We start from the raw sequence: 69,673 nt of genomic DNA on the forward strand, positions 1-69,673 counted from the left end.
CTTTTATCTTCTTCTTTTTTATAGTTTTGAAGTTTTCATCATTCTTTTTTTTAATTCCTTTTCAACAGATCGTCGTAAGGTCCTTGGACGTCGTGATACGCAGGAGTCGGGCAGCGTCATCAAGAATGTCGCACTCAGCCGTGGAGATTTAGAACAAAATGTTAAACAAATCAAAAACAAAAACAAAAAGTTTTGTTCGACCTTTTGAATGTACAACAATGAATTAGGATTAAAATCTATCAGATCTAGACAGAATACATAAAAAAGTGGAGAAATTTATAAAGAATCGTGAAAATAGGTGAGAGAGGCGGAGATTAGGGTTTCTGGTCGACAGTGACCAAGAAAGAAAACGAGGTTATTTTCGTAATTTTCCATCATTAATGAAAAAAAAATCAAAATAAAAAATTCGTGTGTACATTACTTTCAAACTGTACATGTGTACACCTAATTTTATGTTATACATCAAAGGGATTGTGTACACAATTTTCTCTTTTTGTAGGTTTTCTATCTCAATAACTAAGCATCTACGACTTCATGAACTCACGATAACGTTAACACAATGTACATGTGAATTTTTTTCCTTCTTCCTATGTACACGCAGAGTCAGACATCTTTGAAATCTGACTAAACCCAAATATCATCCTTCACATTTTGTTTAAGAGCTTCTGATTAGTCTGTGTGTTTTCTGGTTGATTAATTTATGGTTGCTTTACATATTTAGCGTACACATGTAAATCTCTTTATTTAAAAGATGTCTGACCCTGCGTGTACAAATCTGACTGAACCCAAATATTTTGGTATAGAGGTGCTTGTATGGTTATGGTACACACCCTATTGTACATGTGGATATGTAAAGCGATGTACACATATATAGCACCAACCAAATTAAAATGAATAACATCTCATCTATATAAGATTTGAGTAATATATGACATGATTCAAAATGTGTACCGTTGTTTGGCTTAAAGAGGTAAAAATTATTTTTTTTGAAGTGTAATTGTAGCCATATGTATACACTCTTACGCTTCTTATCGTTTCATTCACCCAACTCCATTCTCAACAGCTACCACGGCAGATTCATGTCGACGAAGAAGCTTCACAGCAGAGAATGAACAGTTGAGAATTAAGCTTGGTTGTGGCTGTGAATCGAAAGAAGGAGGGGACACAAAAGAGATACAAAAACAAAATATTTGCTTGATCTAGATTGCATATTTAAAAGTCTCGGGGAAATTCGTGAAGAAACTTGAACATATTAGAAGTTTGAGACAAATTGAACAGGTGATTTTATGTACACTTTGTGACGAGTACACGTGTACATAAAAAATGAACCAATATATGTGAACAAGTTGTACACATATAGGTGGATTGGTGGTTGCTTACTAAAACAATACCAAAATACATAATAAATAGATCAAGTCAAACTTAAAATGGTGTACATGACAATAGGTGCACATATGATTTTGTGTTTTACTCATATTAACTTTGATTTTAGTTCATTTAATTTATTTTCCAATGCATTTAAGAATTAAAACATGAGTTTAAGATTTTAAAGAGAATACACAATTTTACAATACATTGCTTTAGTAATATACAATGTACACATGTTGTCTTTGTACACATGTAATCATGTACACATGTAAAGATGTACACACGTTATCTTTATACACATGTAATCATGTACACATGTAAAGATGTACACGTGTTGTAAACATGTACACATGTACATATAAAATCATGTTGTACTTTTTTTCAATTTTATTTAAGCAGTGGCATTTTAGTAAATATATCTTTGTATTTCCCAGATTTTTAGGGTTTCCTGTAGCAATTATTGCGGCCGCCATTGATTTCTTTCATTTATTTTTCATTCTTTTGCGTTTTAAGTGTAGATTACACTTCAAGATTGCTGCTTTATCACTTCTAAACTGATTTCAAACTTTAGATTTTGGAATTTTTGTGAGATTTGGCCATTGTTGCTCGAGCTTCATCATGTAACTGAAGCGACGACCACCGCAGCTGAGTCCGAGCATCACAACCACCACGCGCTACTGTCAGAGTGCAGCGGAGATGAATTGCATAGAGAACGACGTGGAGGAGGAAGGATGATTTCGCGGCGAAGGAGAAAACAAACCGCGACGGCTTGCGCTCGAATTCGTCGGCGATGACGGAGGAGGACCAAGAAGTACAGTGAAGAGGAACTGCAACATAGATGATATGATGCACCAAGGATTGAGATACCAAAGATTAAAATGGGAAGAAGAAGCTTTTTAGTTTTAAATTTCTGCTTGTCAGTTCCAAAGAAAAAAAAGAAAAAAAATAATTAACTTAAGAACATAGTAGGACCACTTTAGTTAGATAAATGACTTTAGTTATAATGGTTTGGTTTCCAGTCACAATTAACTGGTCCAATAGCTAAAACTGCCTTATTGTGTAAATAAAACTTGGAAACTATCCTGCAGTGTAAATGACTCAAAAAAAATCATGTGGTGTCTGTCTGGTCTCCTTGGGATTAAAAAGATTAAATCTTTGTGGCCTCATTCTTCAATGCTTGCATGGACCTGTGAGAAACTCCAATGACTTTGTGCATTTATTTTGATTGTTAAATAAACAAATATCCCTAACCAGTTTTCATTAACATGATGTGTTTGCATTATACACTTTCATCTTGACTGCAAGCAAAGATTTACCCAAACAGTGATGATGTCTGCCAAGCTGTCTTGCAGGCCATTGATGCGCCTCTGATGGGCCGGCTTGAGATTTTGGGGGCCTTGTACGATTTAATAAAAATTTCAATAAATTGAGAGCCTAAAATTTTTTTTTTACAAATTTGGAGATCTATGTCTATATAAATTTTTTTCAAAATTTTTAGTGACCCAAAGCAAATGTTTCGTTAGGCTTGGCTGTTGGCTCAGGATCGGCCCTTGCATCATGTTCATGTTCTTCTTAATCCCTATTTATTTATGTGTATAGTTTATGGCAGTTGTACATATGATTGTGGTGAAATTAATGACAGTGCGAAATGGCCACGAGAAAATGAATGGATGACTGATCCAATAGCAATTGGTGACATAGATGGACCAGAGGTACAAACAGCTCTCTCACTCGGCTCACTGACTAAAAGAAATCTCTTTGTTTTTGCTTTAAACCTCTGTTTAAGTTTCTTTTCTACAGGGTCTGGACTTTGTGGTGGATGGTGTACGAGTGGCTGAACTATCTACCATTGTAGATATGACAGGATCATATGATTCATATCCCAAGGTCATACGTGAAGGGAAGGTAAAATAGATATCAAACATTCAGTCCATGCTGTTTCATAGCTTAACGTCTATCTGGTTTTTACAGGGATCCACATAGTGCCATGGATGGTGGTTGATGACGATTCTCGCCTGCACCAAGACCTTGTGGCTTCAGGAACTTGACAAAGAAGCAAACTAAATACAGGGACTCTTTGTTTTGTATATATACCAATGTGAATCCAAAATTTTATTGTGGAAGTGTTAATTATACGCTTTGTATCTATGTGAACAAAACGAAAACAAATGATTCTAAAATTTGAAACAGTACTGAAAAACTTTTAGGAAGTAGAGATGTGTGAAATGATGTTTTCCATAAAATCCAGCAAAATCTTTCAAGGATAACAAAAACAGAGTCTGATACACAAAAATTAAGATCAAAACGAGAAAGGCAAGATAAAGAGTTTCTTCTACCAAAGAAGAAGGATCTCCTCACTTCTTCTCTTCTTTCTCAGCATCAGCAGCTCTCTTGGCTCTAGCACCTGCATGTCTCTTGTTTGTGCGCTCTAGACGGATCTTGTCATAAGCATTGACCGATTTCATCTCAGTTGTCAGCTTCACAAGCTCCGTAGCATGCTTCTCACGGACAATAGGCATGTAGTCACCCTGGACTTGAGTGGCATTGGCCAACTCTTCTGGAGTAGAGTCACCAGCCTGAAACGAAAAAGAAAAAAACATTTAGCACAGAACTAAAATACAATCTGAGATGCCTCATAACTGGAAGAAGATTGTTGTTTAGAAATAGTACCTTGACCTTCCTGGCACGACGTGGGAAGATGACCAACTTAGCCTTGTAGGTTTTAAGCCTCTGGACATTGGACTGAAGACCCTCGAGAGATCTGTTCTTGCGACGATGGTCAACAGAGATACCGATGGTGGGTGCCAACTTCTTGGGGATTCCAGCAGCCTGATTCAGTCAAAGACATAGAGCTAAACAATCTGACCAAAAGAAATAAAACGTGAACAAAGAAAGGCAAGTAGAGATTTACAAACCTTGAGCTCCTCAAGAGTGAATCCTTTACCGGTTCTGAGCTTCATGTTGTACTTGAGAGTCTGACCGTGCACAACAGGGCGGAGAGGTCCAGAGGTGGGACGGGGGAAGATCTTCACAGCCTTCTTTTGCCTCGCTGATTAAACACAAAGTCCAAATTAAATACAGAAACTATAGTATAGATCAAAATGAAACATATAAACCGTTACTAACCAGCTCTTCTTCTGGTTTTCCTGGCAGGCTGGTTGAACCAAGTCTTGACATAGTTCTGCCAGTGCTTCTTGAAGTGACCATTCGGGATAACATTGTTGTGCTTCATTTCCTTACCTCAGCTGCAAAATAATAGTAATCTTAACCATGAGAATATAATAACCTTCAAAACTACGAATAGCTAACTACGCAGTCACGTATATAAAAGCTAACATCGAACAAGCGAAACTGAAAAGAGACTAGTAACATCTCCAGGATCTATACCACACTTGTTAAAACCTGTCAAAATTCGATTTACAGTCATACTACATTAGGGCGTTTTCAACATCAAACAAGCGAACGGCCTCAACAGTGAAACTGTAGTCATCATAAGCCATTCAAAGGTCAACACTTTCATTAATATCTAACGCAAAACACTCAGCAAATCAACAAACTCACGATACAAGCTTTAATCGATGATATAGGCTGCGTAATAATATCGATAGGTCTTGAACAACAAGAGCATCAGATGGATACAGAGAAGAGAGGTAGAGGTCTTACAAGGCACAGTAACGCTTCCTTCCTTTCTCCTGCGGCTAGACGGGAGAAATGTCTTCTTGCTTTCTTTGATGAAATAGGTTAAAAAGCTTATAAATATACTAAAACCCTAATAGCTGCCTGTTGACGCTTTGTTCAATTGGGCCTTTCTTTAAATGGGCTGGAGTGAGTTGAAAAAAGCCCAGTAGAAAAAGAGAGACATTTTTTGGGGAAAGACGATGGATTCGGTTCAAATTTAAAACCAGAGAACCGATATGTCGACTTTGATTTCACATAAAGCTCCATTTCTATAGACTTTGAGTTTGTCTGTTGGAGGTAATCTTGGTGCTTCGGATCTTAGAAGTAACATGGATTATAATGCCATGTGCTTAAGTTACTACTGGAGTCTGGAGTTACCCCCCTCGGGCCTAATGTTGGCTTATTCAAATTTCTGAGTGAATTGTGTAGCTGCATATAATACACTTGAGATCTTGAGACTAGAGTACAACTCACTTCTTTTAGACTTTCCTTATCGGTCTGTTCCAGGTCCCTTACAAAGTTGCACCTCTATCATGTGGTAGTCGCATGCGATGATGCGAATAATCTTTAGGCAACATTTTATGTGGATGGCCTAGTCTGGAAGATTTAGACACGTGCCTACTTTACAGTGGCTAAACTGATAGAAGATGGTAACCAGTACTGTCGGCCTTGAAAATATATATACCGGAAGCAAGTAAGAAAATTAAGGCTCATTCATAAGTACAAATATTAATTAATCCATTTCTAGAAACAGAACCGGTCCTAGAAATTACATGACCAGAAACAGAAAATAAGGTTGCTTTCTAAAACAAATATGGTTTTGAAGATCCGAACCCGTTTCTTCCATTGAAATACCATGTACACAAGATTACACCACTAGACCGAGGAGAAAAATGGCCATTAAAACCTTGAACTTTTAAATTAAAACCAAAAAAACCTTCAACTCGTGTTTGAACAAAAAAAATTCTCAACTTTCGAGTAAATGGAGATCTCGCAGGCTACTTCCAAAGTTTGAGGGGCTTGAGGCAGGGGTGCTCTCTCTCCCCTTATTTGTTTGTTCTGTGCATGAATGTTTTGTCCCTTCAGCTCGATAAAGCTCGGAGAGAAAAGAAATTTGCCCTCCATCCTCGATGTCAATCTATTGTTCTCACACATTTGTGCTTCGCGGACGACTTGATGGTGTTTGTGGAAGGATCAAAAGACTCGATAGAAGGAGTGCTTTCAGTGTTTGATGAGTTTGCAGTCTGGTCAGGACTCTCTATCAGTTTAGAGAAGTCTACATACAAGGCGGGTATAGCAGAAGTATAGAGGAACATCATACTGACCAATTTCCCTTTCGCAGAGGGAAGCCTTCTTGTTTGATACTTGGGATTACCCCTAATGACACAAGCTATGAAAACCCAGGATTATCTGCCTCTGATTGAAGGGATTAGAGGCCGCATCAGTACATGGACCAGCCGTTATCTATCGTATGCAGGAAGGATGCTCCTAATCAAATCAGTGCTGTTGAGTGTTGTTAACTTCTGGGCAGCGGCCTTCAGACTACCGAGTCAGTGCATCAAAGAGATTGATCAACTTTGCTCTGCATTCCTCTGGTCAGGGCCGGACCTAAAGACTTTTGGTGCTAAAGTAGCTTGGAAGGAAGTATGTAAGCCAACAAACGAAGGAGAGTTAGGGATATGCACACTTAAAGAAGTAAATAAGGTCTACGGTCTCAAACTAATCTGGAGACTGTTTGATGGAGACTTGCTTTGGGGCAAATGGATCAAAGCAAACTTGCTAAAAAGCAAAAGCTTCTGGGAGGTGAGTGAGAAAACTCAAGTTGGTTCTTGGATGTGGAGGAAGATGCTTAAGCTGAGGGATGTAGCAAAGTCTTTTCACATGAAAGAAGTGGGTAATGGTCGACACACGACCTTTTGGTACGATAAATGGTGTGATATGGGAGTTATGTATGAGTTGCTTGGGAATAGAGGAATTATTGATATGGGCATCGGGAGAGAAGTCACGGTTGAGGAGGTGTTACTGAGTTACCGTAGGAGAAAGAGACACAGAAGAGCTATATTGAATGACATTGAAAGGGAGCTGGATGTGCTTAGAGATAAGCACAATACTGCAGTAAGGGATCTTGATCTGTGGTGTGTTACTTCGGGGTTCAAGCTCAAGTTTTCAACTCACATACATGGCAGCTGACTAGAGAGACTGGGTTGTCATGTACTTGGGGCACAGGTGTATGGTTTCCTCAAGCTACCCCAAAGTTCGCATTCATGGTCTGGTTGGCGACTAGAAACAGACTTGTTACTATGGACAGAGTGGCTAGTTGGAGTCAAGGGGTAGATACTTCATGTGTCTTATGCAAAAACGCTCCGGAAACTAGAAACCATCTCTTCTTTGAGTGCTCAGTTTCATCTCAGATATGGAAGCAACTCACCCAAGGTATATTGCAGAGCTCGTTTGTCAATACTTGGGATGCTCTCTCAAGCTTGATCATTGGCTCATCTATGGGAAAGCAGAAGAGGTTCTGCCTCAGATTTGCGTTTCAAACCACTATTTACACCTTGTGGAGAGAACGAAACAACAGGCGGCATGGAGAAGCACCAGCGCCTCCGGAGGTTCTGCTCAAGCTGATAGATAAGGCCGTTCGGAACAAGCTTAGCCTTATGCAGTCCAAGCGAGTAAAAAGCTTTGATGGAGTGTTACCATACTGGTTCAGTACTAGGTTGTAAATAAGTTTTGCAGTTTGATAAGATGAGGTCTGTTAGGAGCTAGCAGTTTCTAAAAAGATTCATGGCTGTAAAGGAGAAGAAGTTGGAGTAGATTATAGTTCCAAATAAGGACTCACTTGATGTAAAAAGGTTTTTTTGTTGAATAAATTTAGCATTTATTCAAAAAAAAAATCCGAATAGTCAACTATTAAAATCGATTAAAAATAAACATTTGTTAACTCTCTAACCGACATCATTTTAAAAATTTATTAAAACATTGATCAAACAACATTTGTTTGCTTATGTAAGCACTTAAAGCATCTCTTTTGCGAAACCAGAGTGAAAAATATGAAGTTGATTTGGGGCTCTGGTTTCGCGAAAGAGATGCTTTAAGTGTTTACATAAGCAAAAAAATGTCGTTTGATCAATGTTTTAATAAATTTTTAAAATGATATCGTTTAGATAGTTAATGGACGTTTATTTTTTAATCAATTTTAAAGTTGATTATTCAAGTTTTTTAAATGGCCGAATCAACAAAATATAAGAGTTAAAACGGCCAATATTTGAAAATTGAGAATTTTTTTAGCTTAAACACGAATTAAAAATTTTTTTTGGCTTTAATTTAAAAGTTCTTGTCATTTTCTCTTAGACTAAGGTAATTATTTAGAAAAATGTGGCCAAATTGTATTAATAAATGTGTCGGCTGGAAGCTAGTGCTTTATTTGTCTGGCTAAGGGCCTGCTCTCTGGCTAGGAAGTGATATATATTAAAATGTATATGTACGAAGAAAATGGTAGTGTAATACATCGAATTCGTCACCTTTCGTTCCAAAATAATTACATTTACCACTAGCAAAGAATCTTTATTTTTTGTAGTTTGTTTTGTTTTATTCGTTGACTTTTGGTTTATTAAATAGTTAACAATGTTATTATTTCAAAAATCATAAAATTAAATATTTTTTAATCTATATATAAAATACCAAACGTTAATTAAAAGAAACGAAAGGAGAATCATATAAATTGCATTGGTCTCAGCTGTGTTAGTTTTCTGATCTTGCGGTTTGTTGTTCCATCCCGAAACATTTGTGTGGGTTGAGTACGAATGTGAACAAGAAGATGAGAATGAGGTGGCCACCTACATGTGTTGCTCCACCAATTGACTAGTGTTGTCCGTGTTCAGATTCATGTGAGCTGTTCTGGGTAATTGGTAATTAATAAAAAGTGGGGAAATATTATGCCTGGAACTCGTGAAAGGGAATTTTGGGGAGGAGGGATTATTGTGACGATAGAAGAGACAAAAAGCTAAATGATTGCGTGATTCGGCGTACTAATTGAAAATTTAACCTTTGTGATAACAGAAAGCAAATATATTTGACCGCTTCGTGATTACTAGTTAGTATCTTTATATATAAAAGAGGGTTTTAATCCCTCCCATGAAGCCACGTCAGATGACAGCATGGAAATTCGTTTAATGTCGTGTTGAAACGTGTCCCGTACGGACGAAACTCAGCGTTTCATTTAAATGTGTATCGTCGTGGGTTTTCTTTGTTTGGTGCATGTTGGACTCTGGTTTTGCCATCCGGCCCGAGAAGATTGGAATCGCATTCTAACGAGACTTCTCTTTGGCGGAACTTGGCGGAGTTTAGGGTTCGTCTCTTCGCTTTGTTCTGCAGCGACTTTTGATCTTCCTCTGTATAACTGAAACACTTTCAGTTATGTCTCTTCGTGTTTAATCCCTTCTTAATTCGAAGCCTTGAATGTGATATTTTTCTTCGGCGAGTCAGTATATCGAAGAATATAAAGGGGTCAGCATTCCTCCTCTCGAAACCATCTTCTAATTCTTTGTGACGATAGAAGAGACAAAAAGCTAAATGATTGCGTGATTCGGCGTACTAATTGAAAATTTAAGCTTTGTGATAACAGAAAGTAAATATATTTGATCGCTTGGTGATTACTAGTTAGTATCTTTATATATAAAAAGGGTTTTAATCCCTCCCATGAAGCCACCCCAGATGACAACATGGAAATTCGTTTAATGTCGTGTTGACACGTGTCCCGTACGGACGAAACTCAGTGTTTCATTTAAATGTGTATCATCGTGGGCTTTCTTTGTTTGGTGCATGTTGGGCTCTGGTTTTGCCATCCGGCCCGAGAAGATTGGAATCGCATTCTAACGAGACTTCTCTTTGGCGGAACTTGGCGGAGTTTAGGGTTCGGATCTCTTCGCTTTGTTCTGCAGCGACTTCTGATCTTCCTCTGTATAACTGAAACGCTTTCAGTTATGTCTCTTCGTGTTTAATCCCTTCTTAATTCGAAGCCTTGAATGTGATCTTTTTCTTCGGCGAGTCAGTATATCGAAGAGTATAAAGGGGTCAGCATTCCCCCTCTCGAAACCATCTTCTAATTCTTTCTTACTACGTTTACTGAGCTTTCTGTTTAACTCAATCACGAGAGACACTTATCGTCGTCTTCCCACCGATTTTAGGGTTTTCCATCTTCTTCCATTTCAGACAACAACAATGGAGTTTCAACGATTGACTCAAATTGTTGTGGAGAATCTTTGTGTGGGTCTTCAATTGTGTCTTCCTCTAATCAAAACATAAGGCTTATTCTCCCCTAATCCTTAAATTAAGTTTACTCTGACCTTATGCTTATCATTGGCTTTGTGGCTTTGCGGCTGCGCCTACACACAAGGCGTGATCGACATCAAATTTCACGAGTTTGACGTTGCAAAAGGTGAGTCTTTCCATCCGAACGGTATCTCCATGAACGCATCATACTCTTCAGAGGCGGCATCTTCGTGCGATTCGTCTCCGTTTAGTATGGTGTTTACTTCTAGCGGTAAGAGGGCTTTGCGGCGTACCGGGTCGAACTTTTAAATTTCACTGAGAAGGGATATGACAGAGGAGAGAGATGAAAGTGATTGAAGTAGCAGTTGATGACGATTGGTTGTCTCCATCGCCGAAGATTGTCTTCGATAAAAGAAAAAAATCCATGGAAGATTCTACTATTAAAGCTTTGAGGTAGTTTTCTATATCCTGAGTATTTGTCATATATGTGCTTCCCATGTTGCTATTAGAAGCTACGGTGTGAACACTGATAGTTTTAATTTTATAATGCGCTTTGATAATATCATCTAGAAAGTTTCTTTGTTAACTTTGATTCTTAGGTTTTGAATTTAAATATGCAATATATTAGAAGCTATGGTTTTGTATGTCTATACTTTCTATGTTACTATTAAAATCTACTATTTTTTCCAACGTTATATATCCCATGGTCAATTTCACTTTCACATGAATCTATAAGTTTGGATGCTGCTAACTGTCATTTGTTAATTCGCTGTGTGTTAATCTCTAGAAGAATCTGGAATTTCTCTTCTAAGTGTGTTGGACATGTTTCGTTTCCATTCATTTAAAGAATTTAAAGAATTTGAAACTAATTGTCGTCTAAGAGGTGAGCTTAACTCTGGTAAGTTCTGACGTTCTTATAATATGATGGTTTTATCTGTATTGAGGCTGGAAGCTTATCTTTTGTTTATGTTCAATTTTTTTCTGAATTTCATTCAGAGGAAGAGGAAATAACCATGGATGGGTCTTAAAATGGTAGGTTTACTTTACTGTGTTAAAGTTTGTTTTGTGGCATTGTTACGCTATTATATTGACACTATTATTTAGAATTGGAAAAATCCAACGCCACTGGGCTGAATGATCAAAAGCCCAACCTTGAAGCTGATGAATCTGAGTTAGATTACGAAGATAAATCTGACTCTTGACTCTGATGAGGTAGATTTTAACTACGTTTAAGTAGTGCAACGTTTATTTATTTTTATTTTTTTGATGAGTTGTGAGTAGCATAGACTCACTTAATTTGTTGAGAGCCATGATCTTGATACTGATTTCGGAAATGTGAGGCATGTTTTCTTTATTTAGTTTTAGATGGGTTCAAATGATGATAAGTCAGAAGAAGAGGAGGAGGAAACAACAGTAAAGGTATTTTTCTAAAAAAATGGCCTTTTGCACTGAGAGCTTACACACTTTTTTGCTTTGGATCAATAATGTAAGGAATAAAGAAAAGGTGGAACCACGAAGCAAGAGACCAAATGGTGGAGCAATGGACAACAACAACATAGTTGTGTCAAAGAATCAGAAGTTGCAAGTCAGCAGAAGCCGTCAGGTAACTACCCTTAACTCAAGATAGAGCCGTAAAAGTTAAAAACTTTAAATATGAACAATGTGATTAACGATTAGGTATAAACTAATGCAGGAGAGCATAAGTGGCACAAGTGGGGCGGTATTTATCCTCCAAAAAGAGACTAGAGAACGACCAAGTCACATTTTTCATATAAAGTTTTGATAGTTTTTCCTTATGGTGAATGGTTGAATGGATGAAGATGTTGTCGTTTGAGATATACAATGTTTTTTAATGAATTTGTTTGTTTTCAAATGAGTAGTAATAATAAACATTCTGCCTTTTGTTTAATAAACTGATCATCAAATATTCAAACTGTTTACCATTATAATGTGGACAAACAATAGTTAATCTTGAAACTAGATGCAGTAATATATAATATTTTTATAATATGTGTTCTCTAGATTGATTGTTTTATATAACGATTCACTTCTTAAAAAAAAATTATTTTAATAGATTTAAGAAATTGAGATGATTTCGTTTTCTCCTTAAAATATTTTTTTATTCGATTCATCATCTAAAAAAATATAAGAAATACAATTTTATTATAAAAACTCTTTCAAAGTTTAATTTACTATAAATTAGAAATTTTGTTTATAAAATATGTTGAATAAGTTTTTATGTAATTTGAAAGATAATTAATATGTAAAAGTAATTGATAGGAGTATGACTTCATGGTATTTGATAAATCTTTTAAGTAAGCATTTTTGTAAGTACAAGCCATGCTGATGACAAGAATTAATCCAAAAATATATGAAGCTATTTTGAAAAAAAAAAAATCAATCCAAATTACCACTTATAATGAAACAACCTAAGGTGGTCTCTCTGTTCCCAACGTCTTCCAAGACACATAAGAAGGCACACATTGCATAGTTGGAGGATGATGCAGTTTCTTAGTCACAGACTCACAGAAGCAGTTACTAGAATGGTGCTTAAGCATAGTCTCTTTTTTTTTCCGTAAAACTTCATCTATTGTTGACAATTACCCTCAAACTATAAAGACTATTGTATTTGGGTTTCCTCATATTTTCTCATGTATCAATGAACTGATCCACCTTTAAAATTTAACGGTGTTACAAGCAAATCTCATTGACAAATCTTGCAACTTTATGTTATCCGTAATATTTGTCGACACGGTAGATACTAGAATAATGATCAAGCATGTTTGTTATTTCTTACAACACCTTCTCATTACTGTTTTTTTACAACTATGGACAATCAAATTTTGATTTCCTAATCGTATTTGGCCAATTATCAATGAATCACTCAGTCTTCGTTTTATACATGAGTAATAACGGTACAACAAACAAAAACTGTTACCAATTACACACAGAATATGTTACCCGTAATACGGCAGAACCTATTCTAGATAATGTTTTGCTCTGTTCTAGGTTGCTCAGATATCATACACTAACTGACGTTACATACTTTACATGGCAAAGAACTGCTGCATTTCGGATGAAACCACTACTTTACACGGCATAATAAAATCTACATCAACTGTAAAGCTTATTTAGATTTTCCAACCTTCCCGTTCATAGTTTTTCCAAACTAAACAATATGGAATTTTGTACATCAGAACTTCAAATATGAAGCTTGACAATACAAATTTGAAAATTTGAAATTATTTTTAGAGCATGTAAAGTTTCATATTTGAAATTTTGAAATTTCTTTTGGAGATACTCTTAACTCGAAACAATTTGGTTTTGGTTTGTACTCCATTATATATTTGCTTCAGTTTGAAATGTATTTTCTTAACAAATTGTACAATCAATAAAGTCCTTGCTTTAGTCGATAATGTTTGGTAATAAAAATATTTAACTAATAACTTAGAGATTCATTATATCAACACAAAATAATAAATATATATCTAGAGAAGAAAGTGTATAAATTAATACTCGATAAATAAATAGACACAATAATTAATAAATTTTACTGGTCTTGAATTGGACATATGTAAAATATAACTTAATTCAGTAAAATAATAATAACATAACTATTATATATAACTTTATACAAACATAAACAAATCATTTAAAAAAATGAATTTATCTTTCATCTTTTCTTTATAAAAATCAATATTTTGATGTTTTAATTGAATTATAGATAAAAGATATTTATCTACTACTATCAAATTCAACACACATTATATATCAAATAATTTAATTTAAATAGAAAAAATTTAACTAATGTTTAGTATCATAAAGTTAATTTGTTTCGACAACCGAAACGACTATTGTAAAAAACAAAATATATCTCATCACATATAAGATCTTCTCACCGAGACTTTCTAAAACTCAAAAATGTATCGCACACATCATAAACCAATAAATTATATAAATAATAATAACCTAAATCATAAATAAACTATATTCCGCCTTACCCTAGTAATGTATAAGTTCGTAGCTAACAGTCTCCACCTAACTTCGTTGATCTTAAACTAAGATGGATTTTTGTTTTATTTACCCATTTAAAATAAAAGGTCCAGATTAATTTTCAGAATCTCCACTTATGAAATCTTATACCTAATCAGTTTAAAATTATGTGACTGACGAAAATGATCAGATACCTATTTCGACTAACACAAGTATATATATGACCAAAAAATTAACCATTTCTTAAGTTTCGTATTCAAAAATTCTACTTCTAAAATCCAAGTCTTAATATCTTATCTTAACAAAAAATAATTACCAGCAAGTTTAGTGATAAACTTTCACAAAATTTTGTAAAAAATAGTAACTTCTAATTATTTCTTCACTCCACACAACTCATCCCCAACAAAAGCTCTGCAATTGTCCCAAAATCACTGCCGTAATCCGCCACAAGAAAGAGAGGCACGAGTCCGGCGAGTTTGCCTTCTTCTACAGTGGCGTGAATTCCATTTCATCTTCCTCCTCCTCCTCGCACTCTTTTCCGTTTTCCACGGGACATAACTTCCCTCTCTCTCTTCTTATGAGCTTAAGATGAATCATGTGTTGTATTGAGATCTAATCCTCTTCCCATGTCTTCAAGTTCTTGATAATTCTCTCAAGAGTAGCAACCATCCTCCCAAAGTTTGACTTCTTTTTTCCTTCCCATTTTCTCCAATCATTGCTCAGTTCTTACATCATCCTTTCGTAACTGCTGTTCTGTCTTAGATTCTTCAGGTGGGTCTACTAAAGTTTCGAACTTTCTTGGTTTCAACATTTAAAGTTTATGCCTTTGTTCGTTGGCCTTCATAGCTCAATGATGATGGTGTTATAAGAATCTGTTAATGTCGATTCTATGTGGCTGTTGCCCTCTTCTAGAATGTGTCTACTGCCTCGGCTGTGCACGTTGGGCTTACAAACGCTGTCTCTACACTGCCGGTCACGACAGCCAAGACTGGGGACTCGCAACACCCCATGAATTCGAGCCGGTTCCTCGGTTCTGTCGTTACATCTTATCGGTTTACGAGGACGATATCCGAAACCCTCTGTGGGAGCCTCCGGAAGGATACGGTATAAACCCTGATTGGTTGCTTCTAAAGAAGACTTACGAAGACACTCAGGGCCGTGCTCCAGCTTATGTACTGTATCTCGATCATGATCATAAAGATGTAGTTGTTGCGATCAGGGGGCTGAATCTGGCGAAAGAGAGTGATTACGCAGTGCTTTTGGATAACAAGCTTGGGGAAAGGAAGTTTGATGGTGGGTATGTGCACAACGGGCTGTTGAAGGCTGCAGGTTGGGTGTTGGATGAGGAGTGTGAAGTTTTGAGAGAGCTGGTGGTGAAGTATCCGAGTTATACTCTGACTTTTGCTGGGCATTCGCTCGGGTCTGGTGTAGCTACGATGCTGGCTTTGTTGGTGGTTCGACGTCCTGATAGGTTGGGGAATATTGATAGAAAGAGAGTCAGGTGTTTCGCTATTGCGCCTGCGAGGTGTATGTCGTTGAACTTGGCTGTTAGATATGCGGATGTGATCAACTCTGTTGTGCTTCAGGTGTGTGTGTTAAATGCATCAAATGGCCTAACTGCATTCTAAATGTTGTATCTAAAGTATTATGTTTGATTTAGGATGACTTCTTGCCCAGGACAGCAACGCCATTAGAAGACATATTCAAGTCTCTTTTCTGGTAATTCTATCTTAGTTAAGACCATTCTATATGCAGAGGGTTTATGGAAGTGTATTTTTTTCTTTTAGAAACTTTCAAAGATAGCTCACAACATTCTCACAATTTAGTTCTTTTTTTTTTTTTATCTTTGCATACTCCTTTGGGACATTTAAGGGCTTTTGGTACAGTCTGTCTAAAGATTTCTTTTACTTGCAAAGAGCTTTTGTTAGTTCACTTTGTTTTATTACACTACTCTTCATCCTTGTAATTGTTTTGGGTTTCGTTTTTGTGTGGACAGTTTGCCATGTTTGCTATGCATAAGGTGCATGAAGGATACATGTGTTCCAGAACAAAAGATGCTCAAAGATCCAAGGCGGCTTTATGCTCCTGGTCGCATGTATCACATCGTCGAGAGAAAGCCTTGCAGGTACATAACACACACTACATAAAGAACCAACCCAGAACAAAGTAAGCCCACTTAGTTTACAGTTTCAACCCGATGTGAGATTGTTTGTTGCAGATTAGGAAGATTTCCTCCGGTTGTGAAGACAGCAGTACCAGTAGACGGAAGGTTCGAACACATTGTTCTTTCTTGTAACGCAACTTCAGACCACGCCATCATTTGGATTGAACGAGAAGCTCAGAGAGCTCTTAACGTAAGTTTCCCACCAACCTCCTCCTATTATATACAACAAATCTTCTTCACCTGTTCATTGACGCTAGCTTTGCGTCTTCAATATTTGTGCAGCTAATGTTGGAGAAGGAGAAGAGAATGGAGATACCAGAGAAGCAGAGGATGGAGAGACAAGAATCATTAGCCAGAGAACACAACTTGGAGTATAGAGCAGCGTTAAGACGAGCTGTAACCTTAGATGTTCCTCACGCTGATTCTATAGAATCTGAGTACGGAACATTTGACAAAACTCAAGAAGATGAAACCGAGGAGGAAGAAGAAACAGAGTCGATTACATCAAAGGTGGGTGAATCATCATCGTCATCATCATCCTCTGTTCGTCAATCGTACAAGAGAAGAAGGAACCGTGGTGTCAGTTGGGACGAGCTTATCGAAAGTCTCTTTGAGAGAGACGAGTCTGGTAATTTAACATTCGAGAAATCAGATTTGCGTCGATGATCCAATCAAAAGTTTTCTATTGTATATGTAAAAAAACAACAGTTGTTTATTACAATCATTATCGTACAGACCAGATTGGTCTGAGTTTATTACAGAAGAAGATCTTTTTTCACTTTCTCCTAGTGTCGGAATATGAAAATTAGGGTTTAGTCTTGGGTTGAGGAAGAGCGCAAGAGGATCTGAAGGCTTCTACCTCAGACTGACACTTGGATTGATCTCCTTTGTTTTCTTCCAAGCATTTCTTCAGCGCCTCTACGTCGCACGATGAAACGATTTTCTTCACCGTAACATTTTCTTGTTTCTTCGCTTCTTCCATCGTCGTCGTCTTTGTTCGAAGACTTGTATTCTGGCTGCCGAAACAACGAGCGAAGACTCTCTCTCTATACTATTCATTACCAAACGGCACCGTTGGCATGTTGCAGGCTTCTTATACTGTGGGCGGCCCAATAATCTAAGAGCTTTCTTATTCGTGTGAAACGACGGCCTTTTGTTTGTAGACCGGCACAGTATTAGGCATATCGCATGCTTGATTTTTTTTTACATGGCTATTCTATTACTCAAACAATACTTGAAGTGGTAACCAGACCAGAATATAACATCCAATGTAACATAAATGTCTATGAAAAAAACGTTCATTCTTAACTAACGAATCTGCAATCGCATTCTATGTCCTTGGAAAGTAGTTCTTTTTTCGTAACCACGTTTATTAATGTTTAAATAGTATATAATTAGGAAAATTAACCAAAAATAAAGTATAATTAACTAACAATTAACAAACCAAAAAAATGTCTCCTGTGTTATTACAATATGTATTATTTTATCCCAATCCCTATCATTTGGTTAATGAAAATCAAGTATCTTCTTCTAAGTTTATCAATTACCACTGCAAATCTTTAACTACAGCCAAGTGTAATTTTCAGTTACTAACCAAATCAATATTCTTTGCTATATCGCTTATACTTATCATAGCCTCCTTCATATCAACCACCACTTCTTCGATAACAATCACTTCCTCGATAACCACATCCATCACTCGACCACTAACAAGGTAGCTAGCCTCTACCACCACAATCACCACCATATCTATAACTTCTGAAGTATCATCCGTTTCAACAACCGCAAGTTCTTCATAGATAATATCACTGCAATTTCTAAAATTTTGTCTATACTATTTTTAATTTTAGACATATATAGTATAGTAATTTTAGACTATTTAATAAGTTTTATAATATCTACGATACTATTTAGTTTGTTCTATTCTATTTATATTATCATTTGCGAACTTTTGTACTACTTATAATTTTGTTTTTGTGTTGTTTAATATTCTATAGATATCTATATTATTAAAGTTGAAGTAGATTGTTTGGAAACTTGAATAGTAGTTTTAATAAAATTTGTTTGGATATATGAATAGCAGTATCTATTAATTGTATTTCCATATTTCACTTACTTTAACAATTTCATTAATTATATTACTTTAACAATAATTCACATCATTAATTATATTATCATAATAATAGTGCATATGTTTATTTATTAGTTAATCAATATTAACTTTGTGCCAATTATAAAATCTAAAATGTTAAATAACTAGGTTTTGCATATAATTAAACGTTTAGTTTAGTTTGTTTTATTAGAACAATTTTTATTTGAGTTTCAATAGGTGGAAAATTACGTAGCCAAAAACATAATTCAAAGATATGTTTTTGTAAATAAATAATAACTTAAATCAAAATAATAAAAATGTGCTACATTTATTGCCACTTAATTTTCACTCCATATAATTATTTTACTTAACAAAAAACTCTTTCTATTTCACTTATTTCAGCCAAACACATAATTTTTTATTAGTTTAGAAAATCAATTATAAATGAACATTATCTATCCATTTATGTACATGTTGTTTCTTTCGGGTATCATTTTTTTTGTTTTGAAACAAGGTTCCGCTTAAATATTATAAATTTATGTGTGAGTTTTGAGTTGGGTCATTCTCTGGATGAATTCAGTTCTGATGTCTAAAACCCTAAAAATATCTAAATAACCAATGTATCTAAAACGGATTTGGATATTTGTAACAAAATAGCCATGTTACCTGATTTGGTCCAGGTCTTATAATTATGAAAAATAAATATCGATATATAAAATGTACAAACCAATATCCGCGCAGTTCAATCTCTAGTATATGATTACTAGAAGGGGTTTTAGATGTGAGTGAACAAAATTTATTTTAGTCTATTTGATAGAGGTCTTCTCGTGAGAAGCTGAAGGAGAATCTTGTGCAAATCGCTACTAGATCAAGCACCATATCGTAATAATGCTCTATTGCTTACACATGAAGAACTCTCAGTACCGGTCACAGCAGAAGCAGTAGCGGCGGCAGGAAAACGCCACAACGGCCAACACCAAAGATACCTAACCTTTCTGCGTTTGCGTTCTGAAGACTCTGCTTCTTCCAACTGGTGGTATTGATGTTCAATGCGGCTGAGAAGTTCAACTATTCTTCTCTCAGACAATCGCAGTGATCTCTCAGCTGCTGCTTCTGCCGTCATTGCGGCTTTAGCCAATTCTTCTTTCAGTTTTAGTTTCCCTTCTGATATCGACAGTGCTGATCGCATCTTCTCAACCTCTGCCTTCAAAACCGCTATCTGAATTATAAGAAGTTGTCTGTTTTTAGGTATGCTTGTCTGTTTTTGAAAAGCTTTCAGGTTATGGTTATGGAATAGTGTGAATGAAACTTACGAGTTCATTGCGTTCTTCGACCTCGCGCTGTCCTGCTTCAACTTCAAGCTCACAAGCTTCTCTCCATCTACTTGCTTCTGATTCAGCTTCTCTTATTACCTTCACTAGCTCTTCTACCTTTGGTTTAGTAAAAAAATAAAGCAAATCACTTGAGTAAGCGATTTACTACACAACTGAGAAACAGCAAGTGGAAGTAATACATTACGTTTTGAGATAGAAGTCTCTCTCGGTTATTCAGCTTGTCGATATTCATCTTGTTCTCTTCTATTGTCTGAGCTTGTTCCTCTGTAATTTTCTTCAACCGCGCTTCTTCTAATCTGTCATATCAAGAAGATGACATTTTATATTCATTATCATTTTCATCAAGAACCAAGCTTAACCATAATCCATCATCATCATCTATGTGTTGAGCTTAAGAAGAAGAAAAAGCTAACCTTGATTCCTGCAATGAGAGCTTGAGCTGAGAGATCTCTTTACGTAAATTCTTCATTGTTTTCTCTATTGCTACAACCTGTTATCACCAGTAAATTCCATTATACCTTTGTTTGATTCTTGTTGCCAAAGAAAAGGACATACCATACTATTCTCATCTTCCTCTTCTTCTTGTTCATCCTTGATGAGATTTACTGTTTCTGAGCTTTCCTGTGCTGTCTCCTTAAACCCAAAACCAAAACCAAGCCCTATGCTCTGCAACCCTCTTCCTGCGATTTGCATCAGCGCTGATCTCTTCTGCTCGTTCGTCTCTTTCAACTGCTTCTCTGCAGCTTGTTTCTCAGACAAAGCAGCCCTTAACAAGACCTTCAGGTCTCTGTTTTCATCTTGCAAGAACTCCACACTTGTACTTGGCTCCATCGATTCCATGAGCCTCTCCACATTCATTTCAACCTTTGTTCATTAACTCCAAAATTCTCTATTAGTGAGGACGCAAAGTATGCATGTCTGGTAGACTTTTTTGATTTTACCGAATACCTAGCAGTCAATCGAGTCATTTATCTTCAGCACTTTATATTTCTTTACATAACTGTGCAATTGTTAGGTAGACACATTTTGAAGACTCTTGGCAAGAGAGAATGACTGGTAAGAAACGTGTTTAAACCAATAGACACTAAGAAGTAAACTTTCATTTCGAATTATAAACTGGCCAAATATGTAATATATATGTGGGTTTTATATATTTCTCCATACTTTACAAAGTGACACATCTAAAAAGAATTGCGAGTTTGAGGCAAAAGTAAATGTAATCACCACTGGTTATGCCAATCTTGAATAGCAAGATGAAGAGCGTGATTAGGTATGAGATTGCAATCTTCCATCTTCAGGTTTGTCATCGGCGACGTATCGTGCCCATTCGCTAACCATTCCCTTATTGCTTCCGCTTCATAAGTAAATCCATCTGCTGCTATCAAAGGATCTTTCATCACTTCCTGTTGTTCACCACAAACAAAGTCTTAATCCTCTCTGATCATCAAACTCGGTTTAGAAACAATGGAAACTCTCAGAAACGTTACCTGGAAAATAGGGCATAAATAATGAGAAGGAGGCTTGCGTGGAGGTTTTTGGTTGGAATTGTATGAAGACTGTTCTGATAAAGGAGCTTTCATTCGATCTATATTCCTTAGAACAATGGCCAAGTCTGGTCGATTCAATGGGTTTCTCTTACAGCAACGGATGGCTATATTAGCTAGCTTTTTCCCTCGTGCTATTGGCCAATCTCCTCCTGAATTATCCAGCACCGCGCTGATGTTATCATTCTCCACAGCACATTTGACGTCTCTCAGAACGCCGGAGAGAGGTCTTCTGGTGAGAAGCTGAAGGAGAATCATTCCAAACGAGTATACGTCTGACTCCAGCGTCATTTCGCCAGAAACAAAGTAATGTGGATCCACGTGAGGATCAGATTTGTCGATTCCATTGACAGGGATCAGCTGAGAGATCCCGTAGTCGCTAATCTTGGTGACGAGACTGGAGTCTAGGAGAATCTTGGACGGTTTTAGGTTTCCATGAATGATGCAAGGAACGTTTGAGTGAAGAAACTGGAGTGCAGAGCATATCTCAGAGGCAATCCTGATCCGAGACTCCCATGGAAGGGCAGGAACGTTGTTTGTAGATGAAAAGCAGTCTTCGAGGCTTCCGTTAGGAACATACTGATAAATAACAGACCGAGACTCTGGACAAGTACCCATTATTGTCACCAGATGTGGATGCCTTACTCTCCTTAAAATCTCCACCTGAAATCCCAAAATCAGAATCTGTAAAAAAAAAGAAACTTACAATGATGATAAGGTCCTTCTTCACCTTACGCTCAAACTCAAAGTGATTCTGGGAGCCATATGATGGCAACATCTTCACAGCAACTTGAAGATTTTGAAGATTCCCTTTGTACACACTTCCGTATTTGCCTTCTCCAAGCTTCCAGGATGGATCAAACTCGTTAGTAGCTTCATTGATTTCCATGAAAGAATAGTCGAGCATTTCTGAACCTGAAGACTCCACAGACTTTCCTTTTATCAATCTCTTCAATGCGTTTACTTCCTTTATCGCGTTCTCGTGATCGATCCGGATCTCATCCCTTTTCTGCCTGAAGCTTTTCAAGAGTTCCATAGCAGTATCAAATTTCTCACCGTGTTCTTTTTCCAGGTCTTGTAGTTTCGTTATCTGGCTCTCCAACCTAAGATTATCACCCTGAACTATCTGAAGCTTTCTCATGAATCCATTGTTCTGCTCTATTACCGTCTTTACTTCATCCTTTTCTTTCTCTAGCAATTCCTCTAATTTCTTTCTTCGACTCAACTCCTTACTGCATAAGCCGTCTAAGGCTTTTGCCTATGAGATGGCATGAGAACAAAAAAAGAAGTTAAACCGAGAGAAACGAGTTCGACAAAGTGCCAGTGGTTTAAGAATCTCCATTACTGACATCAACAATTCAAGTATAGGTCTTGACAGCAAAATGTTTAACACCCCCTGAGGCAAAGCTTTCTCATCTTAAGATTTTACTCTCTAAGAGAATCTATATATGATCAACTGAAGAAGTTCCGTACCTAGTTTTAGCAATCTATGGATCTCTAAATCTTTGATAACTAAGAAATGAATTGGACTTATTACCTTGCATAAAGCCTCCATGGTACTGTCATCCTCTTTCCATCCGTTCCAAGCTTCTCCATATACAGTTCTCTCTGATTGGCTGATATCATGCATGGCTTTATCATACCTATGAACTTCGCGCGCTACATTCCCTTCACGTTTCCTCTCCTGCAATTCAACAGGATCATCTCATTACCAGACAGTTTAATGCTACTAAAAAGTTACAGCATCATGTTAATTTCGGGTAGAGCTTTCAATATATTACAAAGAAAACACTACTCTCATATATCGTTTATACAAAGTCACATTTTGAAACATCTCTATATCAACAATTTGAGACAGACAGGCCCCTGTAATTGTTTGGGAAATTAATGTCTTACACAAAGGAAGCACTAAAGGGAATTATAGTTACTGCATGACCAGTATCATCAGTATGAAAGATGAACGTAAAGACGAAGCGAACTCTAGTACCTGGACATTTGAGGGAGTTAACTTATCTGAGCCAACTAAATCCGGGCTAGCCGGCTCTCCAAAGGAAGAACCCGAACCTGAAGATGAATGAGTAGTTGGACTTGGGTCTACCTTTTCTCTCTCCAGTTGACCTGTTTCTTTCTCACCATCTGCACAATTCTGAACCAAAGTTACAACTGATAGCAAAGGATATGATATGCAGAGGAGTCTTGCAAAATCCAAGCCAACCGCTACCTTGTTCAAGTAGGCTGCGCCAATATCTTAACCTTCGCCTCATATAAGAGGATTCCATTTTTTCTGATCTCCTTGTCTCAGTATCCGAATCCAGCTGTACTAGGGGAGGCATTGTTTGTGTGTTACTACTATGGTCATTTGTTGTCCTGTTTTTAAGAATGTTTCTTTTAGTTATATGAATAGAGGTATAAAACAAAAACGGATAGTAGAAGTAGTTAACTGAAGGTGTCATAACGTCATTCACTCTTTTTGCAACCTTCAAAAGGCAAAAAGGGTTTACCTTGTAAAGATGAGGTAACCTTTGCACAGAAACCAAATATGACAGGAATCAGGAGCATTTTTGCAAACGAATATGGCTTTCTTGGACTTCAAATCCGTCATTCTCCTAGCATTTCAAATATAAATAGATAATCAGGGTTCAGATGAAAAGACATTTTAATCAGATGAAATATAGAATCATAGTATCATACCATGAGTAGTGTTTATCTGATGCAGCTCCCATTACGAACCACTTAATATTGTGTCGAGCAATCAGGTCTACGATACCTTCCTCGATATTTTGTCCCGCAATGCAAAGTTTATCTGTTTGAACCTAAAAATAACTATGTCAATTCACTAGTTGAAGGTTTCTGACAAGGAATGCCAAAAAAAAGATAAAATAGGCTCTATACATTCGAGGACCTAAACAACACGGCACACGTTTTTTTTTTCCGTTTAGATTATATGTTTATATGAACAATTACATCTCACAACGGGAGTTGCCTTATTTCAATGAAACTTGAACACCAATACACACAATACACGAAAAAGAGAGAGAATGAATACCTCAGTTTTAGATAAAAGGCGTAGATAAGAATCCATAAGCTCGTCCACTTTTTGTTTATCAACACGCTCAATCACCTTGACAGCATGTTTCCTAAAGGTACCACCAGCAAGTTTCTTGTGCGCTGTAAGTAAACAAAAATAATATCAGAGTGGTAAAAGGAAAAACCTAAAGTCGTCATCAATCTCCAGCTTCCAGAAAGAGAGATTAGATTTTACATTAAAAGACAAGCAAAGCAACAGAGTCATGCACAATGTAGCTAATCTTATTACACCATAACCAAACTACTACTGTCACCATCAAGCCTGTACTATCCATTTCAATCTTGGATTACTTTGGTCTTCCTCTTACAAACTCTTAAATGGCTAATCATGAAAATGTCTTGCTATGGTTCTCCTCTTCCTCTTCTATTTCTCTAATTTTCTTACCAAAACAGATATCTGAAGTTAAACTCCCGTAAGTTCAATCATATGTTTCATGAGCAAATATATTTCAATTTTGCAGATTCCGTCAAAATTCAATAGATCGATACATCCGCCACAAAGACATTAGACACCATAAACCATAATTCACCACAAAACAAGTAAACTTAGAGGAGCAGAAGATCTCACTCCAGGAGGCAGGCGGAGCAGGGCGATGAACATAAAGCAAGCAAATCTTCTTTCCGGAGAAGTTCCGCGCCGCCCACAATAGCGTCGTTTTGCTCCTCTCCACATCTTCCGCCACCGCGACGAAGATCGTCTCATCCACATCTAAACCTAGTTCGTCTCCACCGATAGTCCCCATCTTTTCCCCTCTCTCTCTCGATTTACAAGGATTCCATAATAGAAAGTTGCTTTATATAACGAAAAGTGGAGATTCCTCGAATTGGAATCGTTTTATGGGGACGGGTTGAGTCGCTGACTCGGTTATGAGTCCACCGATTTTACCTAATTGGAATTTGGAAGATAAGAAAAAAGAAAAGAAAAGAAAAGAAAGTGGCCACCCTTCTCCTACCACCACTGACGATGGAACACAAGTTAGTCCAATTTTAGCGACCTGTAATTCTTTTTTAAAAAAAATTTATTATACAAGCCTAACATACAGTCATACACACAGTCGCCGATCTAGATATTTATTTTACTGGGGGCAATATTAAATAATATACTCCACTGTTTAATTATAAAATAGAGTATTTACAGTCTATATACAAACATTTTAGTGCATTTAGTTATATGCACATTTTAGCTGTTTTCCACCGTTTTTTTTTGAGCTGCGATGACCTTGATGTCTTTACTGCTTAAATTAATTCAAAAACACTATTTCTTTTTCTCTTGCTTCCTTTATTATTTTTTCCTTATTTTTTTTGAATTTTGAAATCTTTTTCCATTACTCTTCCAAATTCACTAGCAATTAATCCTAGAAAGTTTTAGTTTTTTCTTTTTCAATATACATTCACTTAGTTCTCAGATCTCAAACAATAATACATATAATGGAGGGAAACAATGTGCACGTACCTCTATGTTTAATTCAAAAGTGAACTTTTGGAGACGAGACAGTCGGAGTTAGAGTCACACAGTACAACAAACCGTACGGGTAAGAAGATCCAATTTGTTTCTCCGACTCCAACAAAAAAATCTTTGCAGAGAATCTCTTCAAAGATCACGGCAGCGGACGATGTCAATTTGTTACCGGAGCAAATGGATACAAATTGCACAGTTGGAGGAAGAGAAACCAAAGAACGCTTTAGCTTCCTCTCTTAGCCGCATGAACCCCATTACAATTATTTTCACCACGTGGTCTTATATGCACTATCATAAATTGTTTTTGTTGCTTTGGGTCTGTAATCAATCTTCGTACCTCTCCTTCAATGGTTCATAACAAATCAAGTGGGTTAATACACATATTCTAGTTGGATATACGTATAAAAATATACGTACTTTTAATTGATTTTTGGAATTCATTGTTAACCCTTTAACATATTTAATATCATTTAACATTTTATACTCCCTCCGTTTTTTAATATAAGTCATTTTAGAATTGTGCACATAGATTAAGAAATCATTAATTTTTTATATTTTCTAAACAAAAACATCATTAATTATTTACCTAACCACAAATCAACCAATAATAAAATAGAAGGTATATTCTCATTGGTCATATAACATTAAGTGTTAATAAATTTTACATAAAAAACTGAAAACGTCATATAATTTGGAACATAAAAATTTCTCTAAAACGACTTATATAAAAAAACGGAGGGAGTATATTTTACATTAAATTTTGAATTAATTTTTAGCTTCATTGTTATATGGCTAACATATTTAATAATATATAAAAAATATTTATCCAGCATATCTATTAATATAACAATTTATTTTTTGGTTTAGTCTTTTAAATTCAGTATTCGACGGCTAATATATATATAATGATGTATAATAACTAATTTATCCGCCATATCTAATGTGAAATTTTTTGAAAGATTTTAAGGTTGTAACATTTACTTTTATGTTTAAAAATTAACCGTTGAAATTTATTATTACACGGCTAGCATATTTAATAACATGTAACAATTTACTTATCCAGTATATCTACTAATTTATAACAATTTATTTTTCGGTTTAGATTTGTAAATTCATTGTTAGACGTCTAAAATATATATAATACTGTATACCAATTTATTTATCCATGATATCTTATGTAAAATATATCTGGAATTAGTTCTAATGTTTAGTTCAATTTCATGGACATGTTTATCAATATTACGTAAATACCAGCTGTGTATCGTAGTAGTCCAGTGGAAAGCTAACTTGTTAAATCATTATTTAGAGTGTTTGAATTTCTAGAGAAACCATTTTGTATTTTTTTTTAATAATTTTTAATGCATGGCAAAACAGTAAATAACTTCTCTTCTTCTTTTAGTTGCCATGAAAATCTTGCGCAACTTTCACCATTGCTTCATCATAGATTTTATGCATAAGATTTTTTACATCCACTAAAAGTTGCGATGTTTTTTCTTAACGTTCTTGCACTAAATATGTATATCTAACATGTAACATTCGATTCCAAACATTATAAATTTGAAAAATTGATTGCTTTAGTAATCTCCACTGAACTTCAAATCTCAGCCGGAAGAGAAAATACAAAAAATCTTCACTTTTTTAATTTTTTAATTTGTTATGTTCCCCCAACTATTTTTAGTTGCTCAAAAAGCCTCTCAATCTAACAGTAAGCTACGGAAGGACTATTAAGTCATTTCTTCTATTCTGCTTACAATACAAAGCCCACATGTTTTGTATCTTGGGTATTCTCCTAATTACTAATTTCTTTTAGGATTTTGGTACAATTCACTCTATAAAATATACAATGTTTTGGCAAAAATAATTATGATGTGGTTATTATAACTCAGCTTTTTTAAAAAAAATCAAAAACCTTCACAAAAATAAGCATAATTTAAACTCAGTTTTTATGATGCTTCTCAAATTTTATTTTATTTAAATCTTACCAAAATCCAAAAAATTAACATCACAAACTCTACCTTTATAAAAAAAAATTTAAGGAAAAAACCAATAAATGATGCAGAAGATTAGTATTACGCTATTTTTGAAAAATTCTCAAAATTGTTGTTAAGTAAACTTTTAATGGTATTAACTTAGTGTACTCTTTAATATTTATGCAAAATAATTATGATTTAGTTATTATGTACTGTATGTAGTAAGTATATATATTTTGTATTCAAGTCAACAGTATTGTATATTTTGTGAAAACAATGATAAACTGAGAGTACTATTTAAATTCCAAACCAAACGTTAAATACGTAATAGAGGTAATGGAAACAAGCGTTACAGCATTAAATCATCTGTCATGATAGACACTTTATTACTCTCTCCGCTTCATTTTACTTATCGTTCTAAGTTTATGCACACGGATTAAGAAAACATATGATTTTATATATTTCCAAAACAAAAACATAATTACCTATACACCTAACCATATTTCAACCAATAAAAAAATAAAATAGGTAATCTTTTTAATAAATTTTGCATTGAAACTCTAAAACGATACTTATTTTGAAACGAATTTTTTCCCTAAAACGACAAGTAAATCGAAACGGTGGGAGTAATAGCTTCTATAATTCAATTGAATTTGTATATTTATCCAAGCTTTTAGTTAAAAACAAGGGAAAATTTGGAGAAATGCACTCAAATAAGATTATAATTTGAAAACTACACTCTTATTTAAATTTTTGGAAAAATACACTTATATATATATATAAATTTACCTAATTGCCCATTCTTAATATTTCTAATATATTGCTTAAATTTTTTTTTTTAAATCGTAATTTCTAATATATTGTTTAAAAAAATCATACAGAATCTATCTAATATCTTTTTAATATATCTACATAATATCTATTTTTATTATTTTGAAAAACAAAGAAATCAAGACGCATATCGTCTTCTCGTCTTCTCCTCCTCGCCATTTCTGAAACTTTTCTCATTTTTCTCTTAGTTTCACAGATTCTTCCTCTTAGAGGTTTGTAGATTCATGAATCATATTCCAGTTTCTAATTCTGATTCTATTTTATTGTGACAATAAATCTGTTTTATTTTTCTTTTAGGAAAATCATGTTGCATTTGTCTGGAGTTTTAGAAGACTGGAAGATGAATAAAGAATCATGGAGATTCAAGGTGAATACAAGAGAAGGAGGTAAATTATTTACCATTAAAGAAGGATTGAAGTTTGATGAGATGGTTGAGATGGTTCATGAAGATTTTGGTATAAATAGGTTGGGTAATGAGTGTTGTTCAAAAAAAAAAAGTTGGGTAATGAGTTAGAACTTAGCTACGCACTACCAGAATCAATGCTTCGAGATATGCCTAAGGATACACCTCATGTTTTTGTGAACAGTGATAGGCAATTGGTTTCTATGTGTGAAATGTGTAAATTTACGCCTCTGCGTCTTTGCATCTCGGTGAAGAATGGAAACCTAGGGAACCATGATCAAGGTTTCAGTCGTGAAGATACTGCCGTTGATGGAAAAGGGCATGGAAATAAGAATAAGAATGTTGATAGACAGGAGAGTAATCAAGAACCAGAAGTGGAAGTTTCTAATTTTCATGATGCAAAGGTCATTGAAAAGGGTCAATGGTTCAAAAATAAATCAGATCTGTCTTGGAGTATACAAATGCTTTCGATTGAACGCAAATGTTGTCAGCAAGTCAGACAAGAAGTTGTTAGTTGTCAAATGTGTAGATACAAGCTGCAACTGTATGGTTAGAGCTGCCAAGACTAATCCGACAAGCGAGTTTTCTGGGTAACAAAGTACATCAACAAGCATAGATGTTTTTCTAGAAGCACTGGTGGATCGAGAGCTTCTTCCAAAGTTATAAGTAAGCTTCTTTTGCAAAACTTTAGAAATTCAGATCTAAATATGAAACCAGAGTTGATTTCCAGTACTATGAAAAGAGATATGGTCTTGATTCAAAATATTGGAAGATATGGAAAGCTAGGGAAGATGCTCGGACAGAGGTATTAGGTTCTCCAGAAAATAGTTATGCTCAGCTTCCAATATACATGACTGGACTTGTTTATATAAGTTGAAGAAAATAAAATAAAGGGAAATCTATATAAACTTCATGATAAAGTAAAAACAAATCATAATTCACATATTCATCTTTGTTATTATAAAATTTAAATGATAAAATAATATATTTATCTCAACACATATATTTATCTTAAACAAAATAATTTTAGTGTTATTATTTTTAACTATTAATTTCGAATTTATATATTAATTTCGAATTAATATCTTAATATTTGAAATATCTTGGGTAAAAAAGTCAATTATAATTAAAGAAGTGTATTTTTCAAAAAGTAAAATAGAAAATGCAATTATCAAATTTCAAATCCTAAATAGGGTATTTTGCAAATTATCCCTAAAAACAAATAACTTAAAAGACCTAAAAAGGAAAAACACACACACGAGAAAAACTAAAAGCTGAATGGGGCAAAACTTAAATTTAGGATGGGGACATTAATTAGAAACTCAATTAACGAAAGAACAATTTATGAATTTGACTGGGGGCAGCTTGCCCCCTCCTTGATACACGTAGATCCGCCCATGAACGTTTTAATCATTTTAACACATTTCTTGTAAGTCATGAGGTAAAAAATTTGTATTAATTTTATTTTTTTTATATTTATAATTTTAACAGTTTTATTGATATTCAAACAAAGTTACACGTTTATTTTAAAACTTTCGGGAACAAGTTATTAATGAATATTTATATATTAGGTCATCTATTTTTATTTTAGATATTTTATAATTAAATTGACATCTTATATTGAAGACACCTATAGAAAATTCAAGTTTTGGGAAAAAAAATTTCTTTGACTAAATTTATACATGCATTTTGGCCTATAAAGGGGACTTGCAATTAAAATGGTAATCAATTTGAAAGTATATATAATTAGAAATTAGTATATTTTTATTTGGATTTGGGAGCGAATGAACAATCAGGTGGATCATCCGGATGCATAATCTCTCTTACAACAAGATTCCTTGCTCGGTTAATAGTCATGAAACACAAGTAGATATGTTCTTCAAGCTCATCAAGCTCTTCACTGAAGCTCTCTTCACATCTCTTCAACTCTCGGGCCACTTCTTCCCCGCCTCGAACCCGACCCGATCCTCTCCCAGCCCAAAACTCAGCCATGGCTCGTACGTGCTCCACTTCGTCATTAATCCGCGTCACCAACCGGCTTATCGTGTCCAAATCGCGGCTTAAGATGTAAGTACCTTTCGCAGCCACGTCGAGACGAGCCGCAGTTTTCGTTAGCTTATTCCTTAAACCAACCGGTTTGAATCGACCGGTTAAAAGGGTCGGACCGGCTATGAACAAAGCAAAGGCGTGGGAGGCGATGGTAACAATCAACGTAGTGGTTAGAGCCAAAACGAGAAGGCCTGAGCTATGAGTTAGTCCGTTCATGAGCTTGAGTTTGGTTCGTGTCTTGTCTCGGCTCGACTCTATCCGTTTTAGCAGGCTTAAGCAGCCGGTTCTGGTTAACTGGATCCGAGAACCTGACGAGATAAACGGGTCGAACCATCTTGATAGCTCCGTGAATTGGTCAAGGAAAGCCAACGAATTATGTGTCTCCGACTGAAATTTCGGTTTCGGAGATTCGTACTTAGAACGGAGACGATGAATGTTTTTAAGTAATAGCGTGCAAAGCAAGAAAGCGTTTGCCGTCTCCAAGAAGTAATCGGAAAGAAGAGTACGGGTGGGTCGTCCGACCCGGGATAGAACCAGGATCTTAGTAACGGTGTTCGGATCCGGTTCTAGCAGGTTATGTGCGAAGAGGCGGTATGACATGAGACGAGCTGACGTGGAGGATGATTCGATCGGTGAAGAAGGAGGAGACAAGGTGGACTTTTTGCGGTTTAAACTAATGACACGTGTCCAGAACTGATTGTATGATTCTGTGCGGAAGGCGTTTGCATATTCTTCTCTGACGTCCACGTCATCACCATCTTTGGGACTTGAATTTCCCGAAGCTGTATCAATATATAGAGAACGTTGTAGTAAAAACATCAGTGGTAACAAAAAATGGAACGTGAATTTAAAAACCTGAGGATGCAAGAAGCCTTTTGATCTTTGATGAAACTTTTATGCCCATTATATTCCTTGAGATCATGGATGAAGCAAAATCTATTTTATCTTCGAGTAGAGAGCTTTTGGTTTATGATGTTGGGTGAAGAAACTGAGAACGAGAAGAAGAAGATGGTTTGATTTTATTATGTAGTTCGTCATGTGACATATTTATCAGAAACGAAAGGTAAATAAAAGAAATATTTGTTTAGATTGCAAGAAATAGGGATATCCAAGGATTTTGATGGGAAACTATTAGTTTTATTAGTACTTGTAGTGGGAGTGAAGAAATATAGAGAAGTCGATGCTTCTATTGCAAGTAATGTAAAAGAGGGCATCCAAGTGAATACAACAAGTCATCAACAGCGTTTCCTATCCATTCATTGCACTTTTATGGAAAGTCTTTACGCAAACCCATAGGACCATGCTTGCCAAATTTGGAAGGTGCGGTAGAGAGCTTATCCAATTTCGTTTTCATCTAGATCTTTGAAGTTTTCTATTCCTGTTTGATTATGAGAATTAGACACCCCGACCATGAAGAATAAAGAGTTAGCGAATAACGTAATTCATATAATAAGTTGATCGTTAATTCGTGAAGCGTGAACGTCAATACACCTTTTGAATAAACATGAACAAAACATGCAAACGATATGTCCTGACTCGCTAACCAACGTAACTCAAAGTTTCCAAGACCCAAAGAGTCGTAATAGAGGAATGTGTTGCTGCTACAAGAAAGACTAAGGAACGGGACCAAAAGAACAAGTTATTTTCCGGTGAACCAGCGAAAACGAAGACAGGGATAAAGAGAGATAATTAACGCTTGACCGCCACTGGAAATAATCAATCTAACCAGACATACTGACAACAGCTGAAGAACATTATAACCAGATTTTACAATGCGTTTAGTATCTTGCTTACCGGCTCCAAGTGCTGTCCGCATATGTGGATCCCAGTTTTGCAATGCCCTACTGATATACCCAGTTGAAATAGCTCCAATTTGACCTTTATACCAAAAGTTTTTGAGTACAGATTAAATGCTTGGAAGTTTGTTTATTTGCATAAAGAGACGGCAATATCATGTGTACTAAATGGAGCAACGAGTGATTATAATCGAAAAGGTGATCTAAGGGGGTTTTTACCTGTAGATCCACCGCCATTAACAGTGCACTTAATATCCCAGCTATCTAAGGTTTTGGTTTCAGCAAGCGGGCGTGATCAAACATAAGGAGATAGACATTTTTCACCAACTAATTGCATGAGATCCTCACCACTGTCTTAATGGTTGTACCTGTCTTCAGCCGGCCTTTTCAGGCAGAGTCATCTGCAGATGCTTATCCAGAAAAGAAAATAAAAAGTCTCCAGTAAACATAATCAAACCAGTTAAAGACATCTAATCAGCGCAGTACTAGCTGATAATTTGAGCTTGAAACAACTGAAATATTCACATGTGAGGGCTTTCGATTCATCAACCTTGCTAGTCATAATGTTTATGTCATTCCATGTAAGTATTTTCAAAGAAAATTTAAATTTGATCCTACTGATGACAAAACATACAAATACTCACCAGCTCACATCAAATCGAATTCAGAAAATGTGAAACAAAAGAGACACAATCAGAGTGCATGTGTGTTGGTCGTCAACTTGTATGATGAAAGTAACAACCAAACAAAGTGCAAGAGGCTCTCTCCCTCTCTCTCTCTCAGCTTTGGATTCAGGATTAAGGGTCTGTATGGTATGGGTGGAGAAGGTACAATCACAAATCCAGCATCTTGTGCCTACTCAGCCCATACATACAGACACTTAATCCCTGAAACCATCCATCTAATAGAAATTATCTTTCTCCGACGATTCGATCCTCCAGTTTCTCGATCCCCAACCGCCTCCGTAGCTCTTAACCCTCCATCTATCGACCTAGATTCAGATCCCGAGTAAGTCGGTGACTGTTATTTCTTTGATGAGACTGGCCCATTAGTTATCTGGCCCAATGGCCCAACACACATAAAATTACTAATAAAAATTACCCCGATTCGTCGTCCAAGTGAAATTACACGGTTCGGGTTTAACCCTAATAGAAAAAAGGAAATAGAAAGAGAATAAAAAAGGTAACTTGAGTCCCACCCAACTCATTCCCCGCTTTCGTTTTGTTTTCATCACTTTAACAAGCACGAAGTTGCCAATTCTCCATATCTACGTTCGAAACCACCTTCTCCATAGAAGAATATGGCTAAGATTACTCTGAGGGTTGTTAGAAAGCCCAACTTGATGAAGAAGAAGAAGCAGCAGAAGAATACTAGCATCTCTGTCAAAGAGATAACCAAAGCATCTTTCGAGACCGCCCTTCCGAAGAAACCTTCCGCCCACAAAACCCTAGACGACGACGATAACAACAAAGGTAGAATCAATTCGTCCTCGTGGGTTAAATCTCTCTTACTCGGAAGAGGAGCCTACGGTTCGGTTTATCTAGGTACCAGTAAGAGCAAGACACACCAAACCGGTGAAAGAGCCATCAAAACTGCTGAGCTTTCTCACGCTTCAAGCCTCATGGACGAAGGCAGGATCATGATCCGCTTACAATCGCCTTTCATTGTCCGTTGCTACGGCGACGAGATCGCACGCGAGGACTGTTCTACGCAATACAATCTGATTCTCGAGTATTGCTCTGGCAAAACCATTGCCGACTTGATCGAGGATAACCACGGCGAGCTACTTGAGTCGGAGGCCAAAGTTTTCGCTAGAGATGTCTTGTCTGGTCTCACTTACATCCACGACAGAAACATCGTTCACTGCGACATCAAACCCGACAACCTCTTACTCTCCCCTACCGCTGTCCGGTTCAGGTCTACTGGGTACTTGACCAAGATTGGGGATTTTGGATTAGCTATGGAGAAAGGGTCGCTCGATTACGGTAACGGATACGGCCACAAGAGAGGCACCACGAGGTACATAGCTCCGGAGCTTATTGGGCAGGGCTTTGTGGACTTTGGAGTGGACGTGTGGGCCTTTGGATGCACGGTCTTGGAGATGTTATCCGGAACATCAGTTTGGGGAGAATATGGTGATCTTGCTTTTGATGATTGGGTCAATCTCATTGGCCACAGCGATCGCATGCCTCATGTACCGGCTTGGTTATCTAAAGAAGCACTAGATTTCTTGAGCAGATGCTTGGAGAGAGACGTTAACAAGAGGTGGTCTACGCATGAACTCAAGAACCATCCTTTTGTTCTGCTATGAGGAAGGCCAAGAAGATAAACTAATTGATTGATGTTTAATGTTCTTTCAATTGTTTGGAACAGTTTTGTATTCTTCTCGTATATGATATGTTTTGTCGTTTGGTATAAAGCCTTGTAACTGCTACTTGTATTGTCTTCTAATTGCTATATGTACCACTTTGAGTTTTGTTATTTATTCATTATTAGTATACAATTCCAGAACCAATTCTCTATAATGAATGATTGTTATAAAAGAGATCCAATTCTGTGTCTGAAGAAACCATTACAAAGAGGCAAACGAACATGAGAAACCATATTTTATGGAAAGTCTTTACGCAAACTCATTGGTCAATATTTGTCAAATTTGGAAGGTGGGTAGAGAGTTTATCCAGTTTGTATCCAATTTAGTTATAATATATATTGAAATTACATAAACCAAATGAAATCAATTCTTGTTTAATTATGAGAATTGGACACCCCTTACCATGATTCTATCAAATTCATGTATGTTGATCATTATCAATGCACCTTTTGAAGAAACAGAAACAAAAACATACAAACTATGTGTCCTGACTCACAAACCAAACGCCACTCAAGTTTCCCAGACTCGAGAGTCGTAGTAGAGGAATGTGTTGGTGCAAGAAAGACTAAGAAACAACAAGTTATTTTGCGGTGATTCTTCCAAACCCGGTAATAAGTAGATGAACCAATGAAAATGAAGAGAGAGAGACAAAGAGAAAGACATCGCATGGATTTAACGCTTGACCCATTGGAAACTCTTTCTTGCCTTAGCTTTTCCAGGTTTCTTCCTTTCCACAACTCGAGAGTCTCTTGTCAAAAAACCAGCTGCAAACATATATCCAAGATTAAAAATAAGATGGTGATCATCAAGAACAATCAATCTAACCGAACAATACTGCCTATCAAATGGAAACATCTGAGTCATCGATAAGACAACATGATGTATCTCTGCTGAAGAACATTATACAAAGATTTTATAATGCGCTTAGTATCTTGCTTACCAGCTCGGAGTGCTGTCCTCATATCTGGTTCCCAGTTTTGCAATGCCCTACTGATACCCAACTGAATAGCTCCAACTTGACCTTTGAACCAAACATTTTGAGAACACAGTTGACCACGGTTAAATGCTTATAAGCTTATTAATTTGAGCAACGAGTGACTATAACACATGAAGAGGTGATCGTTGAGAGGATTTTACCTGTAGTTCCACCGCCAGTAACAGTGCAGTTGATATCCCAACTACCTAAGGTTTTGGTTTCAGCAAGCGGGCGGAGAAGAGCGGCACGGTGATCAAGCATAGGGAAATAGACATCGAACTCTTTGTCGTTAACAAGGAACTTTCCTTTGCCAGGAACAATCCAAACACGAGCAATGCTGCATTTTCTTCTCCCGGTTCCATAGGCTCTCCCAGCTTCATCCACTTGCCTCACCCTTGCTTTAGCAATCTCCTCTTGCATCTGGAGTTCTATCTCAGCTCTTGACGACTTCTTAGAACTCTTCTCACGTCGCAGGTTTTCAATCTCAGTCAGAGGAGGCAACCCTTGGACCCCTTGGAAATCCTTCAAGGCTATCAAACTATCTAGCATTTCGTCTGTTATACCGGACTTTGCAATCAGGTCTCCAAACGCTCGATCAGGACCTACGACAATAGAGTAAGTTCCAAATCAGTAAAGCTGAAAAACCATCTCCTTAATTCACTAGACTGAGCATTGTTAAGCTTTAAGAACCACATTATCCACTTCAAGCAGAACTCTATTTAACCAAATGCTCCTCCTTCTTAAACATCAGAGTTCAGTATACCGTCCATACAGCAATCATGCCTAACACAATATTGCTACTATCTTGAATAATCATCAAATCCAAATCAAAGTCATGTGATCAGATTTGCATCATTTGAGCCCGATTCCAAATGTAGACACTTTTTTAAGAAGCAGCTAGCAAAGTTGAGGACTTTGACCTTTGATAACCTCAGTGAGCTCTTTCTCTTCCTTTTCAAACAGTTCCTTCTTGGCACGCTCTTCTTCCTCATTCACCAAGCTGTTATCAAAGCTAACAGGCATCTCGCCGCTAGTATCAAACACAACCTTACCATCTTCCTCGTCCTCCTTCAAATCCCAAGGCTTAGAGGACACATCCCATCCACTGGATTTCACATCTCCAAAACCATTCGACACATCACCGAACACGGCTTTCTCATCTCCTTCCTCCTTCATATTCCATCGCTTAGGCTCCTCCTTAGGCCATTTGCCATCCCCACCAGGTGACCCGGATTCGAAGGAAGAGAAAGGATCGGACTTGCCATCGTTTACGCCAGAAAAACTCCACGGCGCGTCATTTCGATTACCCCCATTCCCGTTGTCATTTCCTCCGCCGCCGCCGCTACTGTTGGTGGAAAGCGGACGGATAAAGGAGGAGAAGATCTGAGAGTTGGATTTGGATGAAACTAGGGTTGCGAGACGGAGATTCGAAGATCTCAGGAACAAACGAGGGAGCATGATGTGATGTATGAAGGAGAGAGATTTGTGGGAAACAAAGTTGTTGCAGATGTTCCAAGAGGAAGAACGGTTAGGGTTTTACTTTACTTAAAAACTCTCAACGCTAACTAACCAGTCCGGTTTAATCAGGTTTATTCCGGTTTGGTTAGCAGTCAAAAATTATTCCTTTATTTTTTTTTCTCCATACATATATATATATTTCTCTCTCTCTGCTTCGGCTTCGGCTCCGTCGAGGTTTTTGCGTCTTCCGGAGATTGAAATCGCCGCCCTTAGTCCGTTCAGCTGAATCGAGATGGTTTACATAGTTTCGTGGGACGAATTCGTAGATCGATCTGTTCAGCTTTTCCGAGCTGATCCCGAATCTGTACGTTCTCTCGATTTCGTTCGTCACTGTTTCCCTGGGCTTGTAGTTTAGATTATAATCCGTAGATTTTATTGTATTTAGTATTCGATAGCTGATTTTGAGTTGCCTCTTGTTTGGTGGCTATTCGATAGAGATGGTTTTGTTATTGATGAATTGGATTCAATGCAGACCCGGTATGTCGTCAAGTATAGACACTGCGATGGCAAGTTGGTTCTTAAGGTTACTGATAACAAAGAGGTATGTGTCTTCTTCTCTGTGTTTTGTATTGGTTCCGGATGATAGTTTTGATGCTTTGGTTTGGAGGATGTTAATTTAGGGGTTTTCTATGATGATTTAGCTTGGGGAATGTGATTGCTCATATGCTACGTTTTTAGTATTTCTTTTGTCTTTTGCTGGCGATGAGTTAAATAAGCAGATATATTTCACTATTCATAGCACTTGTTCTTGTTGAAACATGTTTCTGTTTATTAGTCAAAGTGCTATGCTCTTTAGACCTCTTTGTGGTTACTTATAGTTTGCATCAACGTCTCTCTGCTTAATTAGCTCCTCATTGTTCTAGCTTTCTTGTTTCATCCTGTTTTATGTGAAGCATATGATATATTTATTTAATACTTCTTTTTTCTTTAACTTAGTGTCTCAAATTCAAGACAGACCAAGCACAAGAAGCGAAGAAGATGGAGAAACTGAATAACATATTTTTCACACTCATGGCCAGAGGACCTGATGGTAAGAAGAATGGAAGTTCATGGTTTAATGTCACTTAAACTTTTGAAAAGGAATTTTCCTTTTGTGTGTTTGTTGTAGCAATGGCTTTGTAGCTTACTTTTTTAGTTTATTTATGTGTTGGCTGTTGTATAATGCAGTTGATCTCTCTGAAGTCACCGGCAAAGAACCGATGGAGACGCAGCCTGCCAAGAAAGGGAGAGGAAGGAAGCAATAAGTCTCGTGAATCTGTATTTTCTATGTTCTTTTCCTCATATTTGGTATCAAGATTTTGATCCATTTTTTTGTTAAATATTTTGAGATGGATTTTTAAGTAACGTTTTTGCGTTTGAACTCTTTTTGTTATCCAAGTTATTTACATTGAAATAATTTATTTTTAAGTTTTCAAAGAGTATGGAAACAATATGCAATACTATCACCCCCATGTCATTATTTGTAGTTTTGTTAAGACTTTTTTTTTTTTAAACCAGTCAATACGATCATTTGGTGATATATTTTTGGTATTCGGTGCCTGTCATAAATTTGAATCAGAATAGACAGCAGGCATTCAGAATATGTAAATGTTTTTGAATAATTATGTTATTGATATGATGCTGGTTATAAATGTATATATGCAAAAGCAATTAGAATCATGGACAATATAACCCATCCTATGGATGGAACAGCCTAATGGCGGCTAAACAGATTCTCGACAAGGGGATAACAAGAACGATAGGAACGGGGGCAGAGACAAAGGTCTAGGAAGATGTCTGGATACCAACCATCCCTGCTAAGCCTGCTCAACCAAAGTCTAGAATCATCGATATGATCTTAAAGTACATCACCTGATTGACTTTGACAGGAAAGAGTGGAACGTTGCCTTCATTATCGAGCCACAAATTCAGGCCTCTATACGGTGAAGTTTGGGTATGCGATTGCGGTGGAACAAAGACGCACAAGGCAGCTGGTGGAGATGAAGGAACCAAGTGCAAATGCTTTAAAGACTGAAGTTTGGAAGTTAAAAGCACCGAGAAAGATGAAGCACTTCCTCTGGCAAGCATTATCAGGATATGTAGCAGTTGCGAGTACACTGACTGAGCGCCACTGTGGTTCTGATCCTGTCTGTCAATGATGTGGAGCAGAATGAGAAACCATCAACCATATATTATCTTCGAGCGTCCACCGGCTGTCCAATATTGGACTTTGTCAACTATTTCATCATCTCTGGTTATTTTCCCGAGTTCTTCTATCTATGATAACCTTGACCCACTCTCCTCGGGTGGGCTAGAGACACGAGCGCCTATTCCAGCAATGCATCAATCGTCCCATGGTTGGTATGGTACATATGGAACCGCAACGACAAATGCTTCAACAATGAACTCCGGGGAACAGGAAGTACGAAACGGCAACAGAGGCACGTGTTCCAACACACCGCTGGAAGTGATGCTTCATGGTCAGAATCGGATAATGGAGCCGGTCTGGGTTTCATCCTGCTAGATGGGGATACATATGTCATCACCGGGATGAGGAAACGAGGTCAAGCTAAGTCCCCTATTCATGCGGAAGTAGAGAGCCTCCTTTGGGCTATGGAAGAGGTGAGTGGTCGCGGTTTTCAGCAAGTGAGCTTTGAATCAGAAAAATTGTTCTTCTTCGATATACATTCCAAGAGTTACTTACCCCCACAAAAATTATTCTTCTTCGGTATACATTCCAAGTAGAGATGTCAAATGGGCTCTCCATGTACAATGGGCATTTCCAAATGGGCAAATCAGTTTATTGGACATTATTTTTTAAGTCCGTACCAAGTCCAAATTGTCCACACCCAAAATGGACCATTTCAAATGGGCTTTCCGCAGAGTCCAATTAAAAAATTAGTGTTAACATACAAAAATTCATATTTAATATTTCATTATGTTTTGTAGAATACAAAAGCATAGATACGATTTTAGCGGGAAATCTCGATTTACGGTTTTGACCGAAAATCTCAATTTACGGTTTTGAAGGGAAATCTCGATTTTACGGTTTTGGCGGGAAATCTCGATTTTACGGTTTTGGCGGGAAATCTCGATTTTACGGTTTTGAAGGGAAAACTAGATTTTACTGTTTTAGCGGGAAAATTCGATTTTACGGTTTTGACAGAAAACTAGATTTACGGTTTTGGCGGAAAATCTTGATTTTACGGTTTTGGCGGAAAAACTTGAAAATTCGATTTTACGGTTTTGGCGGGAAAACTAGATTTACGGTTTTGACGGGAAATCTCGGTTTTACGGTTTTGGCGGAAAACGCGATTTTATGGGTTTAACGTGAAAATGTGATTTTGGCGAGAAAACGTGATTTGAAAAAAATATAATGTTACGGTTTTGGCGGAAAACATGATTTTTTCCCCAAATACATTAACCCTAGATATTTTTAAAATTTGTGCCGCCCAGTGTCCATCTGGTTTTGCCCATTTGGGTATGGGTGTATTTGGGTCTCGCCCATTTGGACAAAACAAAATTACGGTCAAATATGGGCATGTCCATATTGATTTGGACATGGGTTACCCATGGACAGCACACCCATTTGACATCCCTACAAGCAGCAGTGCACACTTTATGGAGAGAGCGGAACTCATGTCAACATGGTGAACAGCCAAGAAATGTGTGATGTCTGATAAAATTTGTGGACAAAACAATGCGGCTCAGGTTGCTTTCCGTTCAAGGAAAAGGACACAAGCATCTCGAAGAGGGTTTGATCACTTGTTTTGGGACACGACAAGTGTAACGCCCCGATTCCCCGGGGTCCGACCGGGTTACCGAAAAAGGGGTTATGGACACGTGTCTACTCATTTATACAACCCTACGTGTTCCGTTACTGGTCCCAAGAGTCGATGGACGCATAAACTTCTTTGAAATACCGTCACACCCATATCCATATACTTCTACTTACAGTCCTGCGCACAGGGAAATGGAAAGGGAGGAAATGAGCAACAAGTTACTCAGTGAAGTGACTCTAGACCAGCCTGCCCGCATGACTCTTTATACTACTCTATGCGGGAACTAGGGCTGACTAGCCACTACAATCAATAAATGCAACCTAACATTTCCTAACATCATCATTACCAATCATTCACAGTTCTCTACATTTCTAACAACCTAACGATCACCCAATACAATGATCTCACTCATTGTCACACACATCAATCCATAGACTCTGACCGACTCAACATACACGACCGTCTTGAACCTATGACATCAATACGCTTTTTATATCCCGCCTCTCGCGGTAGGCACGTTTTTATATCCCGCCTCTCGTGGCTGGCACATCTCCTCGCTTCCCATGGGTAGCTCTCGTTAAGCCACTACCCCACAGGTTCATGTGGGTGCCTCGTTAGGCACTACCCCACAAGTTCCTATAGGTGCCTAGCGTAAAGCTACTACCCCCATGTTTTACATATCTTAGACTCTAGACGCCCACCCGTTCTTGGTGGTCCAAACAGGACATCAAGCAGGTTTATTGACACATTCACTTTCTTATTCTCAATCTCATTCTCCATCATGTTCACTTTCTCATCCACGTTATTCACTTCTCATTTCTTATTCAGTCTCACATTCTCATACATTTAGACTCTTACTCATACACATTCACTAGACGCCACCCGTTATCAGTGTCTCACACAATACACATCACATTCTCAAACACAACAGCTGATGCCAAAGGACATCCTATTCACATACATCAAGTACTTACACTAGATTCAAATGACAGATCTATCATCCTACATATTAACTTCTTTCTAGCAACTTAGCTTTCATTCACAATCAACATATGGGACTACACAAGCCAATCACACAAACATCAATTATTAATCAATCATCATAGCAACACCAGACAGTCCATTAAGTCTCATTTAACAGTATGAGGGTTCTTATGCATCATGATCCATTCATCTATCATCCAAGCAGTAAACATGATCTATCAACCTAGCTCTCAAACATGAACTATTCAATCCTTACTCCAACATAAAGGAGTATACAGGGTCATAAGAGAAGATTGGGTTCAAGACACTCCACCTTAGCCTAGATCTGGATATGGATCTGGAACAAGGAAACAAGAGAGAGACGAGATCTGACCACCACCACCAATCGGCTGCGACCACCACCACCACCACACGACGCCGGCGAGGAGGAGGGAGAGAGAGAGGCGACACGGAGAAGAGAGAGAGGCTAGGGTTTTCAGTCTCTGGGATTTCCCGACAGAGCTTCGCTGCAGTTTCTGAATGAGACAGAAGAATTAATTTCAAACTCATGAGTCTATAGGTTTTGACAGAATTAATTTCATAAAGAGTATTATAGGTTTTGACAGAATTAATTCTTTTAATTCTTTTAATGATGCACTTGATATATATGTATTATAGGTTTTGACAGAATTAATTTCAAACTCATTAAGAAAAGCACGTAGGGACATACATTTATTGTTTTTTATTTATTTATTTGGGGGTATCACATATGGAAAGACTCAGAATAATTTTCAAGTAGAGTTGAATATTACGGATGAGCCTCTTTACATGTATTCAAATGAGGCCGAAAGTATGGCACTATACCCGCATGGACATCCATTGATTGTTATATTAATGAATATGGTGTTTTACAGGAGAAAACCACAAAAGAGATTAAAATCGTTGCACTGAACTTGTGGAAGAGTCTTAAAGAACAATTGATGAAGAGGCCTCTCCCTTCTCCTTTTCCTATCGTTACAGAATTCCTAAACCTCTCAAGGGTCACCGAGGTTTTCTACAAAGAAAGTGGCATATTCACACATCCTGAGTTGACGCAAGATTATGTGATTTTTTGTTCCAGGACAAGATACGCATTTGATAGGAAACCTACGACTGTACTAGTGGTTCACGGTTTTTTTATGTCGTGTCCAAAATAAATGGCTTTATTAGATCACATTAATCAAATTTGTATCGGCCTTAATTATTTGTTTTTCTTTTTGCTAACTAATAAAAAATAAGAATATATTTTGTCTGATATACATGACTGTCCTTGGCACCTTGCTCACATGATCACATATATTTTGTGTGGTACAAATCCTAGTCCCTAGATGAGTGGATCATATCCATTTAATCCATGTTGTATCTAAATTTGTTGTGTATAAATGATTGTCGTTTGCCCACATATATATGTTTTGTGTGATATAAAATCCTAAATGAGCGAATGAGCCATTTAATCTATTGTGTAGTTAAGTTTTTCTTAAATTAATACTTCACTTTGAACCAAGTGCTTCAAGTAGTGGTTTAGGTATGTAACTTAGTGGATAGAGCGTAAACTTGCATCTCCCATATTTGTAAAATCTATTAGATGTACATGTGCTTCACCATCCGTACGTATTTGATATTTTTCATGATAAAATGGAAAGGGTCATAAGAACCCATTGCTTATGACCATGCAGATAAGAACCAATATTATGGTCATGATATTATTCTGTTATTCTGTTTTTTTTTTCATTTTGCTTTCTTTTTGAAAATATTTTATATAAAATTATACACTAATCAATAAAAATTGATGTTAAGATGATTAGTAGATTAATAGACTTAGTTGTTAATGATCAATATATTAGGAAATGAATGTTTAGCAAATTGACTAATTAATAAAGTAACTAATACCATACAAGTAGACTAACCTTCCTACTGTGTTCAATGTTCTAGACTGGTGGAAAGGAATGTCTACATGCAGACACATAGGGTAGAGACAACATGTAGGGGATACCAATAATGTGCTTCAAAAATGCTTCAGTACTGAGATACTTTATAAATAAAGGCACTGAATTATATTGAATTACATGAAAATAGTTTTTTTGAACTATTGTTTACATAAATATTTATTTTAGGTTTTAACGCACACTTTTACTAATTTTCATAATAGTTTTGGTATAAACGCCTGAACCTAATAACTTGACCCAAACCAGACGTGAGTACGGGGGTGATTGGTAGTTGCTGTAGGTGCTGTCCACAGCCATATTTATTTCTAAAGCACCAAATTCAGAGCAATCAAGCTTTAAATTTTTTTTTGAAACCACAGCTCTAGAAATAACCTACAGCTGTACAAGTGCTCTGCAGAGCCAAATATCCAAAGCAATTTTTTAGTGCTTTCATAAAATTCTACAACAATAAAATTTAAAGCCACAGCAAAAAATCTACAGATTTTTTTCTACAGCAAAAATTTTAAAGCTACAGCCATTACCAATCGGACCCTACAACTCAATATTCGGCACTAGAGCCTAATAGCTGAAAGATGAAACCCTAGAGATGCAAGACAAGAACACTACCACCGTCGTTTTCCATAGCTACACTGCAAAAAAAACTATAGAGAAAAACCACCTGGAGCAAAAGTGATTGGACTCTGTCATAGCATCTTTTCTCTTTTATTTGGGTTGTAACTGATTTTGATATACTTCTTGTGAGGGTAAATGCATTACAGTGATTTTTTATCTTTGTGAATAAACTTGTGTTGGTTAGTGAATCCATTGTGCATCGCTTTTTTTGTCAAATTGCCATGGTCGTCCAAGTAGGACCTGATTAGCTTCCATAAGCAACAAATCACACACAATTGGTGCAAACATACAACCACCACAAGCCACTACACCGAAAAGGGACCGACATGAGAGGAAGAACACTTCCATCGGCACATAAACAACACCGAAACCATCACCAAATCGTAGCTAAAAGAGCCAAACGCCCTACACAAAAGCAGATGAAGAAGAGCTAAAACTTACTCCACAGGAGAAAAAACGGCAAAGAAGAGAGAGAACTCTCAAAGGAAGAGTTTACACCGAGAAAACTCCAAAAATAAGCAGACTTACAGCCCCCAAGTAGATCCAACCAAAAGGCAACGTCTGAAAAGTCTCCAATGCAAGTCCACATGCTATCGTCCCACACTCACGACTTTAGGGTAACCACGACACAACCACATTGAGCTTCAAATGCCAGATTTATTGCAAAGATGCGACTAGCAAGGGAGAGGATATGAAATAAACCACCAAACCCCTTCGTCAAGGCAGAAGAAAAGCCATCAACCCTCACTGGAACCCTAACACGGCCATACAAAAATAATCTGCAGCCAAGAAACAGATTCTTAAAATTAGTCGGTAGAATCTCAATGCTCCTTCCATTGCCGAAGCGGCGGAGAGGGGGATATGTTTTTTTAATAGGAGCCAGCTAGGGTTTGATATATTTTAGAGAGAAGGTAGAAAGTTTTTTTCTCCCTACCACTCTCTCAATTTGTTCCTATTGTACATACGATGGTCACCAGTCATAGCCTATAAAGTATCTTGAACCATATAATTTTTATATATGTTGATAAAATAAAGTATAAGTTTTAATTTCTGATCAAGATTATGGTTCATTTGTAGCGTGTGAAAATGAACCATCCTGTCACGATTTTGTTTTGGCCAATTGGAATATCAAACCGAGAACAAGAGTTTAACAAATTTTTTAGTATCTATGTATTTTGCATTTACGGTTGGGGTTTGTAATACTGAAAGATGCTTAGAATATTTCTTAACGATTGTTAGCCAAGAATTACCCTAGTAATCCCCTCAAATATCGATACGTATAAATGATAATTTCCTTATTACATATATGATAATATATGTATCCCTTAGGAAAAATAAAAGCTGAGGTCCAAAAGTTGATTGAGCCATAGATGACAGAGGATAGAAGCTGCTTCCGTCCTGCGTAAGATAAAGCCTTTGCAGACCAGCAGTTAAAGTTTGCAGAAAATTTATCTAGAAGAGGTCTGTAGTCCGACATTCTCAGCTTCCTGCACACTAATGGGAGTCCTAGATAGCGTATTGGCATTGAACCCATGTTGAAACCAAGGCGAGAGATGTCTAAGGTTTCATCATTGTTCAAGCCAGCCGTATATAGCTCGGTTTTGGACTTGTTCATGCGTAGACCAGGCCAGAGGGCAAAGTGTTCCAATGTTTTAGCAATGCATTCCACAAAATTCACAGTACCATCAGAGAAAATCATAAGATCATCGGCAAAAGATAAGTGAGTAACCTCAAGTTCCCGAGTTTGCGGATGAAAGCCAATAGACCCGTCAGTGTATTTCTTTCTCAGAAGCTGTGAGAAAACCTCTAAGGCTAGGACAAAAAGATAAGGCGATAGGGGGTCGCCTTGTCTTAATCCTCTTGTACCTTTAAAGTATCCGCAAGATTCTCCATTAATAGCCACCGAGAACCGTGTTGTCGTTAGGCATTTCTTGATAAGGTTCCTGAATGAGGGTGGAAAGTCTAGCGCCTGTAGAGTGAACATAACGAAGTCCCAGTCCAGAGTATCAAAAGCCTTCTGAAGATCAATCTTAAGCATGCAGCGTTTCGATACTTTCTTCCAGTTGTAACCTGAGACAAGCTCTGTTGCCAGTAACACATTTTCAACCAGCAAACGGCCCGGAACAAAAGCAGGCTGCGTGGATGAGAAAAGAGTTGGGAGGAGTTCCTTGAGTCTGTTCGCTAGTAGCTTCGATGCTACCTTATAGACCGTGTTGCAGCAAGAGATCGGTCTGAACTCAGTAATCTTGTTAGCATTAGTCTTCTTTGGAACAAGAGTCAGAACTGTCGCATTCCATTGTTGAAGCAGCTCTCCAGTGCGCAAAAATTCTTGCACTGCATCTATCATATCACGACCAACTGCTGCCCAATTTCCAATGAAGAACTCTGCAGGATAGCCATCTGGCCCTGGAGACTTGTTCTTTGGCAGTGATAGAAAAACATTCTGAATATCAAGGTCAGTGAAAGGGGCTTAGAGAGCATCAATGGCAACAGGAGAGCACTTGGTTTGCAGAACCAGAGCAATATCAGCTGGAGTGGCAGTAGTAGGAGCATTGTCCCCTCCAAGGAGGCGCTGAAAATAGTCAATAGCGTGCTGTTTTATCCCATCCAAGGAGTCGATAATGTTCCCATTTCCATCTAGCAAAAGGTGAATATGATTTTGATTTTGCCGCGCTTTGATCACCCTATGAAAGAAAGTCGTATTTGCATCACCTACAACACTCCACTGAATTCTAGAGCGTTGTCTTAAGAATTTATCTTCAGCTCTCGCTAAGGTAAACCACTTTTGGTGGGCTATCCTTTCTAACTCAACAGCTTCAGGACTTGGCGAGGATAAGGATGTGCTCTGGCAGTTGGTTAGATTGGTGAAAGCATCCTCCACTCGCTTTTCAAGGTCTGAGAAATTCTCTTTGTTGAAAGCTCGAATGATGGGCTTCAAATCCTTTAGATTTTTTGAGACACAAAGCTGCTTTGAACCATGAAAAGGTAGAGCAATCCAAGCTGACTTGACGACCTCACTAAAATCAGGATGAGTGTTTAGGAGCGCGAAGAACCTGAAAGAACGCTTCTGAACAGGCTTGTGGTTGTCTAGGAAAGCGCAGCAGGGACTGTGATCTGAGATACCAGGTTCACCAAAGACCCCAATCGAATTCGGGAACTGCTCAGACCATTTCTCATTGCATAAAATTCGATCCAGCTTCTTAGATACAGAACCATTCGACCATGTGAAGTTGTGGCCGCTAAACTGAAGGTCAGCCAAAGAACATCGTTCAAGACATTCTCGGAAATCTCTCATACCTCTAGAGGATGAGAACTGATCAGCAGAGGAGTGTTCTGTAGGGTAGATTATCTCATTAAAATCCCCTAAGACAATCCAGGGAAGACCGCAAAGCTGAGATGAAGTGGAAACAGTTTCGAGTTCATCCCATAATAGTCTTCTTTCTTTTCTGCAGTTTGATCCATATACCATGGTAACTCCAATTTCTGTAGCCTGAAACGGGAGCTTTACAGTGAAGGTAATCATCTGAAGAGACTTAGTGATGACGTTTACCTGAACTGAGGGTTTCCAAACGAGCCAAATTTTCCCCAGGTCGGAGAATTCGTAGTTACTCTCAAGAGACCAACCCGGCAAAATGTTTTTAAAAGTAGAATCAACTTTCTGCCACTGTACATGCGTCTCGACAAGACACCCAAAAATAGGATTATATTTCCGAATCCATTTCCTAAAACCTCGCCGCTTTACAGAATCATTAATCCCTCTTACATTCCAACAAAAAAGATCCATTAAGAGGGTAAAAATTTAGAGGATTGAAAGGCCTCTAGCCCTAGCCTTCATTTTAAAACGCTTGTGGTATCTATTAGAGAAAAACTCCAAAAACCCATCGTTCTCATCATCTGGGTAGTCTTCATCTCCAGACACGGTTGTATCCGATGAAGAGCCAGTACTAGAGTGCTCTGGAAGGTGGCCATGAGTCGACAAGTCGATGGAGAGGCTCCCCGTACTGAGATCATGTATCGGATAGTTTCTACCTCAAATATCGATACATATAAATGATAATTTTCTTATTACATATAGATTTTAATACTATAAAATTAATACTCCTATGCATAAATATCCAATATAATTTTCTTGAAGTAGAAGAGAAGAGACAGTAAATTTTATATTTAAGATGCAAAAACATTGTCAAGGCAAGAATTTAAAATATTTTTTGGAGAGTTAAAAAAATTATAGTAAACGCAAATCATATTAGTTAATGGTAATTATAGACGACGTTAACTTATAAGATAATCATATTTAAACGATATGTATCACGAACGATACCATCATCTTTCCAACTAAATCATAATCAGGTAAAAACCCCATTTGGTTTAGTACTTTGAAAAATGAGATCTATTTTGCAAATTATTTTTAGATTTAATTATAAAATACAAAAACCTTTTGATTATATTACGTACAATTTAGTACAAGAAACATGTTTGCAAACTATCTACGATTTAGTAATTTGAATTAAGGGTGTTCAATTCGGTAAAAACCGGACCAACTAAAACCGAACAAAATCGAAATAGAAAAATTAGTTTATTTGGTAACACCGTATAAACCGAATAGATGTTATTTCTAGAAATTGTGGTATATAGATATGGTTTAGTGTATAAACCGATCAAACCATATAAACCGAATAAACTGATTAATTCAAATATAGTAGTATAGTTTTATGTAAATTTCATAATATAATTATATACATGTAGTTTATTTTATTTATATGATCTTGATATTTAAAACGTTAGTGTGAATAATTGGTTATTATTAAGTAAAAGTTTTCTTTGACATATATTTGTCTTAAATTTAGTATATTGTTAATATTTTTTTTTTCATCTTATAAATCTATAATAACTAATTTATTTAACAATCATAGTAGTATTTAATAAATTTGATTCTTAATCATACAAAATTAAATTGATAAAATATTATAAAAGATAAATATAGTTTAAGTTTTTTGGTATAAAATTGAATAAATAAAAACCGACAGTATATAAACCGAACCAAATAAAGATAAATATGATTTTAATATGGTATCTAATTTTTGTAAACCAAAATATTGAAAAACCAAACTGAGACGAGACCAAAATTTAATAAACAAAAAACCGGCAGTATATAAACTGAGCCAAACTAAAACATGTATGATTTTAATATGGTATCTAATTATTATAAACCAAAATATCAAAAAACTGAGCCGAGACTACACCAAAATCCAAATTGAACAGCACTGCTTTGAATATATGATTTTTATGCATGTCTCACCCCACGCAAAGCGTGGGTCTCATCCTAGTCATTTTAATAAAATTAGAATATTTTTTTAAATATAAACCATTCACGCTTATTGTACTTCCATTTTTATTTTCCACTTCTAAACCACTAGATCGTTTTAATTTTCATCATGCATTTTAGGTTCTAAATCAAAACCACACAATTTATATTGATCAAGAAGATCAGTCCTGTGACAACCCAAACATGATCTTGAATAAAATCAGTTGATATATACTACATGATAATCCGCGCGCATACGCGGATGAATTTTTATACTAATGTATGTTCATTAAATCGTTTTAACATTTTGCAACACTACAATATTTACCGATTGTAAAATGATGAATACAAATGTTAGTCTCTTAAATGTATCATCGTTGTTGAAAAGTTAACGTATTATATATCATTTTAGTTATTTTTAAGACTTCATATGCATAAAAGAAAATTAAGTTTTGCACATGACACAAATCACCAAAACAAGATAGGGAACATCGATTTTAAAATGAAGAAAGTGAATTAGATTTGCTGCTTTCGATTTCTTTACTATTGACTGTTCATAAATTATTTCATTTTCTACCTCTATAAAATTGTGATTTCGTTCTCGTTTCTGTTTAATTGAATTCTTTTATAAATTCGGTGAATTACATAAGTGTCTATTTAAGAAGATGGAAATCTGTAAAAATTAGTTTCACTCCCTATACATATCTAAGAATCTAAATTTTGAAGAAAATCACCAGAAAACTCTATTCAGAGGTTAGTGTTCAAATCTAATATATCAAGCTTTTATATAATATAAGTACAACTCGAAATATAAATGTATGTCTAGTATATATTCACCAACGTCTAAAAATCATCTAATTTTAGAAAAAAAACAAATTACTTATTTTATTAACCTACGCTTTTGAGGTTTAGTTACCTAAGAGTATATCGATAAAAAATATATAATACTTTACCATTCTAGTATATGTAAACTATGTATAAACTAAGAATTGTTTGATTTATTAAATGATAAACCAGAAAACTTATAATAAATAGTTCAAATCTCTAATTTTTACAATTATAATAGCTAGATAGGATATTATGAAGAAACAAATGTTAGGCGAATTATCAAATCTCTCATTCTTCGAACAAACTCAAAAAGAGGTGATTGAAATCTTGTCATGATATTTCATTAAAAGTTTTTATGAATAAAAATCAAGACTAAATTATTTAATCTGAATAAAATAATATATATAGTGCTTCCAATATCAAAAATCACTTCAAATTTGAAGAAGTGTATTTCTGGGATTGTATGATCAAATAACATATTAGAAACTACCTATTTAAAAAACAATTTGTATACATAAAAGTATATACATTATAGTAAGAACATAAATCAAAATCAATACCTTTTGTTAAATTACAATCATATTTTTAGTAAATAAATCAAAACAATCATTTTATTTACTTCATGTGGTATATAATTAAACTTTAGTCATATTGACATATATATATATATATATAGTATATTTTAATATAAATATTTATTATTGATACTTCCAACTCATACGATTTTATTAACATTTGTATATTTGATGTAATAAAAATTTAAACCATTAATCACAAAAAATTTTAATGTGAGATTTTTCAATACAAATTTCAAAATTAAAATAGTAAGATCATAATATTTTTTCGCTGCAAATTTTGAAATGAACATTTATATATATATATATATATATATATATATATATATATTTATATAGTATATAATTTAATTTAAATGATACATATAATATGTATATCTATTAATGAGACTTCATATTGATCATACGATATATGATTATTTGTATCTTGCTTGAATAAAAAAAATTTACACCATTTATCGCAAAAAAATTCAATGTGAGACTTTTACCATTCTTAGTAATTTATAGTCGTTTAAAAAAAATATAAAATATAATATATAAGAAAAATCTATTTTTATTATATGCTTAATATGATTGCTTAGTTTCTTTAATAATATAAAATTAAACAAGAAAAAGAAAGGATATAAAAATTGTCATCAAATATGTATTATTAATAATCATTAATTGTATTAGGTAATTTTGTAGCTTTTATTTAAGGAAAAAAATAATATTTTTGGTAAACTACTAATCAATTTGATTGTTAATTTAATAAAAAATATAATATATATTTATATGAACCAACTTATTTTTTTAAAGATTCTAAAAATCATTTTATATATGATACGTAGCTATGAAAACATGTTGTAATGCTCCAAAATTAATATATAGGTGATATATACACATTTTGAAGCAAATCTTGTCAGCAATCAATTTAGTTATTTATGTCACCGAACTTGTCCTGTGTATTTTGTGGGCCAATAGTCTTAGTACCTTGGGTGTCTCTTGGCCGATGTCACGGGTTTCTGAGCCCATTGTCTGTGTTTGATAAAAATGAGATTTCGAACAAGAGATACTCCATACGGTGCCGGCTCAACATGGAAGGTAAGGAGTGCACTCGCCCGGGGTCCACCCCAAAAGCCAATCAATTCAATAACAAAAGGGGCCCGTCTTTTTCTGTTTTTTTAGAATAGGTTCCTATAATCTTAGGGGTCCGTCTTTTTCTGTTTTTTTTAGAATAGGTTGCTATAATCTTAGTTTAATTAACTATCAGGTGTAAAAATTATTTTTGCCCAAGGGCCTAATACAATTCTAAGCCGGCCCTGACTCCATATGAACGTTATCAATTATCAACTCAAAACACACTTCAAGTGTTTCCAAAAAGGACCACTTTTGTTGATGATTGACCAAACTTTAGGTTATACACTTAGATAAATATGTGTTACAAAAAAACACAAATATAATCATACATAATATATATATATATATATATATATATATATATACAGCTGTCGCCTCAGTTTACGGTGGCGTAAAGATTGTCCGACTTCATTAAAAACAATCCGTCTGACAATCTCAATTCTCCAACCATATCCAAAGGCTTTGCATACATAGCATGACTCGATTCCATCAATTCAACACATGTCTCACATCTGGCTAATTTCCATTTAAACCCTTAAATTCTAGCAAGCATCGTGACAGTTATCGCCGTACCCAATGCCGCCGCAGCACATCCTCTTTTTTCCGGTACTGAACGGGAAAGAGCGGAGATCGTTCTCCATTAAATTCACTTTTAAATATTTATTGAGATGTCTATCCTGTTTAAAGCAAGTGGATTAGACAAAACCTTAAGGTTACACATAAATCTCAGTAATCTTTTAATCACTTCCAAACATTCATTAAGATGTCTCTTTGATCCATCAATTGTGTAACATCCAAATTTTGGATATATAGAGGTGTGTGCATAACGGATAAAAAAAATTAATTTGGTTATCTATATCGGTAAAGTGATTTTTTCAGTTATTTATTCAGAAAAACTGCAAATTTCAACACTAGCTAGTGAATTTGCAATACCGTGCAATACCGTGCGAATGAGGTCAAATCAAAAAGAAATATAATATGATGAGTTCATGGTTAGTAAACAAAACTTTTAGGCCTTCAAAATATTCATGCATTGGTCAGCACAAAATGAGACCCACGGGCTGAGAGTAGGTGTGGAGGGTCTATTAGTCGTGGAAGGCCTATTAGCTGTGTGAGGTCTATTAGTCGTGGGTAGTCAGTGGTGTTACAAGTGGTACCAGAGATGATTAGCTGTTTTGGTTTTGACATGAGAAGCGGTTAGAGACTTATCTTACTGCGCAACGAAGACGTTGGGTATGTGAGTGGGGTGATTGTAACTTCTCAATTTTTGGATATGGTGGTGAACATAGAGAAGTTTAAAATACTTGATTTGAATACATATGTCATCAAAGTGCATTTATTTCAGTTACTTGTCTAGAAAGAATTACAGAGTTAAGTAGGGTTGAACTAAATTTTTGGAAAGATTACTACATTATCAGAAAGTGGTTTTAGATAAAATGCGATTGAAAAGAACATAAAGATTATGTGAGGATTGTCGGGTTAATAAACAAAAATTTCAAAACTTTGAAAATTTAACGTATTGGCCACTACATTAAGGGAGACCCATGGACATGGTAAACGGCAATGTGAAAACTTTATTAACCGTGAGTGGTCTGGACATATGACAGTGTTACAAACTTGATGTAAAATGATAATAACATAATTTAGTTTATTAGATTGAAAATGCTTTATAAACTTAAGAAAATACTAATAAATCTAAGTTTTGCAGTGTAAAAGTTTGAGAATGTGTTCCTCTTTCTCGCTTGTGTTCAGTTTGTTGGTATACATGTCTTGTTTAACATCTTCATTAACTCTATTTCGTTTGCTAACGCTTGTATTTATTCTTTTCTTTTGTGAAATAAAAAATAGTTTCACTTCTTTGCCGGGAACACAAACAATATATATAATCCTTTCCAACAAAAATTGAATCCAAGTAGCGGAGTGTATTTATTCTTATTGATTCAGACTTTTTTCTTCAGTGAATTAAATTGCTAATTTCAAAAAAGTTTCTGTTTACCTTACTGTTAACTTTGAATTTATTCTCAGTGTTTATTTTCATTTTCCACTTCAAGTTGGTTTATGATTCGTGCTGTACATTTTTTGAATTTCACTTATCTAATATCGTTCACTTTTGTTTTAATGGATTTATTTTCTTGAACCTGGACTTTATAAATTCTGTACACATACATGTATATATATATATATATGTATATACTAAATTGTTTAGTACAATATTACATATATGTTTTTCTTAAGGATTTGAATATGACTTGCAAATAGTTTGAAACGACTAATCAAGATCATTCATCTATTTAGATAATTTTTGAAAACGTGGCGAAAGAAATGACATGTAGAATAAACCTAAAAATTTCTCTATTGATTTTCAAATTTTTATAACCGGATAGGGTGTGAAATAAACGTTAAAAAACCAAGCGAAGAAAACATGGTTATAACATGAAAACTTATGGTAAATCACTTAGATTTGAATCTTGGTAGGAACTAAGTTATATATCATTTGCTTAACTAGATGAAATGAACAAACGAGTTGTTGGTCTAGTAGTAGGCACTCCGCCACTCAGATTCAATTTTTATTGGAAACAATTTTTTATATTGTTTGGGTTTCTAGGAAATAGATGAAATGAAACATTGTTTACGCTTCATTTTTTTAAAAAAACTGAGGTTTGGATTACTTTATTCGGCGTCAGCCTCCTGAAGAATTATTTGGACCTCTGTCCAGACACCTACAGTTACAAAAAAATATATAACACTTGATATATTATATATGTTCTCTTTATTATAATTTTTCTTTTCATTTATTTTTTTAATTCTTTTTTTATGTAGAAATGAGAAATCCATCGCCTATAAAAGCATTCCTCAAGATCACGGGCTCTTCTCATCTTCTCTTGTAAACCCAATCATATAATTTCACTTCTTTAGAAAATGCATTCCTATTATTCTTTTTATACTTCGTCCACGTTGACAATCTTAAAGACATTGGCATGTCTTGTGCTTAGTGCGTCTCTGTCCGATGCTCAACTTACCCCTACCTTCTACGACACTTCATGTCCTAACGTCACTAATATCGTACGAGACACCATTGTCAACGAGCTAAGATTGGACCCTCGTATCGCCGCGAGCATCCTTCGTCTTCACTTCCACGACTGTTTTGTCAATGTAAGATCTTATTCTTCATCTTTCGATATATTGCCTTGCTGATATTGTATGTGTTCCATCACTTATATTTTAGTAAATCAGTGTAAAACCTAAAAGAACGATAACAAGTATAATATTTCAACGTAACACTCAAAATATTGACTTGAGTGTGAATACACTCTCTGTTTCAAATTAAATATCATTGTCGCTGTTTTTATGTTACAAAGTAATATACTGGATTTTCAGTGTAAATTCAGTTTATGTACAAATTAGTATTCATTTTTATATTAAAAAAATGCTACCGTAAGTTCAAGTCACTCGGCTTACATGTATGTTCTAAACAAGACAATCAATACAAAATTTTCACATGATTAGGAATTATATACTCTCTCCGTTTCATATTAAGTGTCGTTGTAGAAAAAAATCTCCGTTACAAAATAAGTGTAGTTTTCGACTTTCAATGCAAAATTTATTAATTTTATTCAACAATTTATTTTTCTATTGGTTGAAATATGGTTAAATGTATAGGTAATTGTGTTTTTATATAAAAAATATATAAAATTAATTATTTCTTTAATCTGTGTACAAACTCAAAATGAAATTTAATATGAAACATATATATGGAGTATTTGTTTTTCATTAATTAAATTATTAAGCTGGCAAAAGAAAATGAATGTACGTATCTTGTTGGACGATGATGATTGGTTACTGGTTCGTTTCAGCAATGATTCCAAAACATATACTTCTTCTAATCGCATTTTAATTGTTGTTTTAAACTTGATCACACAGATTAAGAAAATATTTAATTTTATATATTTACTAGATAAAACATTATTACTAATATATCTATCTATATTTTAACTAATAAAAATTAATAAATTTTCTATTAAAATTATAAAATAATTAAAAACCAACGACGACATTGAAACTGAAAAAGTTATAGTAAGATTTCATATTCGGATATCACCACACATGGGTTATTCGTGTTACAGTATCATTAGTTATTTAAGAAGAGCATAGTGCTGTACGAAACATGGTACGAATCCAAGATCAATGGATTATTTTTATTAAGGGGTCGAGAAATATATTAAAAAAATTCCATAAACCTTATCCCTAACCAAATCCATTAAATTCTAAGCTCTAAACCATAATCAATAAACCCTGAATCCAAATTTTAATATATATTGTATAATTAATGTTTTGTATTTAAAAAAATAATAATTTTAAAAGAATTCAAATATATATATAATTAACTATGTAGTTCTTAATAATGATAAATTTATCTTTTAATAAATGTTATTTTAAAATCTTTTTCTCTTATTTGAAATTTATCATAAAAATAGTGCTATTTAAAAGTATATATATATATATATATTAATATTAATTTCCATATGTATATCGTCAACCTGTAAAAGCATCCCTTATATATTAATTGAGAAATATTACACTATTGTTTTGTAGTCATGTGTCATCAGGAGAATTAAATTCAGAATTCTTAAAGAAATAGGTTGGTCCATCTTAACTTATATTATACTTTTTATTAAACTAATTATTAAATTGATAAATAGTGTACAAAAGAATATTCTTGCACTTTCTTTAAATAAAAACTACGGAATTGCCTAATATGATTAACGTATATATGACAATTAATGATTATGAATAATAAATATTTGATAATAATTTTTTTATCTTAGCTCTTTTTTCTTTACTTTTATATTATTAAAAGATATTAAACAACCACATTAACCATATAATAAAAACTAATCTCTTTTTATATGTTATATTTTGAATTTTTATAATGACTATAAATAATTAAAAACGTTAAACGTCTCACACTAAATTTTTGTGATTATTGATTTAACTTTTTTTGGTAATAACAAAATACAAATGATCATAAATTGTATGAATATGAAGTCTCACTCATTATACATTCATATTATATATTAATATAATATATATTAATAGAAAAATAGTATTGAAATATATTAATATAGTTTAAAATTAAACTATTTAAAATAGAAAAATACTTAAATATGATAATTTCTAAATTTGTATTGAAAAAGTATTGAAACCTTAATATTTTAATTTTTAAATTTGCATTAAAAAAATCGCACTTTAGAAATTTTGTGTTTATCATATGAGTATGAATTCTCAATAATAAATATTTATATTAAAATATACTATATATCTATGTCCATGTCATTGAAATTTAGTTATATACCATATAAAATAAATAAATAAAATGATTGTTTTGATTTATTTACCAAAAAAATATTGTAAATAAACAAGATGTATTGTGTTGATTTATGTTCTTACTCTAATTTAATTATATACATAATACGTAAATGAATACAAATAAATAATAATAGATAAAAATTAGTTTATATATAACATTCATCCCGCGCAATTGCGCGGATCTTAAGCTAGTTAGTTCATATAATAGTAACATTTTGAATTATCTAATCGATATTTTGTAATACATGGACTAATACTAGTAACATTATATGGATGTTAAAACATGGTTTAAAAAAGTTTATATGTATGTTATAAACTATAGATGGACTAAAAATTGTCGAATAATTTTGGAAATATGAAAGGGTTGTGACGCATCGATCTTGTTAGACAACTCGACATCATTCCGAACAGAGAAAGATGCAGGTGGAGAAACTAAATCGGCGAGGGGATTTCCTGTGATTGATACAATGAAAGCCGCAGTGGAGAGCGCTTGCCCGAGTACCGTCTCATGCGCAGATATGCTCACCATCGCTGCTCAACAATCTGTCACGTTGGTAATGTTCCATTGATCCGTTTTCTATGATTCATTACAAATATTGTTTTCAATCTTAATATTATAATACATATCAAAGTCGACACTTTACGTTATCAACACGACTACACGAGAACTTAACTTACCTAAGTTTAAATAAATAAATATGGTTGAGAAAGTCACATGCATGATCTATATAATTACTCATTATTGATTAGTACTCCCTCTGGATTTAAATGTACGATGTTTAAGGTTTTACACACATATTAAGAAACAATAAATATACTATTTTAATTGTTACTTTTTGGTTATATCAATAAAGTTTCACCACTCATAATTTTACTTTTTAATTTATGTTTAAATTTTAAAAATAAATACATTAATTATATCTCAAAATATCATACATTTGTATACAAAATAAAAAGATAGAACATCATACATTCGTATCCGGAGGGAGTATAAACTTTTCAATGTGTTCATAACTAATCGAGAAATATTCAATACGCGTGCTCCCATGAAGAAAATTTTAAATGTTTAGAATAAGATCAGTGAGCACAAGAATATACTTGGTTGGATAAGACTACTTTTTAATATAACTGATTACAGTAAAAAAACACATTTTCAAGAACTGGAGTTTAAAAACTTCACTTTAACTATAATTAAGGATTTAATTACATGTTTGTCTTTTTTATATTTACACATCGAAACTTTCAAATAATAAAAACAATCTCTTTAACATCAGCCAAAAAATTATCTAAAAATAATTATTCTCAATATATAGGCAGGAGGTCCGTCTTGGAGGGTTCCTTTGGGGAGAAGAGACAGTTTACAAGCATTTTTCGATCTAGCTAATGTAAGTCTTCCACCTCCATTCCTCACACTTCCACAACTCAAAGCCATGTTTATAAATGTTGGCCTCGACCGTCCTTCTGATCTCGTTTCTCTCTCCGGTAATTGACTAAAACTTATTCAATACCTTTTGTTATAGTTGTAATTAGCGAGTTTATTATTGATCATGTGGTCATTCTTTTGTTAGGGGGTCACACATTTGGTAAAAATCAATGCCTGTTCATTATGGATAGACTATACAATTTCAACAAAACCGGTTTACCTGATCCTACCTTCAACACTACTTACCTCCAAACCGTTCGTGGACTATGTCCCCTTAATGGTAACCCAAGGGCCTTGGTAGATTTGGATCTGCGTACCCCAACAGTTTTTGACAACAAATACTATGTGAATCTCAAAGAACAGAAAGGTCTTATCCAGACCGACCAAGAGTTGTTCTCTAGCTCCAACGCCACTGACACAATTCCCTTGGTGAGAGCATATGCTGATGACACACAAACATTCTTCAATGCGTTTGTGGAGGCGATGAATAGGATGGGAAACATTAAACCTCTTACGGGCACTCAAGGAGAGATCAGGTTGAATTGTAGGGTGGTGAATTCCAATTCTAGACTCCATGATGTGGTTGAAATCGTTGATTTCGTTAGTACATGAAAATAATGACTCAGTATGTGGCTGCCAAATATGTGTTACAATAAATAAAGCGGTCTCAAGATGTTACTTGGAACATTGTACTATAGATCAGAGTGTTGTCTCGAGCTGTATCCGAAGATCTCTTAAGTGATTTTTTCGAATTTGATTATTTCTTGATATTTATTTTCAACAAAAACAATATGCTATTTGAAAAATATGACATGACATATTTTCTTTAACTTTTTTTTTTACTTTGGCAAGATTTTTGAAATATAGTAATGACTAACAACTTTTATATTACATTACTATTAAGAGTATATTATAACATAATTAGGACATGTATAAATTTTCTTATAAAAATTATATTTTTTTGAAAATGTTTTGAAATATAGTAATGACTAATAACTCTCATATCACCATCAAAATAAATTATATATCACACTAGTAGATAATTAAAGTAATAGTATAGTTAAAATTATAAAATTTCTACATAACCTTATATATCATGTTTATATATACATATATATATATATATATATATCAAATTAATTAGAAGTGTGCCTTACCAAATAAAAAATCAAAAAATACTAATCAAATCAAAATTGTCTTGACAGTTAAATAATTCAAATTTATTTAAATCTATTAATCTGTGTAAATAAATTACTAATTAAGTTTTAATTTTTAATTTTTAATTTTATAAAATATCTTACTTGAAGTATGAAAATTCATTACATTAGTTAAATTAATAAATTATTTTTATAAGTTTAACAAATTTTAACTAAACAAACAAAAATCTAATTTATTAAAATTAATATTTTCAAACATAGACATATTTTTAATAATTTTTTTATATACAGAAATTTTTTATTCTTAGAACATGTAAATTTAATTTTATTGAAATGAAAATAAATGTAAATAAAATAAAATTAAAATAATTAAAATAAAGCATAAAATGCATATAATGAAAATTAAGTAAATAAATTTAAAATATAAAAAGTAACAATAAAAAAATTTAACTAATATTTAATTTTAGAATAAAATTATATTTAAAAAAAATTATATATACATATGGCACATGAAAGCCCCTAGTAACAAATGATTAAAGAAGTTAAAACTAAATAAATTTATATTTTTTAAATTTAAATTTGAAATAATTTATTTTAAATAAAAGTGCTCAAAGAGCATACGGAAGCAATATGAAATAATATCACAACTAGGTATTATTTTTAGTTTTGTTATGGTTGGTTTTTTAAACCAGTCGATAGCATGGACGACCCATCCAAATTAAAAGGCTCCATTCAAATTAAAAATTTTATGCTTTTTTTTTTAAGCTAAAAAAACCTTTAAAAAATTTTGGGTCTTTTTTCTGAAGCTAAAAACTCTCAAAATATTTTGGACCTTAAACGGGTGCTTACTTTGCCTAAGCCCAGGCCGGGCCTGGTCGATAGTACTGACTCACACGATCACTGGAATATTGATAAGTTTATTGAATACGAAAGCAATAGGCAATACGGTACTTACCTCGCAGCACGTAATGTCATCACAAAAGCGGCCTAGTAGAGAAGACGTCATAAGAACCGGGGGGGGGGGGGGGGAAGTGTGTAACCATTTAAGCACATCAAGTATTCAAGTGTACATTCATCTACCATTCCTAACAGACATTGTTACTTTTGTTATGTAACTTATCGAAGAAACTCCATCTTCTTTGTACTCCTTGAACGTGGCCAGAATGTCTTCATTTAACCATTTTTCTTCTTGAAGATAGGCTTTGACGTCACCATCATCTGATCATTAACATGAAACCAACAAAATATCATTTATATGTTTTCAGTATATAATGTGTATATATCATTTTCTTTCTTATACTGAAAACATATAAATGATATTTATAAAAATATAATTTATAATGTGTACACATTACTAGTTACAAAAATATAATTTATAATACATAGAACATATCATCATTTGACACTAAATTATAAATTTCTTCATATTTAAACGTAAAGCCAAATCTTCGATGAAAATGTAGAAGATACAATGCAATAATTTTATATTATTATCGTCGAATTTAATAGATATATATATATATATATATCACAATTATTTTTTATGATAGTGTAAGATATTTATATTCTTTTATTTATTTTCTTTTTAACTATGTTTGTAAAATTATTTAGAATTAAAATGTATAAAATCATGTTATTTGTTTAAATTTAATGGTTAAATATCTTAATTCTTAATATTATTACTATATTTAGTTATTTAATTAAATTAACACTTTAGTTTTTAGTTCAGTTCGGTTTAAAACCGAACCAAACCGAACTATTTGGGTTGATAAAACCTTTAACCGAATGGTTGGGACATGTATTTTGGTTTGGTTTGGATCAGTTTGAGTTTAGTTGGTTCGGTTTATTTTGGTTCGGGTTTTTTTTTCCAACCCTGCTAATTTCACTTGTCAAACTAGAACCAAAAAGAATCATGAGAAAAACATTATCATTTCAATTTTTAATTTTTAATTTTATTTTTGGTTTTTGTTTTACTGGATCTTTATTTAATTTTTGGATTTGACTAAGTACAAAACAAAATTTTGGAACCGAAAAATTAAGTTCTAAAACACAAAATTATATCGGGTTCAATTGGGTTTTAGAAATGTTATTAAACCCTAACCGAACCTGAATAAACCCAAACCAAATTCGAACCAAACTTATAAATATCCGAATGGGGCTAAAATTCATAAACTCAAAAATTCGAAACCCGATTGATCCCCTGAATGCCCAGCCTTAGTACTGTGTACAAGTGGTTCTCAAGTTTTATCTATGTAGTGTGTAAAATAAGTGGATTTATTCCGTCACATTTTATCAATTTTGTATCGGCCATTTTTTTTCGTTTTCTGCAGACAAGTGTCTTCTTTGCTAAGGTTGGTATAAATGACTGTCATTTGTGTCACATGCTCATGTATATTGTAACATTCGGATTTGCGGCATAAGAAAATACTTACAAAGAATTGATTTGGCTACCTATGTCACCCAAAGTGCATTTCTGTTTTCGGTCACACATCCAAAAATATCTCCAAAATTAAGTATTCTTGAGCTGCGGTAGTAGAAGGATAGATGATCAATCGGGACGTGATATGCGATATTGTCGAGTGTGACTAAAACATCATGTGATTGCAAAAATCAGTAAACAAGACTTTCGAGTCTCTAAAATATTATGGCACCGTCTGTCACATGGAATGAGGCTCATGAGAGAGTAAGCGAGCGTGGAGGCCAATGGTCGGCCATTAAAAGTAGTATCAGAAATGAACCCGAATGAATGTGGAGTCAAGTATGGATTCACACTAACATAGATAGCGATCTTGGGGCGCAACAAGAACATTGTGTTCTTTGAGAGAGAGTGAATTGTAACATCCCGGTTTGTGCTATATGAAAAAGTTTAAAAAAATCGATTTACTTATCCTATGTGATCAAAGTGCACTTGCTTTTTCGGTTAAACATTCATACGTAAATATTTGAACTCATGAGAAAAAACTTAAATTTCTATGGTATTTGACATTTTCATGATAAAAATGGAAAAGGTCATAATACACTTACGCGTTGGATACCAATATTTTGGACCGACCTGGCTGCTAAGGTCCGGTTTGTTAGAGCCGTGGATCGTCGTTAGAGATGTTGTCGCGATCTCTATAAACTAAGGATCTTTGTTCTTAGTCTTATTATACGTTTCACTTACGACAACACACGTGACCTTATTCTTATTTATTTATTTTCCTGTTTTCACAAAATAATCGGAGACCTTACATATTTGCGCACTGGACCCAGATGGAGACAATTTCGTGTGGTCTGGAACGTAGAATTCATATAGACAAGACAGCTTATGTTTCTGATATCTTAAGTCACTATTATGCACGTAATCCAGATTAATATATATATACTACGTGATTTTTCGTGTTCATTTACGGATAAAATTAATCAAATCATAATATTTGTTTTGTGATCTGCTCTCATTTGGTTATGTAAGTAATGTGTATATATGAAAATATATATAAAGTTATGTTATATATCATTATTTAACTATCTAATTTGTTTTTTTACCAAACAGCGAACAACTGATTATATTAAAACTAAAGGGCCAATGGGTTAAAAAGATTACAACCGGAAAAACTCGACAGTAAACTGAAAAGCGAAAATAACTAATACATGACAGATGATAGATATGGATAAGGAGAGAAAGACCCATAGAGAAGCTTCACTTGTTATCCTAGAGCCTATGTACATTTCGAACGAACGAAATCGAGATCAACGTTAAATTGAACCCAATCCACTTGCCACAATTGTTTTTCTAGAAGAGCAAGATTGAATTCATGGATCATCCAATTATTATTTTAGGTATAATAATTATGATAAGTTCAGTTTTTTTTTTATGTATGTTGATTGTATTTATTTGTCCAATTTAAACACCAGTTTCTTTAGTTTTAAATAAGTTAACATCAAATTAATTTTTAATTGCATTTAGTTTAGTTCATCCTCTTATAAATATATTAAATAAAATTATGTATAATTTGATATATGTTTCTTAGGAGGAACAATAAAATTGTTAACCGGGTTCGAAGTTGGATTAACAAATGGAATCAGTAATATTTTGAAAATTCAAGAAAATATAAATAAATATTCACAAAATAATTAATTCACAAGAACTATATTTCGCTACCGCAACTCTAGACCCGTTAACAATATAATTAGTAATATTTTGACAATCATTTTTTTCAATTTGACACATTTTTATGCTATCAGAATGATGTTAATAGTGTTAATAATATAACACATAATAGTTTAGGGATATTTTCATGTAAATCGTATAGTTTATATAGTTTTGGATAGATTACATTTCTCTAGATGTATAACAATAAAGTGATATATTGTTCGTGTAGCATACAATCATTTTTCCTATTATTAAACTAATATTTTGAAAAACATTTCCTTAGATCCACTCTTATTCAAATATTTGTAACTTTGGGTTTATATAAAATTTAAGAACGATTAGATATTTAAAATAGAATTAATCATCCTATGATCTATACTATTATTTGCGATGTGATTTTCGCATTTCTATAGAATTGACGAGAACTCCTCTTTCAGGCTGTCGGGTTACTCATTTCTCACGCTTGCTCCTCTTTTCATCTTGAATCTACAGTCTCCATTAACATCCCCAACTGCTAGACCTGTTTTAGCTCTTATTCCTACAAGGAGTAGCCTCTCTCTGCTTCGTGCTGCTGCTGAAACTACTTCATCATCCGTTAGTTTAGTGTCACTTCGAGTCGACATAATTCTCTCCACTGGTAATAATTACTTCGAATTTTACTATTTCAAATTCGAACATTCTGTAATTTTTTTTTGATTTTTTGATTTTTTTTCTTTTTGAAACTATTTTTTGAAAATTTTAAGTATTCATTTATATATTTATTTAAATCTTAAACCCCACATTCCAAAACTCCACTCTTAACTCTGAACTCTAAATTTATATTAGTTAACCCTAGTGTTATAAATGTCTATTTACTACTTTAAAAATAAAAATAAATGTGGTTAAGGTAAATATGAAAAATAGTATTAGGAATGTGATAGTTTTAGCAATTTCTCTTTTATGTTTGATCATAAAAAGATATTAATAACTTTACCATTCTTTTAGGTTACTTTTATATAGATTGAATTTGTGGTATAAATTTGCATTTAAATTCTAAATTTGGATTATTTTTGACATATTACTCCTTATTCACAATGACTTTTTGTATGCTTTTCATATTTACCCTATCGACTTTGTTTCATTGTTTTCTACTTTAATATATATTTTATCTAAAATTAACTATTTCTTAAAATATTTTAAAAACAGTACAGTTTTATTTTATTAAAAATTTGTTTCTCTAGTTATTCGTATATATATATATATATCTTCGTTATTATTATAGTTATCTTGTTTAGGTTTAGGAATATGGGAATGGAAATGAGCCTAGTTAAATAGTAGAAAGTGAAAAAAAGATAGAAGCATAAATCAATGGTTAGAGGAAAAGAACAGAGAGAAAAAAAAACGAAATAGAAAAAAAAATTGGAGTAAAATTAAAATATTAGTATTTATTGAAAAAAAAGTAGAGAGAATTTGTTCAATATACATAAATGGTGTCAAAATTAGCAATCTACACATGATTTGACATATATGTAAATTGTTCTATATTTCTTATCTTCGATTTCCAAAAATACTCTTCTTTGCACTCTCTTTCATCTTACACATTTTTACACTATCTTTTCTCTTAAACATTTTTACACCGTCTTTCCTCTTACGCATTATTACACATTTTTACATTATATTTTCTCTTACAACATTCTTATATTTTTTTTCTTCTTATATTCTCTTTCTTCTTGTACTTTCACATTCAATTTTCTCTTACACTCTCACATTTTCTTTCCTATTTTTTAATATTTTTCCCACCACTTTTACTATTATTTTACACTGTCCTTTTTTATTTATTTTCCTTCTCTTTTCTCGAACAAAATATGTAAAACAAAAAAAAATGATAAAATTGAACATAAATATTATTGTGTAATTAATTAAATAACAACGAACATAAATGTTATCAAAATATGTATTAGTTAACAAACAATGTACCATCTAACAAAGAATATATCTGCTACTTACAATTATTTTCTAACAAATTTAAGCTCCGGAGGGAAGTCCAAGGATGAGAACGGATTTCCCCGGCACGAGAAGTATCAACATAGACCAGACGATGACCTACAACAATTTAACTACATAGATAACAAATAAAAAATATCAATTCGTACACAGATAACGAATCATTTATAAGATAAAAACAATTTACCAAAAAAAAATTAACTCACAAATTACGTATCAACCCATTTTTGGATACCAAATCAAGTTTCAAATAATATACAAGCCAACAAACAATTTATTTATATCAAACTATGTATCAGCTAACAAAACATGTAACAAGTAACAAATCATTTATCGGATAATAAACTATTTCTTAATTAACATATTAACTCACTTATCAAACCATTTATAAAATTATACAACCCATATATCAATTAATGACAAGTCTTTTGTAATATCATACGAACCATTTATCATTTATTTGTTATGAAACTATGTATCCGCTAACATCGCATGTACCATGTAACGAATCATTTATCATATAACAAATTATTTCGTGAGAAAAATGTATCAAGTCAAAACCATGTTTCAACTAATTTATCAGCTAAAAACTATATGTGAAATAGTTAAAAATAAAAGACTTGGTTCGAACACAAAAATTGGGTTTTACCACATAGATTTGTAATGACGTTGGAGATAGCTAAAAATCAAAGAAACTGATGAAAATATAATGAAATTTCAAAGTGAACTGAATGAAATTTTTAGAGATTGGCATGAAAATTAGAAACTAAGAGCATGATTATTGGGGGTTCTTAGGGTGAGATTTTTAGCGGAATATAAGAACCCGTCTCTTAACTTTTAACAAAAAAAGCTAAGAACCGGTTATTAAATAAGAGTTTTAAGAGCCGGTTCTTATATTCCGCTAAGAACCTCACTCTAAGAACTCTCCAATAATCATGCTCTAAAATTAGAAAACATAGAATGTAGTTCATGTAAGTTAGAGGAAAAGAAAAAATTTAGGAAAAAAATGAAATGATAAAGAAATAAGAGATAAATGATGAAAAATAATTAGTAGGAAATAAAATAAATTATCTAACATAAATGACGAAATACGTCTATCTTGTAGACTGACACTCTGTCCAATTGACACACTGCACCGGCTGACACAAAAAAGGAGAGTAGAGGGAAGGGGTATTTTCGGAATGCAAATGGATTTAGACAAGAGAATAGCAGTTCTCTAATATTTGTTGATTTTATGGGTACCTGCGTTAATTAACTCAAAAAAGTAAATGAAAATGATGAAAAATAACTAAATTACCCCCAATACATACCAATTTTACCAAGCCTGAGGATTTGGACCCGTTAGGAAATTGGAACAATATCTGACCAGACCGAATCTTCGTACAAATATATATATTTTAATTTTGTAAAATTCTAAGTATCTGTTTCTGGTTGTGTTTTGAGATCTAAATAGGGTTTTATATTTTAGATCTTCAAGATCTTCATATTCTTATCCCAACAGTGAAAAATGTCATCACCTTTATATCTTTAGTTCTTTATGTTTGCCTTTTTGTTTGCCTTTCATTATGTTTAGTAGTTAAACTTTAGTTAAATCATTTTGGTTTAGCATGAGAAAGTGAAAGTTTGATTTAGACCAAAAAAAAAAGTGAAAGTTTGAATTGAAACGATTTTATATTTAAAATTGGAAAATAAAAATAAAAGTGAACTAGCCTGTCACGGTTTTGTTTTGGCCAGCTGGAATATTAGGCCGAAGCCAAAAGTTCAACATTTTATTTAGCTTTAAGAAAGAAAAAAATTTGCATTTACGGTTGTGATTTTTGATATATCAAAGATGTTTGGAATATTTTGTAACGATTATTAGCCAAGAATTACTATAATCAAGTTAGATTAATTTTTATCTATAAAATTAATTCAAGCTTTTCTGCAATTTTATTTTTTAATTTCCACTTTTAAATATAAACCATTAAAGTAAATTAAACCGTTTTAATATTCATTGTGCATCTTGAATTTTTTAATAGGACGAATGAAATTAATTATTCGTTTGTCATCATCATTCATCAATTCATAATAAATTATAGCGTTGTTCATTTCTCTCTCTCTTACTGTGTTAGTCCACACTACATTTTATACGAAATAAAAAGATCTAAAGCCATGCAATATTGATCAATAAAATATCTGTTTCAACCTAAATATGATCTCAATCAAGGAAAAAAATTCTTTAGATTCATATATATATGTTGAAACATAAATTTCAACAATCATTTATTTTAGATAATAATCAGGCAACCCTAATAAATAGTAGAGAGATTCAGACATAATAATAATAATAATACTTATAAAAATAATAAAAATTGTTATGAATCATGAAGTGAATGGTCCATAACCTAAACCATACAAGTTCAAGACTAGAGTTCATTGGAGGTTTACATCCAGCCACATGGAAGACCCATTCAATCTTAGTCTTTATGAGTTTGACTATGTCATTATGTAAAGTATCTTTGTAATTAATTCTCCCTTTGACTCCTCCTTGTATGAACTACTATATATAGTGGTGTAAGCAAT

At 34.3% G+C, this 69,673-nt stretch overlaps 10 protein-coding genes and 1 long non-coding RNA gene across 13 annotated transcripts; 6 read left to right on the forward strand and 5 right to left on the reverse strand.

Annotated features, from left to right (window-relative positions):
- Window positions 1-3,585: 3,585 nt before the first annotated feature.
- Window positions 3,586-5,185, reverse strand: LOC111210580 (60S ribosomal protein L13-1-like). Its single transcript, XM_022711062.2, has 5 exons — window positions 5,032-5,185; window positions 4,495-4,613; window positions 4,284-4,417; window positions 4,039-4,197; window positions 3,586-3,944 (listed from the first exon to the last, which is right to left on the reverse strand). The coding sequence occupies exons 2-5, from the start codon at window positions 4,598-4,600 to the stop codon at window positions 3,723-3,725; spliced, it is 621 nt and encodes a 206-aa protein (XP_022566783.1). The 5' UTR covers window positions 4,601-4,613; window positions 5,032-5,185; the 3' UTR covers window positions 3,586-3,722.
- Window positions 5,186-7,310: 2,125 nt separating this feature from the next.
- Window positions 7,311-7,769, forward strand: LOC106447718. The gene has a single exon (XM_013889702.1). The coding sequence runs from the start codon at window positions 7,311-7,313 to the stop codon at window positions 7,767-7,769; it is 459 nt and encodes a 152-aa protein (XP_013745156.1).
- Window positions 7,770-9,751: 1,982 nt separating this feature from the next.
- On the forward strand, window positions 9,752-12,226 carry LOC106449018. Its single transcript, XR_002660639.2, has 2 exons — window positions 9,752-11,920; window positions 12,011-12,226. It is a non-coding gene; the product is annotated as an uncharacterized LOC106449018 (long non-coding RNA).
- Window positions 12,227-14,566: 2,340 nt separating this feature from the next.
- LOC106444908 lies at window positions 14,567-17,252 on the forward strand. Of its 2 annotated transcripts, XM_013886342.3 has the most exons (6): window positions 14,567-14,988; window positions 15,073-15,896; window positions 15,971-16,029; window positions 16,307-16,435; window positions 16,529-16,664; window positions 16,757-17,252. In XM_013886342.3, exons 2-6 carry the CDS (start codon window positions 15,189-15,191, stop codon window positions 17,138-17,140), a joined length of 1,416 nt encoding a protein of 471 aa, XP_013741796.1. In that variant the 5' UTR covers window positions 14,567-14,988; window positions 15,073-15,188; the 3' UTR covers window positions 17,141-17,252. The 2 variants fall into 2 exon arrangements, with proteins under 2 accessions (XP_013741796.1, XP_013741795.1); XM_013886341.3 differs by having other exon boundaries at window positions 14,567-15,896.
- Window positions 17,253-19,433: 2,181 nt separating this feature from the next.
- On the reverse strand, window positions 19,434-20,880 carry LOC106449020 (uncharacterized protein At3g49055). Its single transcript, XM_013890823.3, has 5 exons — window positions 20,456-20,880; window positions 20,314-20,390; window positions 20,085-20,196; window positions 19,880-19,996; window positions 19,434-19,785 (listed from the first exon to the last, which is right to left on the reverse strand). Exons 1-5 carry the CDS (start codon window positions 20,756-20,758, stop codon window positions 19,435-19,437), a joined length of 960 nt encoding a protein of 319 aa, XP_013746277.2. The 5' UTR covers window positions 20,759-20,880; the 3' UTR covers window position 19,434.
- Window positions 20,881-20,989: 109 nt separating this feature from the next.
- On the reverse strand, window positions 20,990-25,518 carry LOC106444909 (U-box domain-containing protein 32). 2 transcript variants are annotated; one of them, XM_013886343.3, is made up of 10 exons: window positions 25,100-25,518; window positions 24,491-24,612; window positions 24,136-24,257; window positions 23,946-24,050; window positions 23,666-23,811; window positions 23,432-23,580; window positions 22,982-23,128; window positions 22,175-22,702; window positions 21,388-22,107; window positions 20,990-21,303 (listed from the first exon to the last, which is right to left on the reverse strand). In XM_013886343.3, exons 1-10 carry the CDS (start codon window positions 25,272-25,274, stop codon window positions 21,121-21,123), a joined length of 2,397 nt encoding a protein of 798 aa, XP_013741797.2. In that variant the 5' UTR covers window positions 25,275-25,518; the 3' UTR covers window positions 20,990-21,120. The 2 variants fall into 2 exon arrangements, with proteins under 2 accessions (XP_013741797.2, XP_013741798.2); XM_013886344.3 differs by having other exon boundaries at window positions 24,136-24,247; window positions 25,100-25,265.
- A 5,322-nt stretch (window positions 25,519-30,840) lies between these two features.
- On the reverse strand, window positions 30,841-34,051 carry LOC106449022 (UPF0496 protein At3g49070). The gene is made up of 4 exons (XM_013890824.3): window positions 33,259-34,051; window positions 33,038-33,121; window positions 32,099-32,621; window positions 30,841-32,025 (listed from the first exon to the last, which is right to left on the reverse strand). Exons 3-4 carry the CDS (start codon window positions 32,163-32,165, stop codon window positions 30,959-30,961), a joined length of 1,134 nt encoding a protein of 377 aa, XP_013746278.2. The 5' UTR covers window positions 32,166-32,621; window positions 33,038-33,121; window positions 33,259-34,051; the 3' UTR covers window positions 30,841-30,958.
- A 93-nt stretch (window positions 34,052-34,144) lies between these two features.
- On the forward strand, window positions 34,145-36,058 carry LOC106449024 (mitogen-activated protein kinase kinase kinase 17-like). The gene has a single exon (XM_013890825.3). It carries the CDS (start codon window positions 34,340-34,342, stop codon window positions 35,348-35,350), a length of 1,011 nt encoding a protein of 336 aa, XP_013746279.2. The 5' UTR covers window positions 34,145-34,339; the 3' UTR covers window positions 35,351-36,058.
- Window positions 35,769-37,911, reverse strand: LOC106444910 (30S ribosomal protein S9, mitochondrial). Its single transcript, XM_013886345.3, has 4 exons — window positions 37,307-37,911; window positions 36,548-36,988; window positions 36,351-36,431; window positions 35,769-36,174 (listed from the first exon to the last, which is right to left on the reverse strand). The coding sequence occupies exons 1-4, from the start codon at window positions 37,842-37,844 to the stop codon at window positions 36,083-36,085; spliced, it is 1,152 nt and encodes a 383-aa protein (XP_013741799.1). The 5' UTR covers window positions 37,845-37,911; the 3' UTR covers window positions 35,769-36,082.
- A 120-nt stretch (window positions 37,912-38,031) lies between these two features.
- On the forward strand, window positions 38,032-39,320 carry LOC106449025 (signal recognition particle 9 kDa protein). Its single transcript, XM_013890827.3, has 4 exons — window positions 38,032-38,208; window positions 38,377-38,445; window positions 38,841-38,934; window positions 39,072-39,320. The coding sequence occupies exons 1-4, from the start codon at window positions 38,137-38,139 to the stop codon at window positions 39,146-39,148; spliced, it is 312 nt and encodes a 103-aa protein (XP_013746281.2). The 5' UTR covers window positions 38,032-38,136; the 3' UTR covers window positions 39,149-39,320.
- A 16,592-nt stretch (window positions 39,321-55,912) lies between these two features.
- Window positions 55,913-60,599, forward strand: LOC106444912 (peroxidase 34-like). The gene is made up of 4 exons (XM_013886347.3): window positions 55,913-56,202; window positions 58,779-58,970; window positions 59,730-59,898; window positions 59,985-60,599. Exons 1-4 carry the CDS (start codon window positions 55,969-55,971, stop codon window positions 60,449-60,451), a joined length of 1,062 nt encoding a protein of 353 aa, XP_013741801.2. The 5' UTR covers window positions 55,913-55,968; the 3' UTR covers window positions 60,452-60,599.
- The last annotated feature ends 9,074 nt before the right edge of the window (window positions 60,600-69,673 follow it).

This window comes from Brassica napus, chromosome C8 (assembly GCF_020379485.1).
Source record: "Brassica napus cultivar Da-Ae chromosome C8, Da-Ae, whole genome shotgun sequence".
Classification (NCBI taxonomy): domain Eukaryota; kingdom Viridiplantae; phylum Streptophyta; class Magnoliopsida; order Brassicales; family Brassicaceae; genus Brassica; species Brassica napus.

Excerpts from the sequence above, each read along its gene's own strand:
- LOC111210580 (XM_022711062.2), bottom strand. The coding sequence starts at position 4,600 with ATGAAGCACAACAATGTTATCCCGAATGGTCACTTCAAGAAGCACTGG. Across the intron at positions 4,418-4,494 it reads GAAAACCAGAAGAAGAGCTG|CGAGGCAAAAGAAGGCTGTG; the intron begins GTTAGTAACGGT and ends GTGTTTAATCAG. Across the intron at positions 4,198-4,283 it reads TCACTCTTGAGGAGCTCAAG|GCTGCTGGAATCCCCAAGAA; the intron begins GTTTGTAAATCT and ends TGACTGAATCAG.
- LOC106447718 (XM_013889702.1), top strand. The coding sequence starts at position 7,311 with ATGGTCTGGTTGGCGACTAGAAACAGACTTGTTACTATGGACAGAGTG.
- LOC106444908 (XM_013886341.3), top strand. The coding sequence starts at position 15,189 with ATGTCGATTCTATGTGGCTGTTGCCCTCTTCTAGAATGTGTCTACTGC. Across the intron at positions 15,897-15,970 it reads TCAACTCTGTTGTGCTTCAG|GATGACTTCTTGCCCAGGAC; the intron begins GTGTGTGTGTTA and ends TGTTTGATTTAG. Across the intron at positions 16,436-16,528 it reads GTCGAGAGAAAGCCTTGCAG|ATTAGGAAGATTTCCTCCGG; the intron begins GTACATAACACA and ends TGTTTGTTGCAG.
- LOC106449020 (XM_013890823.3), bottom strand. The coding sequence starts at position 20,758 with ATGAATGTGGAGAGGCTCATGGAATCGATGGAGCCAAGTACAAGTGTG. Across the intron at positions 20,391-20,455 it reads AGGAAGATGAGAATAGTATG|GTTGTAGCAATAGAGAAAAC; the intron begins GTATGTCCTTTT and ends TGGTGATAACAG. Across the intron at positions 19,997-20,084 it reads AGAGACTTCTATCTCAAAAC|GTAGAAGAGCTAGTGAAGGT; the intron begins GTAATGTATTAC and ends ACTAAACCAAAG.
- LOC106444909 (XM_013886343.3), bottom strand. The coding sequence starts at position 25,274 with ATGGGGACTATCGGTGGAGACGAACTAGGTTTAGATGTGGATGAGACG. Across the intron at positions 22,703-22,981 it reads CCATGGAGGCTTTATGCAAG|GCAAAAGCCTTAGACGGCTT; the intron begins GTAATAAGTCCA and ends GCCATCTCATAG. Across the intron at positions 22,108-22,174 it reads ACTTTGAGTTTGAGCGTAAG|GTGGAGATTTTAAGGAGAGT; the intron begins GTGAAGAAGGAC and ends TTGGGATTTCAG.
- LOC106449022 (XM_013890824.3), bottom strand. The coding sequence starts at position 32,165 with ATGATCTCAAGGAATATAATGGGCATAAAAGTTTCATCAAAGATCAAA. Across the intron at positions 32,026-32,098 it reads AAGGCTTCTTGCATCCTCAG|CTTCGGGAAATTCAAGTCCC; the intron begins GTTTTTAAATTC and ends ATATTGATACAG.
- LOC106449024 (XM_013890825.3), top strand. The coding sequence starts at position 34,340 with ATGGCTAAGATTACTCTGAGGGTTGTTAGAAAGCCCAACTTGATGAAG.
- LOC106444910 (XM_013886345.3), bottom strand. The coding sequence starts at position 37,844 with ATGCTCCCTCGTTTGTTCCTGAGATCTTCGAATCTCCGTCTCGCAACC. Across the intron at positions 36,989-37,306 it reads GCTCACTGAGGTTATCAAAG|GTCCTGATCGAGCGTTTGGA; the intron begins GTCAAAGTCCTC and ends CTATTGTCGTAG. Across the intron at positions 36,432-36,547 it reads TACTGGCGGTGGAACTACAG|GTCAAGTTGGAGCTATTCAG; the intron begins GTAAAATCCTCT and ends TTTGGTTCAAAG.
- LOC106449025 (XM_013890827.3), top strand. The coding sequence starts at position 38,137 with ATGGTTTACATAGTTTCGTGGGACGAATTCGTAGATCGATCTGTTCAG. Across the intron at positions 38,446-38,840 it reads AGGTTACTGATAACAAAGAG|TGTCTCAAATTCAAGACAGA; the intron begins GTATGTGTCTTC and ends TCTTTAACTTAG. Across the intron at positions 38,935-39,071 it reads CATGGCCAGAGGACCTGATG|TTGATCTCTCTGAAGTCACC; the intron begins GTAAGAAGAATG and ends TGTATAATGCAG.
- LOC106444912 (XM_013886347.3), top strand. The coding sequence starts at position 55,969 with ATGCATTCCTATTATTCTTTTTATACTTCGTCCACGTTGACAATCTTA. Across the intron at positions 56,203-58,778 it reads TCCACGACTGTTTTGTCAAT|GGTTGTGACGCATCGATCTT; the intron begins GTAAGATCTTAT and ends GAAATATGAAAG. Across the intron at positions 58,971-59,729 it reads CTCAACAATCTGTCACGTTG|GCAGGAGGTCCGTCTTGGAG; the intron begins GTAATGTTCCAT and ends CTCAATATATAG.